The sequence below is a fragment of the Daucus carota genome, chromosome 6, assembly GCF_001625215.2.
Source record: "Daucus carota subsp. sativus chromosome 6, DH1 v3.0, whole genome shotgun sequence".
Classification (NCBI taxonomy): Eukaryota; Viridiplantae; Streptophyta; class Magnoliopsida; order Apiales; family Apiaceae; genus Daucus; species Daucus carota.
The window spans coordinates 29,273,374-29,334,321 of NC_030386.2; the positions used below are offsets into that span (position 1 = coordinate 29,273,374).

The window sequence follows — 60,948 nt, forward strand, 5'->3', positions numbered from 1 at the left end:
TACCTATATAATTTATTTTTAAAATGTTTTTTTTGCAAATAAAAATTTAATTATGAAATTTTCGTTTACAAAAAAGAAATTAAAAATAAATAAATTTCGGAACTAAACAGAATCAATGCACCTTAAATTACCTGCCAGTAAACTAGCTACTCCTATTAGATACTCCCTCCTTCCCATTATAATTGTCCACTTAGCAAAAAAAAAATTTCCCATAATATTAGTCCAGTTCTTCATTCAAAACAAATATTGTAGTTTCAAGAATTGACTATTACTCCCCATATGCACAATCCCCATAAATTTCCTACGGCAGTACGTAAAGCTCTGTGAAGCTGGAGTATATGTGAACAAGTCTAACATTGTATTCAGTAAGTAATTAATATGGCAGATGAGTTTTATCTTTTTTTGTGTAATCCGTGCAATGATAGTAGACAAAATGAGTTATATTTATGATTTCTTAATATGTGTGATTTTGGCTAAGTGGACAATTAAAATGGGAAGGAGGGAGTATGGTCCTATGGAGGTAGTAATCATCATTGCTACACTTACGTGTACATAATCAAGGTCAACATCTTTACCCTCGAAAAGACCTTCTCGCACCATCGAATCTTTCAACGTGACAAACTTTATGCATTAACTAGTATTTAGGCCCGCTACGCATGGGAAATCGATAATTTTTTTGTTTATTAATATTATTGAAGTATATAATAATCTAAATATTAATATAATTTGATATATTAAGGTGTTTATATTTATATAGGAAATTCATGTTTTTTCGAAGAAAAATCACTGGCTTGTGCTTTTTTTTTTTAAATATATTATATAATATTCTTTTTGTTTTACAATTTTCAAAAAATGAATATAAATTCTTGATTCTTAGGCCCAAATAATTTAAACAATTTACTATGAAATGTCACTTGCATCTGACATAATGTGGATTCTTAGGCGCATTATTTTATTTGGGTTATTTTCAAAGCAATTTGGTAAATTTCTGGTTCCATCGATCATACATATTAGAAATAAATACATATTAATGTTAAGTTATGAATTTGAATGATATAGAAGTATCATCGAAATTTAGTTTAAACGTTATAACTTATGCATTTATATTTGTATTCTTTCAAAACCCCTACATTTAGTAATATTTTTATTTTCCAAAAAAATGTTTGAAACATGAGGAAAATACTTACTGGCGTGACTATAAATTTGGAAGTATAAATAAAATATTTCAACAATTCCCTAAAATTTGTCGCTCTTTGAATTATTATATTTGTGGTATGTTATGATTATTATATTTGTTAGATATAAATTAATAATATATTTTTTAATAATTTTTTTGAGTGTTCTTAATGGATAATCAGTATATAACTTTTATTCTTTATTCCAAATTATATATTATAATTATTACTTGTCTCTTTATTATATAAATATTAATATTTATAAAATTAATAATAATATATTAAAAAAATAATTATTAAATTTTGCACAGGCCTCCTAGATTATTGAGTCGGGCCTGATAATCACAATGGCTACATTACATCTATTATATGTAATTATGATATGTAAACATTATATTATATTGTGATTGAAAAACATTATATTTTTCAAATATAAGAAACTATTCAATATAAACATTTTCTTTTCGATAAAAGATTTCTCGGCCTGGCTTAACGGCCACGCCTCGATCTTTAATGATAATAAATTCAAATATCATCACTATTCTATAGAAACAATAACATAAAATTATCAAATTTATTTTTATTATTAAAATAACGGGTGTTATTATTTAATTTCGCATAAATTAAATCTTAATTTTTGTTTGTAATTAATATCTCGCATATAAGTAATAAGCATTTTCTTTTAAGATAATCTTAATGGACCCTTTATATCTAATTATGATATGTAAACATTATATTCTGACTGAAATACATTATATTTTTCAAATATAAAAAATTATTCAATATAAATATTTTCTTTTCGATAAAAGATTTCTTGGCATGGCCGTTGAACTTTAATGAGAATAAATTCAAGTATCATCATTATTCTATAAAAAAAATAGCATAAAATTCTCAAATTTATTTATATTATTAAAATAAATGATTTTATTATTTAATTTCTCATAAATTGAATTTTAGTTTTTGTTTGTGATTAATATCTCACATCTAAATAATAAGCATTTTCTTTTAAGATAATCTCAATGGATCCATTATATCTAATTATGATATGTAAACATTATCTTATGACTGGAATACATTATATTTTTCAAAATAAAAAACTATTCAGTATAAATATATTTTTTTCGATAAAAGAAACTATTCAATATAAATATTTTCTTTTCGATAAAAGATTTCTCGGCCTGGCCTAACGGCCACGCCTCGATCTTTAATGATAATAAATTCAAATATCATCACTATTCTATAGAAACAATAACATAAAATTATCAAATTTATTTTTATTATTAAAATAACGGGTGTTATTATTTAATTTCGCATAAATTAAATCTTAATTTTTGTTTGTAATTAATATCTCGCATATAAGTAATAAGCATTTTCTTTTAAGATAATCTTAATGGACCCTTTATATCTAATTATGATATGTAAACATTATATTCTGACTGAAATACATTATATTTTTCAAATATAAAAAACTATTCAATATAAATATTTTCTTTTCGATAAAAGATTTCTCGGCATGGCCGTCGATCTTTAATGAGAATAAATTCAAGTATCATCATTATTCTATAAAAAAAATAGCATAAAATTCTCAAATGTATTTTTATTATTAAAATAAATGATTTTATTATTTAATTTCTCATAAATTGAATTTTAGTTTTTGTTTGTGATTAATATCTCGCATCTAAATAATAAGCATTTTCTTTTAAGATAATATCAATGGATCCATTATATCTAATTATGATATGTAAACATTATCTTATGACTGGAATACATTATATTTTTCAAAATAAAAAACTATTCAGTATAAATATTTTTTTTTCGATAAAAGATTTCTCGGCATGGCCTGGCGGCCATGCCTCGATCTTTAATGATAATAAATTCAAATATCATCATTATTTTATAAAAATAATAACATAAAATTCTCAAATTTATCTATATTATTAAAATAATTGATGTTATTATTTAATTTCTCATGAATCTAAGAAGTTGAAAAGCATAAATTTTTTTAGCGACTTATCCTCATTTTTGAATTTTTAATTTATAAAAATATATAGATCCCCTTTAAAAGATAATATACAATATATATTATTTTAAAAATAATATTTTCTACTCGATAAGTTATAGTTTAAAAAATATCCAAACACATAAATTTAAACTTAGTTTTTGTTTGTAATTAAATTCCACATATAAGTAATAAGCATTTTCTTTTAAGATAATCCTAATGGCCATTGTATCTAGTTATGATATGTAAACATTATCTTTTGACTAAAATACATTATATTTTTCAAACATAAAAACCTATTCAATATAAAATATTTTCTATTTCGATAAAACATTTCTCGGCATGGTCTAACGCCTCGATCTTTAATGATAATAAATTCAAATATCATCATTATTCTATAAAATAATAGCATAAAATTCTCAAAGTTTATTTATATTATTAAAATAACTGTTGATATTATTTAATTTCTCATGGATCTAAGAAGTTGAAAATCCTAATAAAAATTTAGTGACTTATCCTCGTTTTTGAAATTTATCTTATAAAAATATATATATCCATTTTAAATGATAATATATAATATATATTATTATTTGTGTCTCAGTTCGAGTGTGCATGAAGGGGGGATGTTTCGTTATTATTTGTGGGATGAAATCAATTAAAAATTATCATATAAATGTGATAAAAGAATTATTCTACGTTCCCCCATATTTTTTTGAAATTTAATAATATTTATTATAAATATAAAATTTAGAAGATAAATCAAAAGTAGTGTTGCCCGCTTCGCATGGGCTGCACTTTCAATTTTTTTATATTTATAAAATGAATAAATATTAATTGAACTTTAATATCAAATGTTAATAAGTAAAATTATTTATTTTATCATTTTAAAGAGTTTTATAATAACATTAAATATATTGGTTCATCCAATAATGTTAAGTATTTAATAATGAAGTTATTTTTTTAGTTTTTTTATTTAACCGCTTGTTCCCCGATTAAATCCTTTTAAAGTTGTTGATCTCGCAAATAATTTTAAATCCGATTTATCCTTATAACTTTTTCTTAGAACGAAATATTTATCATAAATTTTTAAAATTAAAAATATTATATCATTTTAATATGAAAAGTTAAAGATTTTATTATATTTTAAATAGTAAGTAACTTAGTAATTATTTAACAAATGCAATACTTAATAAATATTGTGGTATAATATTTTTAATAAATCTTATATTAGTTGATCAATCTTTTAGCATCAGAAATTATTGCGGAGAAGTTTGTAAAACATGTTAATGAAGTTGTTAATGAAGTGCAGCTCTTTCAAATGAAATGGTAGGTATTTCTCTTTCTTTATCAGTATATGTTTCGTTCATATAGTTTGTTTGGCTGAAGTTGTTCTTGTACATGTGCATCTTCTTGCCATAAATTTGGTAATCGAATCCGTAATCGATTATATTTGAATTTCATAATGATTATGAGCTCCCAGTTATTTTCGATAGCCCTAATGAGAAGGTTATTAGACTTGATTTAAGGGTCGTTCGGATTAGTTTAAAAGAAGTGATTTCTGACTTATAGTAAAGAAGTGGAGTATAATTGAGAAATAAATAAGTTAATAAAATGTTTGGAAAAGAAGCAGAGCGAGAAGCCGCTTCGACTTCTTTAAAACAAACCACCCCTCACTATTTGAAGATTTTGATTTTGATGGGGGAGGAGGGCATGTTGGTGTTTGAGTACTATGGTACCATAAATTTCATTTACTCCTTCTGTCTCAAAACACTCTGATTTTTTTCACGTAATTTGAGATGCAAAAATAATATGTTAATTTATTATTTTTATCTGTCCCAAAACACTCTGATTTATATGTTATTTTTCAAATTTTCTTTTTCTGAATAAAAATTTAACATCTATAATTAAAAAAAGAAATTTTGAAAAATAATATATAAAAGTATATTACTTTTGCATCTCAAATTACGTGATAAAAATCAAAGTGACATGTATTTTGGTGGGAGAATATATCATAGGCAATATATCATAGGCAGTGAGTTTGCAGAATTTGAATATCCAGCTATTGTACATCGATCACAGATTTTTATTTTTTTTTTCTTTTGTGATGTTTTGATATGTTATTGTTCTCTCTTTTGAGAGCAAACTTTAATTTAATGGGCTTAATGTCGAATCAAGAATAAATATCCACTTAATACAATATTAATGTTATGATTATAGTTCATTCAGTTTCACTTTAGATTTGAATAAGTCAAAAAATGTTATGAATAGTTTTATTGTTATATTTTTAAATGTTCTATTTATTTTATTACAATTTTTACATTTCAATCAAAAATAAATTTTAAAGGGGATGTTCTCTTTTAAGAGAAATATTCATTTTCCTTTGTAATATTTTCCCTCCGAATTTAATTTTTATTTTTTTTATAAAGCAATAAACTTTTGTAATTAATTAATCAATATCACCGGTATAACAATTTTCGCTTTCAAGTTATATTCATACAATTTTTTTATCTTAATATCCCACCCAAAAGTAAAAAAATTGTGGTGAACATAAATTTATTTACTACAGTTTTCATAATTTAGGTTTACAATTATTTTTATTCATCCTCGTACTAAATTTGAATAAAAAATTCAAAAGATATAAGTTTTTTTAATTATATTTTGAATTTTAACATACAATCCGTTTTACAACTCAATCAAACATATTTTTGAAAATTAGGTTCCATTTTAAGATAAATATAAAAAATATTCGTTACGATATTTTTAATTTTTTGTCTGGGGATGTCAATCTAAATTGTATATGATTCAAAAAAAATTAAATAATAAAATTTTATATTATAAGAACAAATCTCACATTACTTTAATTAACTTTTTTTTATCTATCAATTATTATTATTATGACCTCATTTGTATACACAATCTTTACTTTTCACACTCTCTTTATAAATATCTTCTTAAAATCAAATTCTTACCCAAAATAAGAAATTACAGACTGAACCGAAAAATCTATTCACTTATTACTTCTGTCCCAAAACTACATATCCAAGAAGAGCAACTATTTGTGTCTGTCTTTGTATTGTCTATGGTAAGAAAATCAATGTCAGCTTGGAACAAATTACAAATGGTCCTATTGCAAGTAACAGATACCCCCCAATAAGTGACAGATGCATGCTTAATTTAGGGTATACTCTGAAATATATTGACATGCTGCTACTGTAGTCTGTATACACCATAGAATCCACCACGCAAATGTGGTTTGGCCTCTACAGATCTTGTAGTATCCATCTTCTCCCCAGCTTTCTCTCAAAGAATTCTTAATGATCATGGTCCAGCGTACAGAATCATTGCATAGCACCTTTATCTGTTATAATCTCTCTCTTCTAGGCTGTTTCTGTAAAAAGAGTAAAAAGCCTGACATGTTTTAGTGACCAGATGCAGAGGGAAGACAATAAGAACAAACCTACCAAACACATACATGCATACATATGTAAGTAAGTGTGTACTGTGTATATTAGTTTATCAGCTTCTTGTCTGTTAGGAAGTTGCAAGTAATGACAAAGTACCCAGCTAGAGGCTTCGGATCTGAGAGCTTCTAAGCCTGTTTAACAACATAAATGGCAGATCGATCAGCAGCTTAACTATTCACATTAACAGCATCATTTAAGTAACAAAACTAAAAATCACTAATACTACTCAAATCCATCCTACTTCATGTTTGTGTTTGAGAAAGCTCTCTCTCTCTCTCTCTTTTCTAAATATATAGATACAAATTTCAAACAATTTATGAATTGAAAAAATGTGTGCTCCTGTTACTATCTCTCTTACTCCCACTAAATTCCTCAAAATGTACAACACTATGCACTCCGAGACACATGCTCATACATTTGGAGCAATTGGTGCTCATACATTTGGATAATTATGCTTCACTGTAGGAACAACTGGTCTCTGCTACCAGCTTGAAATATAAAATACATATCAAATCTGAAGTTGGAGTAAATTTCAATAATATGTGTTGCCTTTCTAAATGTATGAAGCACAATAAAAATCTAAAGGCAACAGCGCAATATCAAATAAGTGACAAAATAAGATTACTGAAATCAACCCTCTTAAACCTATCCAGTCTTTTGATGAAGATATCTGGTCTAAATATATAGTTCTGTAGGGTACTTAAAATTCTCGTGCTATCTGGGGTTGCTGTAGCAGGTAAATGCAAAACTTTGATGCTGCCAGGTTGGGAAACATCAGCAATAAAAAGACCAAATTCTCTAGTAGAACTCTTTTTAGGAGTGGATGAAGGTAGGCTTACCTAACTATTCCTTCCACTGTTATTAGAACCCTTTTTAGGAGTGGATGATTAGAAGTAAGAAGCTCCGACTTTAATCTCTGATTGAAGATACAGATCATTAAGGAGTTCCTTTCAGGGAGCCTGCAAGATGCAGTGGCTAAACACTTCTCAATAAATTCTCTTATCTCAGGATCCTTGACTTTGTATGAAGAGGCTTTTTGCCCTATATGAACACATCGATATGTAGATTAATAAATAATAGGGCAGTTTAAACTCTAATTACGTTTAGAACAATGGGTTTGGAAATTTCTTACAGATACAACTTTCTTGCATATCTGAGCAGCGTAAAAGCATTCACTATACGGATATTCAAAGGTGACCATTTCCAAAATGCACATTCCAAATGCATATATATCCATTAATTCACTGTATTGCTCTTCATACACCTCCGGAGCCATGAACTCTGGTGTTCCTGATGGTAAACAGTAAAACCACGAAATCAGTTAAATTTGAATCAAGATTACAGCTTTCTCCTTTCTCTTAGGACCTTAATTTACAAAGTGCACGAACTTACCAACGCAGTGAACATCATGATATTTGCCTAGTATTGCAGAAATTTGATAAAATTGCACTTCTGATAAAGAAAAAGAATTTGAATTTCGTAGAATTTTGGCTGCCAGCACTGGGAATATCTGTCCTGAATTAAAAAGCAGCAAGAGTATGATGCCACTCGTGTGCATGTTTCATCAGATACTACAGCAAGGACATGATGTGTTGTCTAATCCCAGACTAATTTCTAGTCTCTGTAGACATTCTTAACAGAACACTTGTGTAATATGTAGGGTAAACATGTAAGATAATGGGGTGACTACCTATCAGCTACCACTGCCTGACCCTACAAATGAAGATCTCAATGCTGTCTTTATTATCGACAACCTTAATCAGGGGTCTCAGAGCTGTCACGGGCATCCTTGCGTAATTTGATTCCAGGTACTCAGTCCAGGACCGACCACTGCCATTGGAACCTAAAGATAAGGATACTGCCTCGTCAGTAATTAAGTGTGAAATGCAACATAGGTGATCTGTAATATTCAGACTTGATACCTGAAATCGTAAAGCTATGAACTCTTCATACACCTCTTGAGCCATGAACTCTGGTTTTCCTGATGGTAAACAATAAAACCATTAAATCAGTTAAATTTGAACTTAAAATTATAGTATAATTGTGTTTGTCCGTGATTTATGTGTGAGTCAGATAAAGCCATGTTTACTTTAGTAAAAGAGACAACTGTATGAATTGCTAAGCCAACCCAAAACTTTTGGAACATCAATATGCCAAAATTTCTATCTGCATTGATGCTGAAGAACTTCCAGCCAATTCAAAGTAACTATTATAAATGACGATGTATAGGTTGAATAACACTGACATACAAATCTCTTTATTCCGCTTACAGTTATTAAGTACTCTCCCGTTAACCACCAGAATTTAAAATTCCAGTACATTCCATATCCTAAACAATGTCATTATCCTATTGCTCCTGAAATTTCCCCACTGTTCTCTAAGACGACACTAAAACACAGGTCTTTCATATGTTTTTGCCGTATAAGCATACACACACACAACTGCACATATATATCACAAAAACATTACACAGTTTAATTAGTTTATCCTCCAAAAACTCGATACAAAATCTCCAGATAACAATCCTATAAAAGTAAAAGAGAAGAGTCAAAAACTCATAAATTGAAGAAAGCAAATCACCTCTAACTCTCTTTTTCTGGGAGGAGCAGCTTTGGTAGTAAAATTCCTCAAAACCTGCAACACGCACAGGGACAAATGAATCTCTAGTAGAAATATAGCAGAACACTATAGTCCAGTATTAGAATCAAACAATCACGGTTTCTTCAAATCCCAAACAATCTCTCTCTCTCATTCTGTTCAGTAACAACTCTCCTTCTCCCTCAATCCTAAAGGGCCAGCCCTAGCCAAGGACTCCCCTCTTATCCCACACGAATCAGGAACCTTATTAAACAACCTCCCTCAGTTTTTCACAGCTTGGAATAGTTTGACCATCAAAATTTATATTTGTAATAGCGTCAAAGAACTACAATAAGAAAACATATATAAGCTATCAATGCTTCCTGTAAGCCACCTTATTAGCCTCCTGTAAAACATATATATATCGAGTCATGCACATATATATAACATTTGACATGTATTTCGGAACAAACACAGTAACAAAAGATTACCTGATTATTCTTTTCATTTGGACAAATAATCGAACAGTTTCTGGACGAATTCAGCTGCAACCAAAATAAGCGAAGATTATTAAAGGAGTTCACAACAACACACTGTAAAGATATAATGAATATATTCTTCGAAAAACACATAACAAAGCTGTAATTACCATCTTAACTAATAACGAAAAGTACAAATCAGACCAAAAGAACATTGCATCCGACAGTAAAAAGCAGTGGGCAGAGAGATTACCAGCTCCGGAGAGAGAGATATTTAATCGGAGAATTGGTTCCCAGCGGCGAACCAGTGCTTGAAACCCTAGAAAAAGAGCGCTTGAAACCCTAGAAAAAGGGGAACACAGCAAAGAGAGAAGCACGAATCGGATCAAAAGAGCATTAGATCTGACAATAAAAAGGACTTATAAAATCCTAATTAAATGTAATTAAAGTAAATCGAATTAAGAAACGAAGAGAGGTAGAGAGATTACCAGCTCCATAGAGAGAGATATTTAATTGGAAGACTGATTTCCCGGCAGAGAAGCGGCGCTTGAAACCCTAGGGGGGACACAGCAGAGAGAGAATTTGAGGTTTGAGTTTGGGTCGAAGAAGAGGAACTGGGTTTGGCTCGTATGGTTTGAATTTCAAATGCGGCTTCTTTCGGAAGCTAAAGTGTTTGAATGTTCTTATGAATTCAAAATTGAATACACCTACAAATGTTCAGTTTAGGTAAGATAAGAAGAGTAGGAAGACATGGCTGGGAATGAGCCACGTGGAGCAGAATCGTATAAAGCAGATTGTATACATACAGAATTGTATGTATCTGTGAGTCAAATGTTGACTTCAGTGGCAAATGTTGTAATTATGCTGCAAGTTTATGGGTACCCCCTGTCTAGAAGTGGCAAAAAGAGTAGTAGGATGTATTATATAGTTTATTTTTCAACTGTCCCCAAACCGAATTTGTTGTAGTACAAAACAAAAACAAAATATAGGCCAATTCAGGTGATACAAAATCTACTTCTCTGCCTTCTACCGAACAGACTCTTCTTCATAATAAATCAGTCTTGCAAAAGCGTCCGGAGTGCGAGCCTGTGAGCTTAGTGAGAGACTTAAATCATTTTTGATTTAATAAGATATACTTCTTTTTTAACTTAATTTTTAAAATTGTTTTTGATAAAATGACCCATAAGTCATAGATTATCCATAAATGACTTTTATTTTTATTAACTCATAAGTCATTAATAAGTAAAAAATAATCAAATTTGGACCTTAAATTCTCAGCTTATCACATTAATGTTAGGTTTGGCCAGGACTTCTGAATTTATAAATAGGAACACTTATTTATATCATTTGTATAAAACGTCAAGAAGTACTTACTTTAAACAATAACAATAAGCATTTATTTTAAACCCACAAACAATCCCATAATTTTAAACTCAGCAAAGGTCTCATTCTCCAACCTCAGGCACCGCGTAGAAATAGAGATCAACTGAATGGGGTTTGGGCAATGCTAAATCCTGAAAAATGAGTGAAATCTTTATTATTTTGTTTGATTTAAATTATCACTTAAAACAATCATAAATATCCTGTTTTGTTGTCGCTGGGGGCCGGGATGTTCAACTGACCGACCATATGTATAGTGATGCAACTTGTTTTTTAAAGTTTATATAGCCAGCACCAGTTCTTCCATACTTCCATTGCAAATTTGCAGAAGAATCTCTACTGATAGCTATATCTACAGTATAAAATAGCCATGTTGTTCCCAGGGCCTGATATTCTGATGATGGAGGGTACTGAGGTACTTATGCCACTAGAAGCAGAAATGGCACAAAGCAACTCATCAGAAGAAGGAGATGATATGCATGGAACAATGAGGACAAGAGGAGAGACTGATCAAGTCGAAAACCAAGAATATGATGGCGAGGAAGACCAAGATGGTAGTGGTAGTCAAGCTGGAAAGGGCAAGAGAAAGCGCTACCACCGCCACACTCAAGAACAGATCCAGTTAATGGAAGCGTAAGTGATTCGTCTAAATATTTGTTCAAACACATATAATCAACAACCCTAAAGGAAGGCCTAAACATATGCATTGTTGCTCTATGAGTTTATCTTCTTTTTCCGGTTTGATTTGTACTAAGATCTTTGACTAATCCACATTGTATCAGCTTTTTTAAGGAATGCCCGCATCCTGGTGATAAGCAAAGAAAGGAACTTTGTAAGAGATTAGGGCTAGTACCTCTTCAAGTCAAGTTTTGGTTTCAAAACAAGCGCACTCAAATGAAGGTACAGATAATTAGTTGAGCTAGCAAATATGTTACACCTAATATGACTACTAATTTTGTTCCTATTAAAGGCCCAGAATGAGCGGCATGAGAATACAAATCTCCGGGCTGAAAATGAGAGCCTACAAGCTGAAAATGTTAGGTTTAGAGAAGCACTTGGAAGTACTTCATGTCCTAATTGTGGGGGTGCAGCAGCAATAGGTGAAATATCCTATGATGAACATCATGTGAGGTTGGAGAATGCTCATCTCAGAGAAGAGGTAAAAATTGATACTCTTATATTAATAGTTTTTTTTTTTTTTTCATACTGGGTATTTTTATTTTATTTGCTTTCTCCCCAGATTGATCGTCTATCATCAATAGCTGCAAAGTATCTGGATCATGTGGCTCCACCACCACGTCAGCTTGGTTTCGGGAACAATTCTAGCTATGGGCAAGGATCAGCGGAGATGTATAATGTAGCTGGAGAAATACTGAGGTCAATCAGTGGACCGCCTACTGAGGAAATTAAGCCCATGATGATCGAGCTGGCGGTGACAGCAATGGAAGAGTTTATGAGGATGGCACAATTAGGGGAACCGTTGTGGGTGCCCGGTATCAACGGTGCCACCAGTGCTACACTATGTGAAGAGGAATACATGAGAGCCTTTCCTCAGGGTGTTGGCCCTAGGATAGCTGGATTCAGAAATGAAGCATCACGTGAAACTGCTGTGGTTATAATGAATCACATTAGCCTCGTTCAGATTTTGATGGATGTGGTATGTATGTCCTGTTTTTGAGATTTTCGCTTAGTATTTTTTGAAGCAAATATTGCTGCTTGTACATAAGTACTAATTATTAACTGATTTGTTTCTGTATGTCCATAACCAGAATCAATGGTCAACCATGTTTTCCGGCATTGTTTCTAGAGCGATGACGTTGGAAGTTCTATCAACTGGAGTTGCAGGAAATTATAATGGAGCTCTGCAAGTGGTACTGATTTCTTGATATATATTTTGTTGCCAAGTGCCTGGATCTATAAATTCCGCTACTTGTTTTCAATTCATAAGAGTAAACGACTAGATAACAACATTATGAAGTAAAGTGACATCAAAGACTGCATATTGATTTGTGAATTTTGTATGATTATATATTTAATTGTTAATAGTAATGAGTTAATTATGTATGATATTTGTTATAATGACTGCAGAATTTCAGATATATGAATATGTGATATGAAAACTTTTGTTTTTTTGCTTTCAGATGACTGCAGAATTTCAAATCCCTTCACCATTAGTTCCTTCTCGTGAGAGCCATTTTTTGAGGTATTGCAAACAACACTCAGAGGGGACTTGGGCAGTGGTTGATGTTTCAATAGACAGTTTACGCCCTAGTCCAGCAATGAGATGCCGCAGAAGGCCATCAGGATGTTTAATTCATGAAATGCCAAATGGATACTCACAGGTAAACACGTACCTATGATGTTTATACCATATGGAATCTTAGTTTGTTGCTGATTATGCAATCTCACCACATCCAGCTATAACTTTCCCTCATGTATATGCACACACGTTCTAGGTTACTTGGATCGAACATGTAGAAGTGGATGATAGTGGTGTTCACAATCTATACAAGCCTCTCCTGAATTCTGGTCTAGGATTTGGGGCAAAGAGATGGGTTGGCGCTCTGGATCGCCAATGTGAACGCCTTGCAAGTGCCATGGCCACGAATGTACCAACTAGCATTGTCAACAGCGTTGGTAACAAATTCATTTAAAAGATATTTCTACAACTTTAATAATTCTACTAGAAAAGTAGAAATAAAGCGCTGTTGTAGATTACTTTGTGTACAACATTTTTGATTAAGTACTGATCAAAGTGAATTGGTGACGATATGGCCTCCAGAGGGAAGAAAGAGTATGTTGAAGCTAGCAGAGAGAATGGTGATTAGCTTTAGTGCAGGAGTGAGTGGATCTACTGCACACAAATGGACAACTCTTTCTGGAAATATGGCTGAAAATGTGAGGATCATGACCAGAAAAAGCGTAGATGATCCAGGTAGACCACCTGGTATCGTGCTCAGTGCTGCCACTTCATTTTGGCTACCTGTTCCTCCCAAGGCTGTTTTTGACTTCCTTCGTGATGAAAATTCCCGAAATCAGGTAATAGCAGGGTCCTGTTTTTGGAACTTGACATGTAACACTTATCAGCTAGTATATTATGATAACATTACCATATATCTCATCATGGAAAAAGATATTTATCAAGATTAGAAGGACAATCTTAAGTCAACTCAGTCAACTCTGAGAGAATAGTTTGAGCGGGAAATTCAGTTAGACATCATGTCTATATATAGTCTGTTATGCTGCAAGTAGTGGATACTTTTTCATGCTTGTAAATACTGTTTTGTACATACATTTTATGCAATACAATCTGAGTTTTCTCTCCTATTATTTCCATATGGTATCAGAGCACGCAGGTGCTGTCTCCTCCTCACACTATCATTTCCGCCATTAAATCTCTGGTTTCGAGCTTTCCTACATCGAGTCATGACAACAAATTCACAGTCTGTTTCATCTGGAACGCCTGTTAACGCAGCTCTTGTTTACAATGATCCGTATTTTCTATCGTCGAATGATAATTCTAACGCACAATTAGGTCATGTTTTGTTCAATGGAAACAACTATGTGAACTGGCATCGCAGTGTAACTAACGCACTTGGAGCCAAGAACAAACTCGGTTTCACGAACGGATCTCTTGTTCGTCCGGCTGATGATTCTGAGGAACTGCAACAATGGATCAGAAATGATTATATGGTGTGCAGTTGGTTGATTAATTCAATTGACAAGTCAATTGCAGAGAGCTTCATTTTTACAGCTTCAGCTCGAGAATTGTGGCTTGAACTTGCTGAGAGGTACGGACATTCTAATGCTCCTCAGTTATATGATCTGCATAAGAATCTTATGTCAGTAAAACAGAATGATGATTCAATTGTTCAATATTACAACAAATTGAAGAAAGTTTGGGATCAATTACATGTTTTAGATCCTATACCTGAATGTTCTTGTGGTGCTTTGCTTAAGTGTTCTTGTGGATTTCTTAAGAAAATTGTTGAAGGAGATCAACTGAAACAATTGATTCAATTCATTGCTGGATTGAATAAGTCTTATGATCAAGCTAAGATCAATATTTTGAGTATGGATCCATTGCCTTCTGTGAATCGAGTATATCATATGCTACAGCAGATTGAAAGGCAAAATGCTTTAGCTATTTCTCAATCTGTAGAGATGAGTGCCTTGATGTCTGTAGTCAACAGTAACAACAATTCTCAGAATTCTAGGTTTTCTTCTAAGAAAGATGTGAAGGATCCTAAGAAAAATAAACTTGATCGGTTCTGTGAGCATTGTAAGATGAAAGGACATTTGAAGGATCAATGTTTCAAACTGGTAGGGTATCCTGAATGGTATAAAGGAAATACAGGCAACTCTGGCAAGACAAGTGATGTATCTGCTAACACATCTGGAAATAAGAATAGTCAGAGCTTTGCTGCAAATATCCAGGAATCTCCATTGGATTTTTCTGTTCAGGAATCTTCCTTTCCTGTTGATAATTCACATTATGCATTATACAAGGATTTTATGAGGTTTATGCAGATGAATCAATCTACATCACATTCTTCTACAGATTCTAATGTGAATTTTGTAGATACTGTATCTGATTCACAAGTTAACTCTGTCAGCAGCACTTCAGATGGTTCTATTTGGGTGATTGATACAGGAGCAAGTGATCACATGGCAATTTCTCTGGATGTGTTTCTCAGTACTGAGCAGCTTACTGTACCTTTGCATATTGCCTTACCTGATGGTACTATTAAGCAGGTTAAAACTGTTGGTACTGTATTTCTAAACTCTGAGATTACTTTGTCTAAAGTTTTCTACATTCCAGAGTTTAAACATAATTTGTTGTCTGTTGCTAGACTTTTAGATCAACATGATTTGGTTGCTGATTTTCAACCTTCCTGTTGTTTCTTTAAAGACAAGAATTCTCTTCTTGTTAAACTATCTGGAACTAGACATGGAGGATTGTATAAATTCATGATTACACCTCAGTCTAGTTTGTTTAACAATGCTTTTCATGTTGTTCAACATGATATTTCTCTTGAACTATTTCATACCAGACTTGGTCACATGTCTGTACAGAAGTTTAAGCATTTGTCTGATAAAACTTCTGCAAAATCTCTATCTGAATTTCATTGTGAATCCTGCATGCTTGCAAAACATCATAAGTTGCCTTTCCATGACTCCAACTCTTTGGCTTCTTGTTGTTTTGACTTGATTCACATTGATTTATGGGGTCCTTACAAAACTCCATCCTTATCTGGTGCTTGCTACTTCCTTACTGTTCTAGATGATCATTCTAGAAATACTTGGACTACTTTGTTGCATTCTAAGACTCAAGTACCTCAGATTATTTCTGCATTTCTATCTTATGTCAAGAAACAGTTTGGTGTGGATGTCAAAACTGTAAGGAGTGACAATGGTACTGAAATAGTACAGGAGTTTTGTGTATCTTTGTTTGCATCTCTGGGAATTGTTCATCAAAGAAGTGTTCCTGGTAATCCTCAACAGAATGGTCGTGTTGAAAGAAAGCATAGGCACTTGCTTGATACTGCCAGAGCTTTGAGGATTCATGCAAATCTGCCTCTCAAGTTTTGGGGGGATTGCATTATGGCTTCAACTTACCTTATAAATTTGATGCCATCTTCTGTCTTATCATGGAAATCTCCATATCAGGTTCTCATGAATTCATCTCCTGATTATTCAGAATTAAGGACAATTGGTTGTTTGTGTTATGCAGCCATTAAAACTTCTGATAAGTTTGCTTCCAGGTCCTTAAAATGTGTTTTCATTGGATATCCTTATGGTCAAAAAGGATACAAACTTTATGATTTGGATAATCATAAAACTTTTGTTAGTAGGGATGTGGTGTTTAAGGAAAATATTTTTCCTTTTAAGCAATCAGTATCTGATCATGCTTCTACTTCAAATATGCAACCTGATTTTTCTGCTGATCTTGAGACTATATTGGTTCCTTCTACTCAGCAAGCAAATCAGCAAAATATGTCTTCTCAGACTGTGACAGATGATTTCCATGCTACAACTTCTGCAGATTTCCATCCTGATAATCCTGATGTTTCAGATTATTCTGACACATCACAGACCATGCTTAGAAAATCTGCAAGAGTATCTACTCTCCCTAAAAGATTTGATGACTTTGTGGTTGCTGCACCTAAAAAGTCTGTTCTAACACACTCTCAGGCTTTTAATGTTTTTGCTGAAACAGAACTACTTTCTTTTGGTTCTGCTTATTTGGTTACTTTGGACAAGATGCTCTCTATTCATGAGCCTACTTCCTACTATCAGGCTCAGAATGATCCAAAGTGGATTGCAGCCATGGACTCTGAATTACAGGCCTTGGAACAGAATCAGACTTGGGAATTAGTTCCTTTACCTCCCAGGAAAACTGCTATTGGTTGTAAGTGGGTGTATAAAGCAAAGTTTAATCCTGATGGTACTCTAAATAAGTGCAAGGCCAGATTGGTGGCCAGAGGTGATAAGCAGATCAAAGGCAAAGACTACAAATGCACTTTTAGTCCTGTGGCTAGGTTTACTACTGTGAGGGTTCTGATTGCTTTAGCTTCTGCAAAACAGTGGGCTTTGCACCAGCTTGATATCAACAATGCTTTTTTGCATGGTTTTGTGGATGAAGAACTATATATGCAGCCTCCTCCTGGATATAACTGTCTTCCTGGTATGGTTTGTAGACTCAAGAGATCTCTTTATGGTCTCAAACAAGCAGCAAGACAGTGGAATGTGGAGCTTACTAAGCACTTATTGGAGTTAGGATTCACTCAGTCAAAGCAAGATTATTCTTTGTTCATCAAGTTTAATTCCATTACTGGTGATTTTACTGCAGTACTTGCCTATGTGGATGATTTGCTGCTTACTGGAAATCAAATTCTTCATATTCAAGCTGTTAAGGCTTCACTGCATAAGGCATTTACTATCAAGGATTTGGGTGAGCTAGCATACTTCCTTGGGATTGAGGTTTCAAGAACTGATTTTGGTATTCTACTTAATCAGAGGAAATATATATTAGACTTGCTCAAGGATTGCAATATGGAAGATTGCAAAAGTGTGACTGTTCCTTTCAAACATGGGGTTCATCTTGGAGTTAAGGACACACCCTTGTTTGAGGATGTGGAATTTTACAGAAGAATTGTGGGCAAATTGTTGTATCTGAACATGACCAGACCTGACATATCATATTCAGTTCAACAATTGAGTCAATTTCTGAATTGTCCTGCTGTTTCACATTTCCAGGCTGCTATGCATGTCCTTCAGTATCTGAAAGGCTCTATTAATGTTGGTCTGTTTTATCCTGCACAGACTGAATTTGTTTTAAAGGGGTACTGTGATGCAGACTGGGGATCTTGTGTTTCCACTGCAAAGTCTTTGTCTGGTTATGCCATGTTTCTGGGAAATTCTTTGATTTCATGGAAAACTAAGAAGCAGAAAACCACTTCTAAAAGTACATGTGAAGCTGAATACCGCAGCATGAGTTATGCTACTAGTGAGCTCATTTGGCTTCATGGTTTGCTCTCTGACTTACACATTACAGTTCCATTGCCTGTGGAACTTTCTTGTGACAATACTGCAGCTCAGTATATAGCCGAAAATCAGGTGTTTCAAGAGAGAACAAAGCATCTTAGGGTGGACTGTCATTTCATTCGAGACTATGTTGACAATGATTTTCTGCAGCTCATTCATGTGCCTTCTTCTCTGCAACTAGCTGATGTTCTGACTAAGGCACTTAGTGCTCCTCAAGTTCGATTTCTGTGTTCCAAGCTGGGACTTGTCTTGAATCATCCAAGTTCAGCTTGAGGGGAGGATATCAAGATTAGAAGGACAATCTTAAGTCAACTCAGTCAACTCTGAGAGAATAGTTTGAGCGGGAAATTCAGTTAGACATCATGTCTATATATAGTCTGTTATGCTGCAAGTAGTGGATACTTTTTCATGCTTGTAAATACTGTTTTGTACATACATTTTATGCAATACAATCTGAGTTTTCTCTCCTATTATTTCCATAATATTAACTGAATAGACCTCTGACATCTTAATTTGCTTCTCAAAATCGTCAGTGGGACATTCTTTCCAGTGGGGGTGCTATTCAAGAAATGGCGCACTTTGCAAATGGCCGTGAAACTGGCAATTGTGTTTCACTACTTCGAGTCCATGTAAGTTTTTGATTAATCCGTCATATACATATGTCCGATGCAAGACTAGGTCTGATTAGATATTTCAGTGCAAAACTAAAAGAAGAAATATATTACAGAATGCAAATTCAAGCCAGAGTACAATGCTAATACTCCAAGAAAGTTACAGTGACCCAACCGCTTCCTTTATAGTCTATGCACCTGTGGATATTATGTCTATGAATGTCGTGATAAACGGGGGAGACCCTGACTACGTGGCCCTTCTTCCCTCTGGATTTGCTATTCTTCCCGATGGATCTCCGATGCAATCTCATGAACCAGGGTCCAAACCTACCTCTGCTGGATCACTTTTAACTATTGCATTCCAGATTTTAGTAGACTCTATTCCTACCGCCAAGATTTCTCTTGGATCGATCTCTACTGTTAACAATCTCATCAACTGCACTGCCGAAAGGATTAAAGATGTTATATTGCGAGTGTCTCAGCCCCGCGATTTCTAGTAAGTTATAAATATAACTGGTCCCTTTAGAGCAGTGATTAATTAGCTCCAAGTTTCAGAACACAGTTTACTTAGACCCTTTCAATGTAATGTACCTTTTATGTTTTTATTTGCTCGTAGAGACACTTATGCTTGTGTTGTTCGAAGTTGATTGAACTCATCAAGGTCAAGAAAAAGTTTATGCAGAGGTAAGACTCAAGAGGTTTGGGCAATGACTTGCAGAGATTAAGGCCAACTAATTAAACACAATACATGTAGCTTGTAGCTAACCATCCTTCCATGTTACTTATCAGATAGTTTCTTGTAAGAGCTGGTTTGATACTTCAATCATGTACTATTCTCTTTTTTCTATTTATATCTTTATTAATTCTGAAATTTGGACTTCAATGACTGAATTAGCTTGTTTCACCGATTTTAGTACATTCAGCTATTGTATATGATTTCTGCATAGTCTTTTTATATTTTTTTATTTCAGATAAATTCAGATTGAACTAAAAATAATTTCGGAAAAAGGTGTGATGCTGATCCTGCTGTTACGAGAAAGAGATTGCAGTTCATGAACTATCAGCCTGTAATAATAATGAAAAATTGTTCTCTTGAAGATCGATCAAAGCTTAACAAATTATTGTAGCATAATATTAAAGAGTTCAGTCACCGCACATCTACAAAAACTCTTTCGATGTATTTCTGATCTTTATAAGAAATAAACTGTAAAACTGCAGTCTGCAGAATTGCAGACCAAAAGCATATAGCAGAGTATTTAGTTACATAAAACCCAGTGTTATCTTTCCATAACCAAAATAAAAACAGAAAGTGCAGACACTTAAATAGTCATGAAACAGAAACTAACTGGAATTCATCTAAGCCGTCTTGGTCTTGGTGGCAGCAGATGCCACAAGACTACGAAATACAACCACAACAGCAAGACAGAAAAGAACAGCATAAACTCGTATAAGCTCGAACGATCCCTTCCCCGATCCGACCAACTCTCCTAATACCGGCACCTGGAAAAATCGCTCAAATTTATTAGTATTTGAACTTCAGTTCATATCTTCAATTTTAAAGAAATCATAATATTTTTTCTTAAGCTAAATTCAAATTAAATTCCAGTTCATATCTTAAATTTTAACAAAGTCATAGTATATTTTTTCTATTCTAAATGTATGACGAAATCATAGTATTAAAATTTTAATTCATATCTTAAATTTTAACGAAGTCGTAGTTCTAAATTTAGAAATAGGAGCGTAGTTGACCACTTTAAGAGACGTAAAAAAGAGTATGAAATGGAAGATAACTTACAACGATGGAGGCAAAGGCGACGCCAAGAATCAAAGAGGTGGTGCTGACCCAGGATTTTCGAAAGATAAAACCGTATAGAGAGGCGACAGCGAGTGGCCAGTTGACAAGAAGGTGGTAATAAAGAAGAGGCTTAAAAAAGGGAGGCATTTCCAATACCAAATAATGTTGCTCGCTTCGCATGAAATCCTCGATGTGATGATGCAGGGAGTGATCGCTTGGGAGAAACACATAACCGAGAGGCATCAGACCCACAAACGCTACGAGACATAAGAACAACACAGTGATTGCATCAGCGAGCTTCATCAGAATTCCCATTTTTTTGACTTGTGTCTTGGTGTGTGTATGAGGGTTAATTAAAGACCAACAGGAGGATCAGAGAACGCAGAAATAGAAAGCTTGAAATTTTAGTGTGTATTGTGTCAAAACAATAAGAAATTTATATCAACAAGTCAATCTGCCAATAGAGCAGTTCTACAAGAAAAGATGCAATAACAACAGCATATAATTCTTTTTGACCAATTCAGAACGGGAACTTGTCTGGAAAAAGCGGTGGCAAGTGGGGTTAAAATCTATAATAATCTCATGTCATTGGTGACATGAGATTATATGAGACTCAAATGAAATTATTTCCTCCGTACTAATTATATAAACATAAATTAAAAATAAAAAACTTTAATTTTCAGACTAACTCGACATTTTAGTCTGAGATTAACTTTTCCGGATGCTAAAACATGCCCTGTCATAAACAAAATTCACCACGGTAGTCATTTACAGTGTAAGGTTGTGAGTTGATCATATACTCCCTCTTTCCCCTCTTTTTTCACGTTACTTTTTGGCACATTTTTTCACACTCATTTAAAGTATAGTTCCATAATATATTTTTTTAATTTTTTTTCTCTGAATAAAAGTTTGATGTTTATACTTTTATTCAAAAAAAAATTTTGAAAAAAAGTTATGAATATATTTTATAGAAGTCTCAAAATGCGTGCAAACAAATAACCACGGGGACGAAGGGAGTGGCTTAATTTCTACTCTCTATGTCCCTCTCATTTCTTTAGAGAACTATTTTGGGATGTCCCTCTCATTTCTTTACGTTACTATAAATAGTAAGGTTTTCCATCATTACACCCACTATCTTCCTCCACTATCTCATATTTAATAATAAAAAAATACTATTACACCCACTACTTTCCTCCACTATCTCAAATCTATTATTAAATATTGATAGGTCCCACCACTTTACTCATTTTTCATCTCACTTTACTCATTTTTCATACATTGTCTTGGTCTCCATGTCCCTCTCCAATGTAAACAATTGAGGGGGACGGAGGGAGTACGAGTTATCCTTATTAAATGTGGCAAAATAAAACAATGAATAATCATGTTTTGTCTGAATACTCGGGTTCATTCTTTTTCCAACTCAATGGCGTCCAGACTCCAGTTGACCTTGTCAATATCCAAATTTTAATCTCATCTCATGGACTCGCTAATTTGATTCTTCATCCGCGTCAAACTCAATCATTCACGAGAGGACAGAGGAAGCTGCATGCTTGTTCAAGTCTGGCGGCTGGGCTTGTATTTCACACTTTGGCCGTGTTTGTTTAGCTGAAGTCGATTGTGGCTTCTGTTTTTTTATCCGTCTGTATAAATAAGTTGAAGTACTTCTAAGAAAGCTGTGTTCATTTCATGGAATGGAATGAGGGGAGAATGGAATGAAAAATTATATAGAAATTTTAAAGAGAAAGAAGTATGAGATAATAATGACAAAATATGAATGTAGTTAATTTTTTTGTGAGAATGATTGTGAAGAAACATGATGTTGAAATGGAATGAGCATTCTTTCCAAAACATGTGGGTTAGAGTTATAGTTAAAATAGTAAAGTTGGTTTCTTTGATCAACACCATTTTAGAGTACAAAATTCATTTCATTCTCCCTCCATTCCATTCACTCCAAGTGAACACAACCTAAGAATGTTAGCTTCTCTCTCAGGCTGCTTCTTTTCTAAATATTTTATTAACTTATTTATTTCACATTTTTAATCTACTTCTTTATTTTAAGTTAGAAATCACTTTTTTTAAATTTGTCCAAACGGCTCCTTTATAAATTAGTCTATTGGTCATTTGGAAAAATAAATTAGTACTACCTCCGTCCTTTTTTATTTGTCATTTTGACTTTTTGCACGCAACTTAAGGTGATTAAAAAATATACTTCTACTTATTATTTTTAAATTTTTCTTTTTCTGAATTAAAGTTTATAGTTTATTATTTTATTTACAAAAAGAAAATTTTAAAAATAATAAGCGGAATTATGTTTTTTACTCATCTTAAGTTACGTGCAAAAAGTCAAGTAAAAAAGGACGGAGGTAGTATATGATATTCACGGTCCAAATTGAATTAGATTACTTCGATGATTTAAACACACTATTTAAGATGAATTGATTATAAATTAATATAATTTATTTTTTCAATGATTTAATTTTCTGGAAAAAAGACTTCTACAACTCGTGATTAATATTGATGTTGATTTCCTTTAGCCAATAAATATAAATACCTCAATTTCAATAACAAACTTTCTAATAAATTTGTAAATCACATAGTTCTAAACTTTAAAGAACTTTTCATCATAAATTAACTAACCATGTACTTAAGAATTTTTTTTATACTTGTAACTACTAGATTTTTCATTTTTTTTTTTATACAAAGAAAAGCTTTCAATTAAAACTCAAATCATACTAAATACAATTCTTAACCTCCACAGGAACATCCCTCCCGGTGAAGGTACGATCAGGAAAAACAACCTAACGTTGTTTAAATCAAATAGCAGAGCACGGCATTCCTCGATAATCCTACCAACTGGCGAAACCATTGGAACTTTGTTTCTAATCGCCTGGATCACCACCAGGTGATTAAGATTTTTTTTTTTTTTATACTTGTAACTAAGAAATTAAGAATTTTGTTTTTATACTTGTAACTACTAGATTTTTCATTTTTGACCACAAAGTTTTGTTAAAAATACCAACAGAGCTGAATTGGAAATTTTGGTAACCTAAACTAAATCGAACATAAACATATGCAATAGAGTGAAGAGAAATTATCACAACAATACGTGATCAGTTTAATTTAAATTGAAAGAAGTGGAATTTCCTTGGGGGTTAAATGGCGTTTTGGTCACTCAACTGACCGGAAACTTGCAATTGGATCATCCAACTCAAAAAGCTGTCAGTCACATCATTATACTCTTAAAAATTTTCATTCAGGTCACTGGCCGTTACACTCCGTTAAAAATTTGACGGAAAGCTGACTAAGCGTCGTGACTTGGCTTTAAATAAATCCACCGTGGCATGTACAGTCAGCTGAAGTGGCATCTTGGTCACTCAACTGACTACAAACTTGCAATCGGGTCATCAAACTCAAAAAACTTTCATTTAGGTCACTTATCATAATATCCATTAAAAATTGAAAAAAGAAAGAATTAAAAGCTACATGGAGCACTTTTTTTCTCTCTTGAAATTTTCGTAACTTATTAACAAATGAAACAAATACACACACATAAAATCAATAACTTCACCAACAAAAACTTAATCTTTGTTTATCTTTTATCGTTGTATATATCTTGAGGCCATTTTGGAAAAACTCATTAATTTTTTGATGGAGTTTTCCACAATGACCAAAAGATATTATAAAATGACAATAGATTTATAATTATGTAGTTTTTTCAAAATGGCCTTAAGATATATAAAACGATACATAAACAAAGATTAAGTTTTTGTGGGTGAAACTATTGATTTTATGTGTGTGTATTTGTTTCATTTGTTAATAAGTTTCGAAATTTTTAAGAGAGAAAAAAGGTGATGTATGATAGCTTTTAATTCTTTCTTTTTTCAATTTTTAACGGATATTATGATAAGTGACCTAAATGAAAGTTTTTTGAGTTTGATGACCCGATTGCAAGTTTGTAGTCAGTTGAGTGACCAAAATGCCACTTCAGCTGACTGTACATGTCACGGTGGATTTATTTAAGCCAAGTCACGATGATTAGTCAGCTTTCCGTCAAATTTTTAACGGAGTGTAACGGCCGGTGACCTGAATGAAAATTTTTGAGAGTATAATGATGTGACTGACAACTTTTTGAGTTGGATGACCCAACTGCAAGTTTCTGGTCAGTTGAGTGACCAAAACGCCATTTAACCCATTTCCTTGGTCATCCGAGTTCTGGTCCTGGCGGTAGGAGAAACCAGAAGACTACAAAATAAAACGATAACAGCAAGAGCAAAGAAAATAAAGTACGTTCGTATAAGCTCAGCCGATCCCCTTCCCGATCCAATCAGTTCTCCTAATACAGGCACCTGCATAATTCAAAGTTCATACAACTACTTTTATGTAAAGAGGTCAAAAGTTCGAGTTTCAGTAGATAATAAAGTGTAGACGTCTGACAATTTCCGAATTTTAAAAAAAACAGTATGTGCAGGAGGATAATTTACCGAGATGGAGGCGAAGGAGATGGAAAGAATCAAAGTGGTGGTGCTAAACCAGAATCTCCGGAATGTAAAACCGTATAGAGAGATGACAGCAAGGGGCCAATTAACAAGCAGATGGTAATAAAGAAGAGCTTTGTAGAATTCAGGCATTTCCAGGAGTAAATATTGTCTCTTTTCCCGGATATAATCATCGATCATGAGCTTAAGGTAGTAATGGCTTGGGAGGAACAAATGACAATCCATTACTATTCCCCCAGCGGTTATCATGCTTAAGAACAACAAGGTGATTGCATCCAAGAGCTTCATCAGAATCAGCATTTTCCTTCTCCCTTGTTTACCGTACTATATTTCAGTATGATAATGCTAAATAATAGGTGCGCGTTACAGGAGCTGGTGAGCAATATATACAAAATTATAAACACTGAGAGAGTGACAGTACTTTATTAGTGTGTTCTGCAGAAAAAATGTGTAACACAAGGCCAGGCAACTATACCATTTTTTGATTCTAAATATTTGTAAGTCAATAAATAGCTGCTATGAAGTTCAATTCTTTTTAAATCGGTCGGCCTACAAGATTGCAATTACCAGAAAAGCAGCAAAACGACCAATTAGAGAGTGATGCAGTCAGTTGAAGCCCGGCTGGGAACCACAAGTGGAAGTCGCCACAATATTGACAAACCACATCATCATAAAAATTAAAAGCCCAAGGTTGCTCCCAGAGTTTTACAATCACTCATTGGTTCCACTCCAATGTCATCAGAGCCAGCCAGTCACAGAAACATTGTATCCTTCCTTAAGTTGCATGTGACTGAACTGTGTGAGTCTGGCATGATGTCTTACTTTCATCACCACAAAGCGGCAACTTTCTAGGCCTCAAAATACTGGTTGAAATTCTGATCAGCAAACCTGATTCATCAGGACGCATTTGGCCAAGCTGTAAACCAATTTCAGGGAATAAAGATAACAGAGCTTAAGTATAAATGCTGCAGGAGACAAATGAGCTAACTCTAACATTATATGTTACTGCAAATCCGATATTTCATTTAGATGAAACATTCATCTCTTGATTATCATTTTGTCAGGGAAAGAGTTCAAAACAGAACATATCAAGTTAACCAGACATGACTACTAAATCTTTATCTTGCATGTCCTTTCTATATTTTCGCTCCATGATAATTGTCGCTAAAGCTATTCTGAACTGTAGTTGTTAAATTGACTTCTCTTCTAGTTTAAAATTGCCATAATTATTTCACTTAATCATTATTAATCTTTTTGTAACTGAACTGGATCCCTCTTAAAGTTACTGAAATGAAAATGTATGTACTATTAATCAACCAAATTATACACAGGCACTATTGATACATTGCCTCTGCCTTCCCAGTAGATATGGTACACAAACAACTCGAGTTTCACTGGAGACTGCTACCTCCAAGCGACTGGTTGCCACTATATAATCTAAATTGCGAAATTTCTTATAATTTCCTTGCACATACATATCTGCAAGAAGATTGAACCCTCAAACCGTTGTTCTAAAAATCAATGATCGGTTCTCCAATTGTCAGATTGCGCTCCACCGACCAGGGCAAGTTGAAGATCTTTGCTGTGATAAATTTGAATATCTTGTTCACATTTATGTTGTATGTTGAACTCGAAAAAAATAAAGTTGCATTCAAGGCCTTGGCATATGTCCTTGCCTGCAGAACATAACAATATCGAAAACATGTAAATCTAAAAGTACCATGATTTCATTCTTCCAAAAGTTCTTGCAAGCTACATGCATAATAAAACAACACTGGATTACACTACAATATAAAAAAACGTTTCAAATCTTCGATAGAGGTCTTCTTCAATCAAGTTCATGAAAGACAGCTACCTAGTGTTAGTCAATCTACAAGTGTAATAATTTTAAAAGGAAATTTTAGAGGGCAATAATTCTCCAGAGGTTACATCTACTTTATGAATGCCCAAACGTTTTTATTTCTGCTGTCTTTTTCCCTGGGGTATTAGTCAGACAACGCGCCAAATGATTTAAAGATTGGAATTGATAGATGTGGCCAAACTTAAAATCTATATCTCTTTCGGTAGGAATTTTAGCACTTCCACAAATATAATTTACTACTATAGAGCTTTACCAAACAAACAAATGCAGTATCTGTATAGACTTGGAGTAAAGATGCTGAAATTAAAAATTGAAATTCATTCTCTAGATTCACAAATATTTGGCCTCAATTTTTTTTAACTTACGCTGTTACTATCGTGCTACAAAAACAAATGATTTCAGTCCTTTTATGGTCATATTCTAGAATTCGACTCCATAAAAATTAGTTTTTAGCTGAATTTAGGTGTGTTAGCATTTTCGCCATAAAAACCAGTGGTTAGACTTCTGTTTGAGCTATCAATTTTGATGGATTTTACAAAGAAAGTTGCCTAACGTATATGGAAAAAAGAGTAGTAAGAAAAAAGTTTACCTGATTAGCAATGGTCCATTGCAGATCCATGGGTAACTGGACAAACTCATCAAACTTGGTTCCCACTATTACTAATATCGCGCTCTGCAACAAATTCAGGTAATCATATCAGCAAATCAATTATTTTTAAAAATTATATTAAGCAATGGGGGGAGATTATCAAACAAATTCAAATAATTGTTCACCTGATTCCATTTCCGGGCTTCTTGATACCACGTAATTACACTGAAACACACAAATTATACGACTAAGGTCATGATTTTTGTTGAAGAACTGCAGCATTTGGTACCAGAATCATACGAATCATTTGAAGATGTCTATAAGATTTACCTATTTAGAGTACAGCGACTTGTAAGATCAAACATGAACAAAATGGCTACTGAATCTGCACAAGCAATTGGGAGCTGCTTTTGATTATCATTTCCTGCGTCATATATCATTTGAATTTCAGATTCTAAGATAAATGAAACAACAAATAATATATCAAATAATATATTACCTGGAACCTCCCACATCGTATATGCTATCCGAGCTCCTTTGACACACAATGTTTTATCCATATGGGTCAATCCCTCTTGTAAATCTCTAGATTTTTCCCTGCCTGTATATTTTGCCTTCAATAAAAAAAATACCAAAATCAACACATATTTTTCATAATCCTGCGATTCTTTAAAAATATTCGTAAAGCTGCAATGCAACAGTGGTGATATGATCATTTGGTAAAGAATTCAATAAATATATCGAAATTTTCATTTTTCAGAAGAAAAAAATATCACCAACCAGGAAGCTTGTTTTTCCAATCTGGCAATCACCCAACAGACTAATTTTCAAAGTAACCAAATCCGAAGAATCCTCATGGTGATCACAGCAACACGAGGCCCCCGACGGTTCACGAGACGGATAAACCGTAGGAGGCGGAGATAAAGACCGAGGAATCGAAGACGGGAGCAACTGCCTGTACCGAACCGATTTCCCTGCACAACAACCAAAAATCTGGCTCCAGAATGAATGAACACAGTGCCGCAGATTCGCCATCCGCCTCACAATAATCCTCTTCACGTTAATTCGTCGCAAAATTATCTTACGGCAAGAACGAGACATGTTACAGCAAAAATGCGAGTTATTTGCAGTAACAAAAAATGCCTGAGGAAGTAGCACAAGTAATGTATTTGTGGATGTGCTTTAGGCCATGAGAAAGAAAAGCTGGTGTGGAGTAATAATGTATTTGTGAAATAACGGGTATATTTAGAAAGCGTATTTCTCAAAGTTGATTTGTTTAATTAACGACCAGTTGAAGGCGACCACATAATGGGGACAGTTGACCGATATTTGTGGTGGGACAGAATCCATTTTAATCAAAAAGGCCGGCTTCGTTTTGTTTGCTTATTCAAATTTTCGGACATTTGTCTACTCTCGTTTCTCTCTCCTATAATTCTATGATTCAGAAGCGAACATGTATGAATCTGTATGGTACCACAAGTCTTTGTGCATGATCTTCGAAAAGATAGTTTTAGAATTAGGAGGGGGTCGAATTCAATTAATTTTATCACCATTCACTTGATGATTGTTCAATCTAATTACAAATGGTGAGAAAATTGTTTAATATGCATGCAAGGATTATAATATATATTTTAGTAATGTATTAGACAATGTAAAAATTTACTAATTACGTAATCAGTGTTTTATCTCTGATTTATTAAAAACATTCCAAATAATCCTGGTTAATTTTTTTAAAAAATTTATATATATATCGATTACACTCCAATTTAACTAATTTTTTTTTGATTTATTCAATAATTCTCTTATAAATCCTGAATTATAAATCCTGAATCGAATCACTAAATCAATCAATTAGTTTTAATTTCCCGACTTATACAACCATGATTCTGTCATACACTTTTGACGTGATTTTAATAAAAAGAATTTATATGATAGGATACGGAAGATAAGAATAATGATATATCTTAATTAATATGTTAAAGTATTTTAATCAATAATATTAATAGATATAAAAGGTTTCGTATTTCACATATACAATGAATTTAATCACTTTTATATTTATTTTGAGCAAACAATTTATCATATCCTTTTTTTATGATATTTTAAAAAAACTTCGACTTATTGATATTTTTAAAAATTCTAATTATTAATTTATAAAAAATATTTTATTGATACTGATAACATTTTCAAAAATTTCGAACTGATTAGTTACCATTCTAGTATATCATTACAAAATTATATTGGTGGGAAAGCAAGCTGGCAAATCTGCGCATATAAAATGAGGAAAGAGAAAGGTGGAAACAGCAGCAAACAACTTCGACAAGTTTTAAAAAGAAGACGTGGCCTAATTCGCTGAATACGTGTGGTTGGATTAGGATAGTACTCGCACGGCTGCGATCTGATCATCGTAGTTAAACTAATCATTGCCTCGTTGGTGCATATTTTATCGCCGCATCATATCGAAAATAAAATGTGAACACGTTCATTTTGTCACTTCTTGTTAGAAACAACAAACAAGGCATTTGTTTTCTAATTGGAAAGAACCGAGCGAGGTTTGATTCATCGTTTTAACACTGAAATTACTAGCTACGTTGGTCTAGGGTGGCAGTTTCGGGTAACGGATTGTGTTCGTGTCAGCAATCGGGTCAATTTCGAGTCGATTTCGGGTCAAGCTAAAATCACTTAAAATTGAATAAAACTTAAAATGAAGTTATTAGAAACGAAATTAGAATTTCAGGTCATGTCGGGTCCATTTCGTGTCAAAACGGGTGATTTTCGGGTCACTTTCGAGTTTTGTCTCAGTAAATCAGGTTACGGGTTCGGGTCGGGTTCGGGTCGTGTCTGATATTGCAGCCCTACGTTGGTCATTTACTCCCGATTTTTTGACACACACTTTAATTCTTTTGATCAGGCATTCAAAAATATTATTTTTAATTTTTTCTGAATAAAAATATATAATTAAAATTTTAATTCAACAAAAGTATATGTCAAAATTTAACTACCCGATCAAATCACTTAAAAGTATATATGTCAAAAATCAAAGTGTCAAATAATAAAAAATAGAGAGAGTATTAATTTAGGTCATTTTCAATTGAAATCATGAATAACAATTAAAACAATTTTTTTATAATATTAAAATTTGTTGAACTATACTCTCTCTGTCCCAGCAGGTTGTTTACTTTCAGTGTTTGCACTTGAAACTAATATAAAGTATAGTTCCGTAACATTTTTTAATTTATTTTTTTAATAATAATTTCACCGTCAAACTTTTATTAAGGAAAAAATTTAGAAAAAAGCATTATGGAACTATACCTTATCGGAGTATCAAAATGCGTGTCAATAACTAACGTAAAAAACATGTCGGAGAGGAAGTATTACTAAAAAGTAAAAACTATTACTAAATAATTTTTTTCTGAATAAAAAGTAATAATGCGGTCTGAAAAGTTCTAATTATTGGCCTTATAACGGTTATTGAAACTCGGCTAATGTGTTCCAAACTAGAAACAATTTTCTTGAAAGAAATATTATTAATAATTTCGGATGGGCTCATTAATTAAAATACTAATCTAAAATTAGATAAAAAAAAATTTGGTTCTTCATGATTCAACCGAGTTGAAATGATTGGTTATTATTCAATTGGTTATATGCGAGATCGGATTTTTATGTTATTTTTATAATTCATTCAAGACTAATATAATAAGAATTTTAAATATTGAAATAACACTTTTATATCATTTACTCAAAAAAAACACTTTTATATCAACGAACAAATTTTATTAAAAAAATGGTAATCCGACAATAAAACCTCCAATACACAGTTATCAGGAGATACAAATAAATTGTAGCAACCTATCAAACAGAAAATTGTAGCCAAATTATGTGTTATCTTATTTTGTGCTTCTTAACATGTTGGATAATCTGGTTGCGGCATAATTTCGTAGCAAGCTTCCAGTATATTGTCAACTTCAATGAAATACTTAGGCAGGGCTCATTTCATTAAATGGAATGAAAAATTATATAGGAGTTTTAAGGAGAAAAAACAAAGTATGAGATAATGATGATAAACTATTAATAACTTTGATGTAAAGCAAACGATAACTAAAATAGCAATGTATCAAGAAAGGAGATGAGCACTAAATGGTATCTTCTCTGAATGATTCCAACTCTCAAATCAGTCTGTTACACAATGCAGGAAACAGCATATAACCTTAACAAAAGCTAGACATAACAAAATACTACAATACCCTTACTGACATGCAAAAGACAAACTATCAAAAGTAAAGATGTGGTCCTCAGTACTGCTTGTGGTCCTTAGTACGACCATGTCTCCACAACGGTCTTTTATTCACCCGACATCCATCATTTTCAGCTACAGCATTCTTCTGTCAATACTCCCCCTCAAGCTGAGTGGAGTTGGAAGACGAAACTCCAAGCTTGTTCAATAGATACCTGTGCTGCTTCACTGGCAAGCTCTTAGTCAATATGTCTGCCACCTGTGCATGTGACGGAACGAACTCAGTTGTGACCTTTCCTTCTGCAATCTTATCTCTGATGAAATGGCAATCTAATTCTATGTGCTTAGTGCGTTCGTGTAGCACCGGATTTGCCGCTATGGATAATGCTGCTTGATTATCACTCTTAATCAGTGTTGGTGGCAAATCATTCAACCCCATATCCTTCAAAAGTGCTGACATCCAAGTGACTTCACAGCAAGTCAGTGCCATCGCTCGATACTCCGCCTCCGCAGTTGATCTTGCCACCACCGACTGCTTCTTTGTTTTCCACGACACAGGAGAAGTTCCCAGCATCACACAATACCCTGTTGTTGATTTCCTAGTTGTTGGACAGCTTGCCCAATCACTGTCACAGTAGGCAGTGAGCTGGGCTGCAGAGCTGGAAGCCAGTAGTATACCTTGTGCAGGATTGTTCAACAAATACCTCAGAACCCTTTTCGCCGCTTGCATGTGCACCACTGTTGGCCTCTGCATAAATTGTGCCAGATTATGCACAGGATAAGACAGGTCTGGCCTAGTTATCGTCAAGTATACCAGCTTACCCAACAGTCTTTGGTAGTCGCTTGGGTCTTGCAAAACCTCTCCCTTTTCTGGAGTAAGTGTCACATGTGTGTCCATCGGCAATTTTAGTGGAGTAGAGTGCAACATTCCAAACTCTTTAAGCAAGTCCATAACATACTTTCTTTGAGATATGAAGAATCCATCCTGACTTCTTTCTATTTCCAGTCCAAGAAAATAGCTCACGGGTCCTAAGTCTTTCATCACAAAGTTACTTGACAGCTCCTTTTTCAGTTCAGTCACCTTCTCCAAGTCATTCCCAGAAATCAGTAAATCGTCCACATATATCAACACCAGTGTTATGCTCTTTTCATCTATTTTTGAATAAAGACTATAATCAGCCTTAGAGTGTTTGTAACCAATCGATACCAAAAACTTGGCCAGTTTGTGATGCCATTGTCTCGACGCTTGACGTAGTCCATACAGGGCCTTTTTCAGTCTGCAGACAAGGAGTTGCTGTTCATTCGAACTTCTGCCAGCAAGCTCACCCTTCTTGATTCTTCCCCCTGGCCCATGATAACCTTGTGGCATCACCATATAAACTGTCTCTTCTAAGTCACCATTCAAGAACGCGTTTGAGACGTCCAACTGGTGCACATGCCACTCTTTCATTGCCGCCACTGCCAACAAGGCTCTAACAGTAGTCATCTTCGCTACGGGAGCAAATGTCTCCACGTAGTCAATGCCATAGGTTTGTTTGCACCCAAGTATCACCAAACGAGCCTTATACTTGTCAATCGATCCGTCTGCCTTGTACTTCGTTTTATAAATCCACATGCTTCCTATGGCTTTCCTGTTAGGTGGCAGTGTGGTCACCTCCCAAGTTTCATTTTTCTCCAGTGCGTTTAGTTCTTCATTCATCGCCACGACCCAATGATCCTCTTTCACAGCTTGATTAAAGCTCTGTGGGTCTATCTGTTTTTCTATTGCTGCTTGGAAACACTTGAATTTGCCACTCACTTCTTTGTCTGTCACTGTCATTGCACTCATGGCCTTTGTCGAGGAGGAAGTGACAAAGTCTTTCAACCACACTGGCTGTTTCAAGTTTCGCACGGATCTCCTCAATTCCACTTCTTCATCTCTTCCATTTTCAGGAACATCTGTAGCTCGACCATTATCCTCTCCTTCAGATTCATTTTCTTCATCAAGTTCATTTGTTGGTTCTTCAATCACATCTTCCCAACATTTGTCTACCTTGTCTTCATTCAACAACTCTGCAACTTCTTTCTTCTCTTCCTCACTTCTCAGTGGAAACATTTCTTCGTAGAACTTTACGTTCCTTGAGACAAACACTTTTCTAGTCTCGAGATTGAGGAGTCTGAAACCTTTGATTCCCACTGGATATCCTATGAAGCAACTCATCACTCCTCGCGGAGCGAACTTATCTCCATTGTGATTCGAGTTATATGCTATTGCAAGACAACCAAAATTTTTGAACTCATCATAATCCACCTTCTCTTCATGCAACCTTTCGTATGGCACTTCAAATCCAATTGCTGCATTTGGGAGTCTGTTCATAATATGCACCGCTGTAAGGACACAGTCACCCCAGTGACTAAGAGGTAATCCAGATTGGAAACGCAGCGCTCTTGCTATTTCCAATACTTGTCTGTGTTTTCTCTCCACTCTCGCATTTTGTTGCGGAGTGTATGGGCACGACTTCTGCAGCAACACACCTTGCTTAGTGAAATGATCAATACATGCTTTATCATTCATTTCCAGAGCGTTGTCCGACCTCAATACCTTCAGCTTCCCTTTGTGTTGGCATTTTATGAATTCCTCGAACTTCAACATCACATTAAGGTAATCAGATTTTTTCTCGATCAGATACACCCATGTCATCCGCGAGTAGTCGTCCACTATGGTTAGGAAGTATCTGAAGTTTCCTCTTGTGCTCACTTTATACGGCCCCCAAATATCCGTGTGAATCAAGTCAAATTTCTTCTTTGCTTGAGACTCACTTGTAGGAAAAGGCAATCTTGTCATTTTTGCCATTGGGCACGTCAAACATTCCATTTCATTCCGCTGCTTTATGCAATGCTTGATGTGTGATATTTTCTCCAATTTTGACAACGAGGCATGCCCAAGGCGTTCATGCCATAGAGCCAAGTCAGATTTTCTCTTAGTATTCACCACGCCAGTCGATACTTGTCCCACCATCCTTTCATTCTGAACTCCTCCCTTCAAGTAATACAACCCCTGTTTCATCTCTCCATGGCCTACCACTTTCTTCACCTTTGGATCATATATTTCACACCCTTCAGGAGTAAACATCACCTTGCAGTCGCTGTCCTTTGACAGCTTTGGAATTGAGAGCAGGTTGTATTTGAACTGTGGAACATATAGCACATTCATCAGCTTGACTCCATTGCTTAGCATCACATTTCCAACATGTGTTATCAATGCAGTAGACCCATTAGGCAGCGTAATGTTGAGTTTCCCAGGTGTGGTCTTCACATTCATCAGATTCTCCAAGGATGAAGTCATGTGATCGGTGGCACCCGAGTCCATGATCCAACCATCTGCTCCTTCAGCACCTTTCTTCATGTTTTTCACACTGCAAACCATCCCTGAGAATCCATAATCTATTTCCTCATCTGTTTCAGACCCTTTCTGACTGATCATGTCTTTCGGAATGAGTTTCAAGAGTTGCTCAAGTTGCTCAGGTGTGACAGACATATTTTCGCTTGGCCCTTGAACATTATTCGCCATCCTTGCCCCTGTTGGCCTGCTTCCAGAACCCCATTTGTTGTTTGAGGGACCTCCCTTCACCTGTCCAGCATTGTGCCTCGAGTGCCATTTAGGGTATCCATTCACTATCCAACACTTGTCATTTTGATGCCCTTTCTTTCCACATGCCGTGCATTTCAAGAACTTGTCACGAGCACCCTTGTTTCCATACATCGCCATCACATCATTTTCACCCAGATTTGTACTCGTGAGCAACTCCTTTTGTGATTCTTCCTGTTGCAGCGCTGCACATGCCACCTCCACAGCTGGCAAGGGGCTCAACAACAACAGTTGGCTCCTTTGTGGCCCATAAACATCATCCAAGCCATTTAAGAACTGGAATAGCCTTGACTCTTCTTTAAACACCTCCAAAGCCCTCAACAAATCTGTGACCTCTCGATTCATCGCCGTGACTCTGGGTAGAACGTTCATGGAGTCCAGTTCTTCCCAGAGGCTACTCAACGCAGTGAAATACTCGTTGATTTCCATGCCATTTTGTTTGAGATTAAACAGATCTCTGTTAAGTTTGTACTTTCTTGAACCATTAGTGAGAGAAAACCTTTTTTCAAGTTGTTTCCAAATATCACAAGCATTATTTATAAAAAGCACAGATGTTTTAATGCTATCAGAGATGTTGTTATGGATCCAAGATATTACCAGATTATTGCAAGTGTCCCACTGGGTTGCTTCGCTTTCATCTGTGTTGCTTCTTGTCACAGTCCCATCCACAAACCCCAGTTTCCTCTTTGCTGATAGTTGGATCTCAAAAGACCTTTTCCAGGTTCTGTAGTCAGATGCACCTTGTAACTTTGGCACACTTACTGAGAGAGGCCCATCAGATGGGTGTGTGAACAACGGGTTTATAAGATCTGATGCAGTCAACCTTCCTGTCGCCATTGAATCACCTTGGAGCTAGCTTTGACAATGACTATACACTGCACTAGACACTCTAGGTAATATATGTATTTTCTCTCTCAAGAAACAAGAAATTACACTCACTATTCTACGTTATCAAGATGCTTGCTCTGATACCATAATAACTTTGATGTAAAGCAAACGATAACTAAAATAGCAATGTATCAAGAAAGGAGATGAGCACTAAATGGTATCTTCTCTGAATGATTCCAACTCTCAAATCAGTCTGTTACACAATGCAGGAAACAGCATATAACCTTAACAAAAGCTAGACATAACAAAATACTACAATACCCTTACTGACATGCAAAAGACAAACTATCAAAAGTAAAGATGTGGTCCTCAGTACTGCTTGTGGTCCTTAGTACGACCATGTCTCCACAACGGTCTTTTATTCACCCGACATCCATCATTTTCAGCTACAGCATTCTTCTGTCAATAACTATGAATGTAGTTAATTATTTGTGAGAAAGATTGTGAATAAACATGATGTTGAAATGAAATCTCATTCCATCCAAAACATGTGGGTTAGACTTATAATTAAAATAATAAGATTGGAATGATTGAATAAATGAAAATTATATACATTTTCTTTGATAACATCATTTTGGAGTACAAAATTCATTCCCATTCCATTTACTCCAACTGAACACAACTTTAGTGTGCCTTGCTGCAAGGCTTGACAACGACTACTTGTTTAAGCTGCGATTCTCTGAGTTCTTGAATCCAGTGAAGAGCTTCAATAACATCATAGGCTTATGCTTCTAACACACTTGCCTGGCCTGCTACTTTTAAATTTCTGCCCATTACAGCATGGCCATGCTCATTTCGAATAACCATTCCCACCGCAAAGCTTGATTCGCCCTCTATAATTGATGCATCCACATTGAGTTTCACCCAACCACAGTCCGAAGGCACCCATTTAGTCACTTTCACAGCCTCAGAAACCAAACGCAAACTAGACACCTTATATTTCTGGTTTCCTTCTTGCGAATCCATAATTTGTTTAGAACTCATCGCCATTATTGTACTCGAGTCAATTTCCTTCGCTTCCCAGACTTTTTTGTTCCTTGCAATCCATATTCCTGTTAAAACCTTAACAATGCTGATCAAGTTATCTACTGACTTTGTATTCAACTTATCCAGGAGCCAATCTGTTGCACATTCTACCTCCCTCATAACTTGTCTCATGATACTCGTGAACAATTAGAAGATGCACTTTTTCATGTAAGAAGAAAAAGAATCAAACGAAAATACGATCGGCTCTGTTACTCAGCTAGAGTATACTCGAAGATTCTGAGGGCGACACACTATGTTTAACGTAATAAAAAATATAATCAACAATACCATATTCAAATTCGATTATTTCATATATATTAAATGATGAATAGACTAGTAATTTACTTGACGAAATATTATACTCCTATATATTTTTTTAATTTTATGTAATCTTGGTTGTTAGTAAAATCATATATACATAGTTGATGATTTAGTAATATTGATATCTTTTAAGATACTGAAAAAGAATACAATAATTGGAGTTCATATGTACAACTGCAAAACTTTAGCATGTTTAATATATATCTCAGCCTGATCTACAACATGGACTGTAATATTATTTCTGGTCTGCTGGGGCAACTGTGTGAGATTAATACAGTATCCTACGGGCACGCGCTAGACAAACCGTCATAGTATGACACTTTTACTGCTGGTTGTGTATGTGTCAGGAAACCTGTGGCTGGTTATCACTGTTTTTTCGCTTCAACATTTCCTTAATATCAGTTTCTTTCTTATCAACAAAATCTTTGAAGCTAGTGGCGCGACTAGGGAGTCTTCGAGCTGACCTACCAGTTTCTGGATCCTCTTCGTCGTTTTCTGGAGTAAATCTGCGATACTGGCAGTAAACTCTACAGAAAAACACTATAAGAGCGATGAAACATGAAGTGCCACATATGAGGAATAAACCCCAGAAGCTCGTTAAGGAGAGCCGTGTTATATCAACTTGGTTGGTGCTTTCAGAGCATGTATTCTTGGAAAGCCATTTGTCATGAATTCTCTGTAGCTCGCCGTTTTCTGAGAGTTGAAGAATTGCAGTTGATAAGTCTTCTGCAAGAGGAGAGTCCCTCTGGAACGCCTGAGTTAAAACATGTCTGAGTTCAGAAATTACAACAGATAAAGAAAAAACTATTGCATATAGAAATACATAAGAATTGTCGATTAGAACTTACAAAGCCCCATCCACTTCTTGTGAACTCTTCTCCCACAGTCCTAAATTCACAGTTAGTGTTGGATAAAAAGAGCTTGATGTAAGGAAGCTCATCAACTATTGCTGCCACACCCCCGCCTTTCGGACCTCTGTGAAGGGCATAAATATAATCATCCTGAGATTTCATGATTTGGATCCTGGACTTAGCTATGTTGAGTTCATCAATCAGATAATTGAATGCAAATGAACCATCTTGAACTCCAATTGGTACATTGCTTGAGATCAAGCTGTCTATCCCTTCAATCTGTGATGTCAGCTGTTGTACCGTGAGAATTGATGTCAAACTAGCCGTGTAACTTGAATTTATAATCAACACTACCCACAACCATAGAATCAGCACCAAACGTCCAAGAGTACTGACAGTGTTCTCTCCTGTGTGGATTCCAAGCAAAGGGGACATTTAAGAATAATGAGCATTAATTTGTATAAAATCGCATATTGTAGACTGGATAATCTGAGGGCCAGAGTAAATATGCTTAATGGAGTGACATGAGCTACTTACGATGTGAAAAGAACATTGTTGAAAAGCTAAACCTGCAATATCAGATTACTGATTAGTATAATTTCAATATCATCAAAGCAAAGTAAGTTTAATGAGGAGATGATAGCAAAAAAACCACAATAATAGAAGTGCATTAAGTTTATTGGGCACTGATCTGGGGTCATCTTCTGATCAAATTGCCAAACTGCAGTATCAATATTAGACCATCACAAAGAGCTTACCATAAGATTGTGACTATTTGTTGGCTTAGTGGACCACGGAATTCATGATTAATCCGGTGCTCCAGAATCCAGACGACAACTCCAACAAAAAGAAAGAAAGCGCCAGTTACGCCCCACATCTCCCAGGTAAATGGTTTGAGGAAAGCCCAGGCAGTAGATTTTACTTTCTTGACTGGAGTAACCACAACAAGTCCAGATTCCATGTACGGCTGGGTAAAGTCCACAATCCTTGTTCTATTAGTCACAATGGTAATGTCTCCAACAGCTGCATCGTACTTCTGAAAATGAAGCAAATCTTTATATCATCGAAACATCTTAATTGTCAGGAATAACTCATAAGCCCTTGAGCAGTTAAGAACATGATATGTCTTCATTGTCAAATATACATGTCCAGGTATATCATAATGATAACTAGTGTAAAGGCCATGTATGAAAAAAGAGACTAAAATTTTGTACTTGTTTATTTCCTAAATTTCTCATGCATATGCAAATTGGGAAGAAAGAGTTCATACAGATACTATTCTACAATCAATATTGCTAATTCAAGACCAGATTATTAACGCAATTAAACAAAGCTCTGCATCTCACAACTGTATTTGCGAAGTTAGGGACTCACATTCTGTGAAACATCATAGACAAGATTGCTGAAACTAGGGTTTCTCAGACCATCCCCATAGGGTAAGTACGAGCGAGGGACAGGATAGGGCAACAAGGCAACTGCAGCTTCAAAGACATCTATACAGTATCCATGGACTCCAGTAGGGCCATTGTCTTTAGTGACAAATTCTTTGTAAGTTACTCGATAAGGCACTGCAATCCGCAAAGGTTTCCCATTGTTCGGGAATACCCATCCCCGAGGAGTCGTAGTAGTCTCAGCAGGCCAAATAACACTGTAAAGATGGTGATCCATGCCAGAAATATTCAAAGGTTTTTTGTATAGAATATCAGGAGGCTCGATTGAGAGACCTGAATAATTTGACCAAAAGCCTATTCTGCGTGAGCCAGTTCCACCTATGTTAATAATCTCGTAAGCTGGATTTATCAAATTTTTGTTATGGTCAAATCCAAAGTGACCAGTAAGACCTGTGAAGTTTATTTGAGCAAGTATCTGAGTTAAAATATTGCCTTGATCAAAGCTACGGAGTTCTGAAAAATGCAGTTTACTTCCTTTTCCATCTTGCAACTTGCTATCATATGAGAAGGATATGTTACCACCTTCGTTGAAGAATACATCAAGAGCACGAGCAAGTAACCAGACAGAATCATAAGCATAGAGTGCGTAAGAGTTGAAGTTAACTGTTTCCTTTCCTTTTATTTGCTTCCACCGAGTTGAAAACCTTTTTTTCAAATAAGAATCTGGGGTGTAATGGCGAAGTGCAACAACACCCTGTAAAAGGTCCATGGTCTTAGGGTCAACTGAATCTGACAAATCTAAGACAGATGGAAGCCAATCTGTAGCAATCCAAACATATCCACTGGCCAGCATCCCATGCTTTTCTGCTTCAGCGAACACTGTGAGACCAGAGTCAGGATTTACATGTACCACATAAACACGAGACTCCATTAGGTTTACACCAGCTAACAAATTATTTATGTCAGTTGCTGAGGCTCCAGGAGTAATGGCAGCCTTGTAAGAAATTTTGGCACGTTTCTCTGCTAGTGCATCGCCCAATGCTGAAATTCCATTTCTACCATAGTCGTCATCAACAAAGATAGCTATTACCTCATTCCATCTATAGTGTTGAACCAAATCAGCAATTGCGTGCATTTGGGAATAGTCACTATGTATGGTGCGGAGGAAATAGGGGAACTGCAAAGCAGAAAGGGTGGGATCTGTGGCTCCAAATGACAAGAGAGGTACATGAAGCTCATTTACAACATGAGAGATTACATGAGCTATTCCAGAGGACTGTGGGCCGATTACAGCAACCACATCATTTTCCATTAGCTGCAAAGCTACAGGAGTGAAAATGCCTTGTCAAATTTTCCTAGTTTTTTTTTCATTATTTGAGCTGTAGAGCAAAATACTTGGAATTACACACTGGAATTAAACGATATCATACCATTTAAATTAAAATTTTGAAGGTGAGTGCTTTAGTTATGCTATATGAAAAGCTAATAAAATTTACTAACCGCAACCTGGCTTCATCTTAAAATATAGAAATGTGGTTTAGCAAATGGACACTTTAACTTAAAATTGTATCTAGTTCAGCAAATTTGCAGCTACTATGACAATCTGATATGCAACACTATAAGCACCTTTTAATGCATAGTTACCAAAGACTTAGTTAATGTATCACCAAGCTAATAAAGCATTAACATTGCTAAAAGTGCAATAATACTTGCGCAGAAATGCTAATACAGAGTCAATACAGGGAAACCATGCTTTCTTATTGCTCTTAACAAGAAATTGTGCAAATATTCAAAATCTGTAAGAGCTTAGAAACAAAGATATTATTATTATGCTATTGTATTCTGATGCAGAAATTACCTCCTATAGTGCCAAGAAAACCACTGCAATTCGAATCATGCAAAATCATATTGAGCTTTGTTCCTGGAAGAATGCTTGAATCTGAATTGACATCATAGATGGCAGCTGCAATAGCGGGTTTCACGGATCGCCCAATAACTGAGTTTAATGTGAATAGAGCTCCAAAATTGACAACATTTGGCCTTGAATAGGAATTATTAGTTTCTCCATTGACATCAATAACTTGAGCAAGCACCCAGATAGAAAGAATGACTACTGAAGTCCTCATAAGCATAGGGCTCTTCATTGTCGAGAAAATCAGGACTTGGCTAGCTGATGCTTCAAGAAATTGATGTTATCAACAATCTAGGTCCAACATATTTTCGATTTCCAGGTACAAAACAGAGAAACACCTCATTTACAGAATTTCAATTAATGTATACTAAAATTCAAATTATGTAGCCCAATAATATTGAATAATCCAACTTGGTTGCTTGGATAAATTATTAGCCACATGGGAAACCAAAAAGAATTCCATGTAAACGCTCTTGAGACAGAACAGTGTACAATAACATGTTGTAAAGGTTCAATTAGCTATAGGTTCATGTTAGTAGTATAAACCTTGACCAAATATGATCAAATATATAATTGCACATAGTACATATGGAGTGATTTATATTAAGAGAAAAGCATAAAAAGAAACTTTAAACATACTAAATTATGACTAGTCATTGTGTTATTTTAGCTAGCATATAACTTCGACTTATCCATAAATTTAGGAATATAATTGTCATAAAATCTGAACGCAACTAATAACATAATAAAATAGCTAGCATATAACTCAAACCTAACGAGTTGAGTCGAGTCGAGTCTCCTTAACTAATCTACCCTAGTCAGAAATGACTCTTATTAACAAGAAGAAAATAAAAAAGATTAGAGAGAAACAGAGGACAAAGCAATATTACCAGAAAACACAATCTAAACATGGAAGTTAAGAGTAGTGTCTTAAAGTGGCATACACATGCTGCTGTCTGAAACACAAAGAGATGCACTCTTGATATTAGAGCAAGGAATCGTGGTGGTTAGTGTTGTGTTAGTTAACACTAAAGAAGTACAAAAAATGAGATATGCAAAATTGCAAATAGTGGTGCAAGTAATTAAAAAGAGAAGAAAATGAGAGGAGTGAAGGAGGTTGGTTTGGGCTCAGAGAGATTCAGAAGTTTAGGTCAAAAGCAGATCTCAACTTGAATGCTGATTGGTTGGGTGATTACATAAGTAGGGTACTTGTGTGGATCCTGAGAGTGTACCACGTGACATGCATGTAATACTATACTTTGGGTAATATTGCACGGAGTTTGCTGTTTCTTTTCTACTCTTTACAGTATTGTTTATATATAACGTGTTATCCGTTGTACTGGTTTCTCACATTTTATAAAAGAGGGTGGTTGGACTTAATATTAGAAAATTATTTATTAATTTAAATTAATAAGTGAAATTATGTAAAGCAATGTAAAAAATATTTTAATATATATGTGACAAATTTATATTTTAGATTAACAATTAAGTCAATTTATTTGATTTAAAAAACATATTAAAATATGAAATATAGAAACATATATGAAAATAATCCATGAATAGATTTATGTATAAATTATTCTTCAGGTGTAAAAAATTTTATTTTTAATATTACTTATACATGGAGCTAAATTATTTGGTGGATGGATGGATATAGTTTTAATGGATCGATATTGTTTCACATAAAATATCATAAGTTCATGTAATTATTGAGTTGAGCTGCCTGATTGTAAAAAAGTCAAGCTATTACTTCCGAGCCAAATACTCCGAATAAGTTCTGTCAACTTCAGGTTTATTAAATTTCTTGATCCGAACAGAATTAGGGACAGGTTGACTTAATATTAAAGAATTATTATTATATATATTATTTATTATTTATATATATTAGCAACAAAATTATTACATTTGTAAGCCATATATAAAATATCAAAACTCAAAATATAAAAAAACTGAGATTAGGAATATACTAAAATTTATAAGTGATTCTTCATGAATATGAATGGACGGTTGGAAAGATAGAAGTCTGGAGCTCCTTCTATCACAAAAATAATGGGGCCTCTCCTTTTTCACCTGCTACCAACTGCATAGTATCTTCGGCATAAAAAGATCGCTGGACTTTGGGCACCCGAAACCTCCACAATATTTGTCCAAATTCTTACAATATAAGTGTGGCCCAAAAATTCTAAATATCGAGGTAACCTTTTGCCATAACGGCCCAATCACATTTATCGTAAGATTCGCGTGATGATCAACTTTCTGAAAATCCGATCCGATTGTATTTTAAAAGGGTTAATTATCAAACTCATCACTGAAATTGATCTCCACGAGGTCTCAAGTGGCTCACTAAACTCGCTTAATGGTATCAAACTCATCATTGCTGTTAAAAAAAGTAGTGGAAGTTAGACGGAATGAAAGATTGGTAATGACATATTAATAAAAAAGACAGAAGAAAAACAAATGATAGAAGATAAAAAAAAGTAGAAAATAGAAAGAAAGAAAGTATGCAATATCTTTATTAAATTAATTTTAGGATATAATTATCTAAATAAAAGCATGGCACTAAATTTTAAGATATAATTAACTAAACATCCAATATTAATTTTTATGTTTTTTATTAAATTATAATTATTTCGAATAATATTGAAATGTTATCTTTTTTAATAAATTTTATTTATGTGAATATTATTGTTGGCAAAAAATATTTTTAATTTTTTTTATATCACCAACTTTTTTAAAATTTTAAGAAAAATCTTGAGATAGAACACAAAAAAATTCTTTTCGATTTTTAACACTTCTATTTCTTTTCGAGTTTCTTGTACCAAACAAAAACATGAAAATAATTATATATGTAAATTTAACATATGATGCAGCATGCATCGTTCAAATTTTCAAAAATAACACCTAATGTTTAAAGGTTAAAATAAAAAGATTACATACTTTCTTTCTTTTTTATTTTCTTTCATTTGTTTTTTTTCCAGTCTTTTTATTAATGTGCCACGTTAACTTTTAATCTATCATTCCGTCTACACCTCCGTTACTTTTTTTAACGGCAGTGATGAGTTTGATACCATTAAACGAGTTCAGGAGCCACTTGAGACCCCGTAGAGATCAGTGATGAAGTTGATACCATTTGTCGATTTCAGTAATGAGTTTGATAATTAATCCTATTTTGAAAGCTCGTAGCATTGGTCCTGAGAAACCCCAGTTTATTGCCTTTTCTCCGGTAATGCCCACTTCCTCAACTAGCTCTAAAAAAATAGGATTGCATGTAATAAGTCTTTGATATTCAGGAACTTTTGTTAAAAAATATATACTATACTATAATAAGCCAACATGGGTATAATTTGTAATCCAAGGTTTTACTTATATTTTTTGGTTTGGTACTCTCTTTTTGGTACTACAAGTCTACAAATGTGGAGTCTATTAGTATTATAAACAATTTCAAATACTAAAAACACTCATAAAAATACATTATCATATAATATTTCATTAAAAAAATTATAATGATGTTATAAATAAAATTACAAATATACAATTTTGAATATTTTTTTTAACAAGAACCTTCATATAACTCTTTTAACCATTACATAACTTTTTCTAAATCTAATCTTAAAAGTTATTGTTGTAAAAAAAAAACCAAGATGACAAACTTACGTTGAAATTCGATTGATTAGAATACTAAATCTTTCAAAAGTATTACACGATCGGCTATGTTTGGAAAAGATTAGAATTTTCTAATTTTTTATTTTTAAATCTACGTATACTAAATTCGGATTAAATGTACTAAAATCCTAATATATATATATATATATATATATATATATATATTAGGGTTTGTCTATTTTTAAGTAATCGGGAGAAAATATAGTCAGTTGAACAATATAATTTAATTAAAATTCAATCCATTAATACTAAAATACTAATAAAATAATGTTAAAATTTAAATTATAAATAATAAATTACGAACTATATACCCGCCCGTGCTTCGCACGGGTTAAAGGTTAGTAATTATAAAAATCCAAATATTTATCTATCCAGCCATTTAATAAATCAGCCGCGACTCCTCCGATACAAAATTATAAAAAGGGTGGTGCATGGTTAAACTATTTAATATTCCGATTTTTTAAAATAGTGTAAGAAATAAGAATATATGGTGTTGTTTTGATCAAATATACGGATGAGATGTAGTTTTGAAGATGAGGGTGATATGCTTTTCACGAATGATTTTTTAATAAATTTTCTTTTTCACAATTTTGTGAAGCAGACCAAATGAACTTCTTTAGATATATTAACAGAAATATGCTGTCAAAAAAAACAGAAATATGATATTATTAAGCACTAAGCAGGTTGTTTTTGTATGATCCGTATGATTTCACATATTCACTCTACATAGGAGTACAGAAAGAAGTTTCTTCCTACTTAGCAAAAAAAAAAAGTTTCTTCCTGATGGAGTCGATCCAACTTAATATCAGTGTTATTCTACATTTTTCAGCTCAAAAGCTGCAGCTATGTTTTCGAACGCCTTTTGTAGCCAGCAACAACTGCAGTTTTTTTTATAGGCTTAAATACACTTTAACCCTCCAAGTTGACACCAATATGCACATGAACCCCTCAAGTACCATTTTGTACGGTCCAGCCCCTCAAGTGCGAGATTTGTATGCTTCAACCCTCCCACTTCTTTTCCAGCTTCAATGTCTGACATTCAAAAAGGATAGAGGGGTAATTGCTTGCAAACAATGTTCTGTGTACACATTGACCCTAATATCTTTCCAATCAAAATGTAAGAGAGCAAGACTTACAGTTGATAGGTTTGGAGAGTGAGCTAAGAGGTACTAGAGTTTGGAAACTCGATTTTCAACTGGATTTCGTTTGATTAGCTTGGAGAAGTGGCGCGCAATGATCATTCGACCAACAATGGTTGTGCGTGATTACAATGACCCCCATTCACCACAATATGGTATGTAATCAGCTACCTGTATTGTCTTTATTTGCATAATCTAGGTTACATTTCGTCTGTTTTGTGTTGTGTTATGCATCTGTTTCGAATTTGAGTATATTGTTTGTCTGAATATAGTTAACATATGGTCATTTGTTTGTGTCCGTAGCTAGTGGTGTTGACATGTTAAGTGTGAGGTTATATCATGGTGGATTGCTAAACAGGATACCTCATACCGAGTACATAGGTGGCCAACTAACTGTGTATGATTTTTGGGGGTTAGATTCAATCTCCCTGGAAGAAATTCATTGTAAAATAGAGGGCTTAGGATACATTGGGCACACAACCATTTATTACAGAGTTCCAGGAGTACTAATGGATGTTGGTATGGTTGAAATTAAAAAAGAGTGTGATCTTACAAAGATGCTAGAGTATGCGAAGGAAAACAACTATAGGATAGATTTGTATGTTAAGCATTTCTTCCTCGAAGAAGGAACAGGGCAGACATCTAATGACATCTATTCAAATGTTTGTCCAGATGAACATGCTTCAAATGACAGTCATGATGTAGGCTATTTGATTGATGAAATTGAAGATTATGAATGGGAGGACAGTGACTACTCCATGGGAGAGGATGATGACAGATTATTTGCAGAGAATGTGGATGAAGAAGCTGAATGGATAGGTAGGATAAAGCAGACACTGGGATTGTCAGAAGATGGGGATGACAGTGTTGGACAAGATTCTGATGAAGAGGTGTCTAAGGAATCAGATGTGGATTCTTTAGAACAGTTCATGGAGACTCTGGCAGATGAGTGTATTGTGGGAATGAAGAAGATAACTTGGCCAGTGTATGAAGACTCAGATGATCCTGCATGGGAGGTTGGCATGTTGTTCAAAGACCAGCAAGAATGCAGAGACTCAATGATCAAGCACAGCTACAAGCAGGGCAGGCAAATTCATTTCATGAAATCTGACAAGAAGAAAGTCAGAGCTGTGTGCAAGCACCCATGCCCTTGGTATATGTATGCAAGCTTGAATTTTGATAAAACTTTTCAAATGAAGCAAGTGGGTCCAGGTGAACATAACCTGTTATATTCTCCTCATTTATTTATTCATTTATTTTCTTTATTTATGTATTTATTGAATTAGTTACTTTTTGGTGCCATCAACCGGCTTGGTCTAGATCCTTATGATTTTGTTGATGCTGCATATTCAATTAAATCATATAAGCAATGCTACTCAGGTATGTGGTAAATTATGTCATTTTTGTTATAGTTTATTTCAACCAGCAATAGACCTCAACAATTTTTTGGTTACAGGAATCATTTTTCCTATGAATGGGAAAGCTTACTGGAAAAAGCATGGTCATGAGGTCAAGCCTCCTCTCATTCAAAAGTTACCAGGAAGGCCTAAAATGAAGCGGAGACGTGATGGTAACGACGACAAAGATAAATCTACTAAAGATGGGGCAAAACTGTTGAGGAGGGTGGATCAGACTAGTGTTAGGTGTAGCCTATGTAAGCAAAGTGGCCATAATAAGAGAACATGCAAAGATGCACATTCTTCAACTGACGACCTTGTTGGTGCAACTGCTGTACAAACACCAACAATTGACAATGCAGCTGTTCCTGAGGATGAACACCATGACTGCATATTGGAAATGGATGTGCATGAGGCACCAGTACTTACTCAAGGAAGTCAAAGCACACAAGGAGAAGCTAATATTGTGTGGCCTGAAGTTGTTGGCACACCACCACAAACAGTGTGGCCACCTTGGCCCGTAGTCGAGGAACGGAGATCCTCTGTGGTTGGTGCAACAGATGTGAATGTGGTAATCAAAGGCAAGCACACTCTCAAAGGTGGTAAGGGGAACAATAACAAGCGACTGCCTCCTACAAACTACAATGGACCCAGTTTACACGGTTGTAGTTCGAAAACACATGTCCAGCAGTTCAAGACAAATGTGGGTGGAACTGAGATTGTATCGGCACCATTTACAAAGAAAGGCAAGTTAATGGTAACACATGGTGCTCTATCACAGGCTCTGGCAGCAGCTAAAAGCAAGCTTGGTGAGGCCAATAGTGATACAGTTGTCCAGTCTGTTGAAACCATGCATAAAGATGGACATGAAGATGAGGCTGGTGGGGAGGATGCCACGTAGAGGTGCTTTATGGATACTAGCAACTTGTTAAGACTTTTGCTTGACTTTATTTTGTTAACCTATCAGTGAACATGTTAGTGCTTTTTAGACATCTAATGCTGCTACCTAGATTCCGTAAAACTTTATTTAGTTTTTGTTGCAAATTTGAATTGTGGCACTAACCTAGCTGCTGTATGGATCAGTCAAAACTGTTATGGTCTTATTTGTGATGTTTCAAGGTATTGTAAATTGTGTTATTATGCATTTATTTGGGTGGTTACAACACTGGCTTGCTACACTTTTCCTCTATATAAACTAGGCTTTTATATTCACTACATCACAACACCAAAACAAGCACAAGCAATAGTAATAGTCATGGAAGAGTGGAGCAAACCAGCAATCAATGTTTACAAGTGTAATGTGAAGGGTATTTTCAATAGGCCTAGGTTTGCAGCAGCGGTGGGGTGTGTTCTCAGGAATGATGAGGGGGAATGGGAGAAGGGGTGTGGTGGCCTAATAGGCCTTGCTGATCCGGTGACGGCACAACTTTGGAGCATCTTCTATGGCCTCAAGCTTGCATGGGAGAGTCAAAGGACAAGCCTCGTTCTGGAGACTGATTGTCCATCAGCACTCGGGCACGTACTCCATCCCGACCCTCGTTACCCACTGGCTGATTTGGTCTCTATGATCAATGGTCTTCGGGCAGAGGCATGGGATAGCCTCGAGTTGGAGTGCATCCCGGAGTCCGCAAATGCTGCAGCAAGTGCTTTGTCCTCCCACTGCCTATCTGGTCGTGGCGGTGTGGACGAGTTTGTTTTGCCCCCTGCATCTGTTATGGCCATCGTTTCTGAAGAGATGGCAAATTGATGGTGTTGTTGGTTTGTTTGTAAGGGAGGTTTCGTTATGCTGCTTAATTATTATCTATTTCAATAAATGTGTGTTTAAGAATTTCATCTTAACTTTATGGCTACATGCATCTTGATTCTAGCATGGATTAATTAACTGATGACATTACAAAGACAGTAATAAGAAAGCAAACAACAAACATAGTCTTCATTCATAAGCAGTTGAAATACAAACATAATTAAGCTAACTTAACACATACAAACATTGTTGACAGGCACAAACTTACCAAACTAACCAAACTTAACAGATTTTCACATAGACTTTGAAATACAACTTAAAAACTGCATAATCTTCTTCGAATCAATGCCAGCAGAGGCCACCATACCCATCGCCAAGTATGCAACATTAAAGTGCTCTACTCGGAATCCTCCGAATCTCCTACATACAAGGGACCTGGGTTTTCTGGGCCCTCTGTTTGAAGGGTAATTTCCTTCACCACATCACACAAAAGTAGCAGCCCAGCAAGCGTGTTCTCGTGTTTCTCTTTCTCAGCAGTCAGCCTAGCTTCGTACCAAGCTACCAAACGCTCTCGGCGTCTCCCTGCCTGATCGAGGTGCTTTGAATCGCGCTCCTTCAGCTCCTTGATTATCTCCAGTGTGCGCTCGGTGGGTGGTTCATCAACCCATTTGTGAAAGCCACACTCTTCATCAGGACACTCTCGAAACCTCCGCCCTGCGTTCGGCCCGTACCACCTAGTCCTCACAACACTCATAAGGTCGCAGTCACAGGCCAGATCAAGGATTGCATCACATTCTTCAAGTGTGCGGCTCATTTTTAAGAAGTTAAGCAAGCTGTTACAGAGATGGAGAGATTAGGGTAGGCATCACATATATATATATACACCCACACTGTCCAAACATGAAACTAGAACGGGGTTAATGTGTACACTGAACTTCCATGAAACAAGCTGCCCACACTACCCTTCCTCAACAACGGTAACATGTCAGACATTGAAGCTGGAAAAGAAGTGGGAGGGTTGAAGCATACAAATCTCGCACTTGAGGGGCTGGACCGTACAAAATGGTACTTGAGGGGTTCATGTGCATATTGGTGTCAACTTGGAGGGTTAAAGTGTATTTAAGCCTTTTTTATATTCAATTAGACACAGAAAGCCTAGAGAATTTGAGGCTTCTATTCTTGGTAGTGTGCCGAGACCAAGCTTTCTTAAGACTTGTCCCACATTTCAGGTCCACAACCTCAATATATTGAGGCTTTCTCTTTTCATCTCTAACAGGTTTCATATGTACAGAGGCATCTTCTGAAGCAAACACAGGAATGTCACGACCCGTATGCCTCATGTTGTGCTGCTGCTTTTGTCGAGTCTCTGCTCTTTGACCAGTACTTGTTGTAGAGTTTCCAGACTGATAACAAGCTTGTCTTCTGGACTCGCCACAATAGACTGTAACTGGGAAGTTTTGAGTGTTTCTCTTACGAGACACATGATGGCTTGATGAGCCTTTGACTTCGTCTAATTCATGAGTCATCAGGGTGCTCACCTTGCCTGTTGCCCCTACTCTGATGGACCCTGGTTGGCGTTTTATTGTATTCTGTTCATGAGCCAGATGTGATCTGAAGTTCCAGTTAACCTTCATTGCTGGATCCTTTACAACAAGACCGGATATCAGCAGCTCTTGGTAAACCGGGCCTGGGGAAAGTTACTTTTATGAGAAAGGAAGCTTAGCATAGATTATAAATGTGAGACAGGGTCGAAAACTATCAAGGTAAGACTACAAGATTAAGGCCAGATGATTTAAAGCTTAGGCTACGTGATACCTGTTAGAACACGCCAATCTAAATAACACATCTGTTCAGGAGACAGTAAAATGTATAAATGATCCAGTGGTAATCTCATCAAGAGAGACTTGTTACCAAAGGAGGGAATGTAATACTTAACTGCGACCAATGACTTCATGATGAGATGAAGATGATGATGCCCTGAGGATGTATTAAAACTTACCTGTAGAACTGAAGGCTGTATGGAGGTGAATTGCTGCAGCTAGCGCCTAGCAAAGACTTGGTGAAGAGCTCGAGAAGCACAAATATGTTTCGTGGAGAAAAACTTTGACAGCTAACTTTATACGCCGTTATCTAGACATGCTAAACACCATCCTTAACTTTTAATCTATTCCAACACCATCTGTATGCATGTTCTCCAGAGTAAAACACGGGCCTAAATTATATAAATACATTATACAATGTATAGATAAACACATCTTGGCTTTTCATTATTAGACAGCATTTCAAGAATATCGTTGATCACTATCAGGGCATGTTCTTCCAGCATTGCAAGGAAAAAACACTGTCATTATAGCTTAGTTATCTGTCAGTTTGAAATAATTCTGTCTCCCATTTTAGTAATGGACAAGTAATATACAGTCGTAATCTCAAGATATAAAGTTGAACCATCAATTAAACATACGACCTTGCACACAAATATACGCTGCGCCAAGAATCAACTCACATCAGATTATTTGATTTCAGCGCGAGACACTCTGTCACTCTGTGGAATCCAAATTATTAGAATTTTTATTATGAAATTCCAAAGTATAGATATTTGCTTGCAAGTTTTCGAGAAATACACCTAAATGATATGACAGATTTTTCTAGCTCCGGCTACTGCTCTACAACCAGAGGCCATATGGGTGTGACAAAGTAAGCCAGATCACATTGATATGCCAACTGAAGAACAAGCATATATGGATGTGTATATAAATTATGCAGCTTCCTCTAATCTTTGAGCAAAAGAGGTTCTTTATTGTTCCTATTATCCCATTTATCCAATCTCTTTTTAGCTACATCCACCTGCAAATAACATTGTTCAAACACATTAGTCACCCTTGAAGATTAATAACTCAGTAAACTTATAAGTTGCTTATTAACAGACCTCTTTTTCCCAGTCTGTCTGGTATGTAGCCCATATCAGTATAAGAGTTTGCATTGTTGTTCCACCAATCATCCCGGACCATATTCCCTATGTTATTACATCCATCAGCATTAACTAAATCGCGGATTGCTTAGCTTTATAGTAGTTGAGTTAGTAAAAGATGTTCCTTCATTACCTTAGCACCCAAATCGTAGTAAAAACCAAGTAAAACGCCTAGTGGGATACCAACTGCGTAATAGCATCCCACATTTACATATGCCACAAACGCTTGCCATCCGCATCCAACAGCCACACCTTCACTCATGCAATAAGGTGTTAGGAGAGCTGGTCAGTAAACATATGCCAATAGAAATATGCATGTACATTTATAAAAGTTACCTGACAAGACGGGTTGGATTCCATTGAGAATGAGGCCAGTGGCCAGAAGGGGGCAAAGTTCTGATACAGCAATAGCAACATGTTCACCATCTGTGAATGCATAGCTTATAGAATCGCGCAATAGTAGCACCACTATTGCAGCTATGACATTTATGAGAAAAGAAACCATGTTCACTATGACTACTGAAAATGCTGCTGTCTTTGGATGTCCAGCTCCAAGCTCATTCGAAACTCTCACGCTGTAACATACACTCTTTAAATTTGATTCAATTCTTAATTGCATATCTGTCAATCTTAATCAGAAATGTTGCACATATGTCAATGGGACCGTACCTAGCTGCTGCATTAAATCCGCATGAGATTGTAAATACCCATCCATTTATTGTAGTGCTGCAATCGTCACCATTCAAAGATCTCAGATAGTTCAATTGTTTAATAAAGTGCTTTAAATGGTCTAAATTGTACTTCTGACAACAAATTTACAGAGTCACCAATATTAAAACATAGCCAAATGGACTCTTTTTGTAGGCAACTCATATCTCATATTAGCTTGGTATACTTTTCTTACCAAATAGCAAGAGAATCCAGAGCTAGCTCAGGTCGTTTAAGCAGGCCAGCCAGCAGAACCAGAATCTGAAAATACCACACCTCTAAGCACAGCATAACTGCAGAAGCAGCTGATAGCTTAAAGAAGGACCAAAGCCCCCGAAATGCTTTTGTGCTGAACCCGGTCCATGTATGCTCACACAATGGACTCTTCAATATATAAATAATCTGGCCAACTACAACTACCCACCAAGAAAAGCTCAGCACGAGTGATGACCCCAATAATCCAAATCCAAACTTGTATATAGTAATGTAAGTTAAAACAAGATGCAGGACTAGTGTAGCTGCCGATATATATGCACTTGGTTTCACAATGCTCTGAGCTTGCAGAAACTTTTGTATAGGAAAGTTTATTGCATATGCGAAAATCTGAGGAATGAGGCCAAAGATGAAGACTGCAGCAGCAGAAGCTATCTCTTCCGTTTCACCAAGTAATATAAGGAATGGCTTGGAGAAAACATAAAGGACTGTGAGGAGGACACTAGTTAGAGTGAGGAGGATGAATGATCTCTGCAGATAAATGCCTAGCATTTCATATTTGTGCGCGCCATATGCTTGTCCACATAGCGTTTCAACCGCGCTGCCCATTCCTATCTATCCATGATAAAAACAGTAACTAGTTAATCAGTTTGCAGACTAAACAAAAATCACCGTGATGATCACTTGTGACAAGATGCCTTGTAAAAAAACCACTTTCATGATTATTGTTCTTTCATTATCACAGTGATCAGATCGATGTGTTGATAGAACATAATGCCATCAACCATATAAAGTATTTTAAGTGGGAGCATGTCACTTTTTATCGGGTTTTCACTTTTCAATCATTATTTCTTTGCACAATAATTGTAGAAAATTAGTGATCAGGGCAGTTTACACGGCATTCTGTTATCTTACCTTTGCAAATTAAGTAATTGGAATTGTGGTAAATTAGTGATTCAGTAATTATATGTTCAAATGTAACATTGGTAGAACATCTTCATAGTGCAAAGCCTAAATTACTCTGCTCGATGACTAAGTTTCTAGAAATCGTTAGCTAGGTAATTGCCAGGCTTAACTAGCTAAGATGCATCAAGTCCAGCAATTCCTCTGATTCTGTTAGCTAAATTCATCAACAATCCACTCTTGTTAACCAAGTGCGTTGTTATATTGTGCAGAAGACCAGAACTAACATTCAAGACCAGAACAGATATCTGCTAAACACTTGCATAATGAAAAGTAGATAGCCCACTTAGTTAAAGCTTGTTCCTAAAATTAAGCAACTATCAAACAGAAATTATATACCTAAAAGACTTTTTCAGGTCAGCAATTATTCTGCAAAAGATTATTCCCATAATAATCTCAAATACCAGAAGAAAAAAAAAGATTTATCAACAAAGGTGAGCTTTATTGACTGGATCTTATAAATGATGTACTGATGTTGCTGCTTATCATTTGATATGAAAGAGGAGAAGTAACGTACCAAGAGACCGTAGGCAAACGTTTGAATGCCATTGTTGCCAAGAGAGGCTGCCGCAAGCTCAAGATTGCCAATATGCCCTGCAAACACTTGCGTAGACATGGACATGACATAGTTGATCATGTAACATATGATTGCTGGAGCTGCCAAGTTAAACAACAGCCTCAGTTCTATCCATGTCGCAGACACGAATCTCTCAAACAACGGTGCATCACCCACTGATAGTATACGTTCTAATTCACTGCTCGACTCAGCATCAAGCTTCTCTGACGATCTCAATGTCAGTATCGTCGTTGTCTGATCAATCGACGATATGAGCTTATACGTGCCAGTCTCCGATATCTCCATTATACTTGGACTAGCCCGGACAGTGCTGATGAACACTGGAGAGCAATGTGCTTATATATTGGATCCTTGAAAATTGGAGGCAAATGATTGTTCCCAGGCGAGTCCGTGACTTGCACATGTCAGGTAAATTCTACATTATTGAAGCATTTTGAACAAACGAATAAACAGTTACGTGAAAACTATATGTCTCAGTTACTTGAAAAATGAAAACTATTATGTCATATTTGGTTTTAAGCACGACAGTATAATTTAATACCTGGAATCTGTAAGAGAATATCTATATTTTTTTCAAGTTAAAACAAAACATAAGTTAGGTCTGCAGATCAAATTTCACGTGGACAATAGACTGAAACGGTGAAACCTTTCTTTTGACTACTGATTGAAGTGAACGAAATTTGTATTTTGATTAGGGAGTGATTAGTAAAAATGTTTATAGTTATATTTTTTCGATCATTTCATTTTAAATTATTTCAACTATAGATATAATCGACATGTTTTTGATTTAATTATTCATTCTGATGGGAAGTATGTTCTGATGGTCCGGAAAAACAAGTGATTTCTGAATCCAACGAATTTTCATCATTTTTCTTAGAATCTTTGTCATAAAAAATTTAAAACTCACTCATATTTAGTCATTATGATCTTGATACATTTCTTTCTCCATAAAACATTCTTACAATTTTTCATTTCATTTTTTCCTCGTTGAACATAAACTAAATCTAGAGATAATGTTATACGGAATGGAAATGCAAATAAGTTATGACCGTCCCTGGGTATCTGAGAACACTGTTTTTATGTCTGTCCTCATGTGTGTAAACTAGAGCCTGCAGAAATATAATTCTAAAACACACACACACACTAGCTCTAAAAATATGACTGGAAACGGAGTTCTGGAATGCCGTGGCGGGCTTGCAACTCTCATAGCCTTCGTCCACGGTAAAGATTCCCACACAAAACAATAGTATAACGTAGGAAGAATCAAAATAACCCCGATAAATCAGTGACAACTATAACAGAATGAAAAGATGTACAACACCATTCCTCAGACATGAGGTTTTTTCTGTTTTGGGGACCTAAATTATATTCCTTGCCCATATTTGAGAAGGGAGCCTTTATCTTTACTTTGTTAGAATATTTCTGACGTAGGGATGCTTTGGAATCACTTCTTTTTATTAAGGTGCGGTTTCTTGCTGTGTCAAATGTTGGGCATCTATTAGAAAGCTACTCCCTCCGTCCCGGTCAATAGTATACATTGGGGGACGGGGGCGCGGCACGGACTTTAATGCTTCAATATAGTATAGTTCTGTAAATTATTTTTAAGATTTTCTTTTTTTATATAAAAGTATAACATTTATATTTTTATACAAAAAAAGAAAATCTTAAAAATAAGTTGTGGAACTATGTTTTATAAGAGCCTTAAAAAGCGTGTCGAGCAGTGAAAAAGAAACGTATACAATTGACTGGGACAGAGGGAGTACAATATATACGTTTCTATATCTGGATTACCAATTTGCACATATCTTGCAAGTTTCCATCCTCAACTTGCAGCTAAATACAATCAAACTTACACTTAGGAATGTTGAATTAATTGCCGAATGACTCACGGAAGAATGTCCCACGATGTTGAAATACCTCAACTCCACAGTTCCACCTGCAAAAGAATGCAAATTAAAAAGTTCAAACCCATTTCAAGAGCTTGACAGAAATGTAAAATGTTAGTACTAATTTAAGCTTTGATCAGTTTTACATAACAAGAAATGCACTAGGGAACAAGCTGTTGGTGGCCTTGCGATTCTGTTGATTGTGTACAAGATGACCTGCACACCTCTATTATCAGGTGCAGTGCACCTTGTGACCTTTATTTATGATGCAATTGTTTTACTTATCCACAGGGAGATGGCAAACATAAAGAACATCAAAAGTACTACCAGTACTGTATGAATTTTACTCAATGAAGTATTTGACTCTGATCACCTCACCAACTCTTTTAATACAGGAATAACCTGTTTTTTTAACCCTTACTTCTGACTTGTAGGATGTTCATACTTCCAAAAAACAAATTAAAGCATTGAGGGTCATATTCCTAACGTACAGAGTCCTGCTGAATCTGCCTCTTCACTACCTTTGAAACAAAGAGGAACTATAGCCATCCCTGCTAAATTACTACGATGCATCTCTGAGAACTTTTTACAATCACAGCCTTGACCTCCTGTTACATTGATTAAATAGTAAAATTAACTAGAAGACATGGTGTTCCGTACTTCGGTCATAAAAATAAGGGTAAGATAACCTAATGAAGCCCGAGATGAAAATCTCAACAGCAACATTGGTTCCTTGGCAGCCCAATCCCTGGAGCTTTTACTTCCAAATTCTGCACCAACCAAGACAGCCGTATCTTGACCAGCAGCCTTGTACCTCTCAATTTTATCTTTGAAAATGGATCAGAGGCATAATCTTCACAAGAGTTGGCAAACATGTACGGAAATCAAAAATATTATGCTTGAAGAGATCGGAGAAAAGTAATGAGTCCTAAGAAACTTACACACATAAAGTTCTCCAGTGGGAATGTTTATCGTCTTTGGGCTAACTTCCCCACTTCATAGCTTTTCAATGATGTGTACATTGACAATAATTCCATTTTCCATTATCTCATCATTACCATGACGGCTACCACAAGACTAAAAGTCCTTCCTCTCTGCCCCATGCTCAAAGAGAAACTTTGCAGCAGGGATGTCCTAGTAAATGCTTCCTGCTGGCGAAATATAATCTACTAATAACTTTTTTTCCGACTCCAAAACTTCTAGATAAATATTGGTACAATCCAAATTCTAGAGGAAAAAAATTCAATTTCGCTGAACTTCATTTCAGGGCCCGCCATTGGTTGTGCTGTATTGCTGTCACCATGAGGTCCAGGAGGATCCATATTCTTGTAACTAGCTTTACGGCCCATGCAAGGCATGGGCTTGCTCTTAATGCACACACTTTGACAGTAATATTGTGTGGTCTTACAATTTGTAGTGGATAGAGTGGGTTCTAACATTCTCCCATAGTAACCGACCGCTCCTCATTGCTGTAGCAATAGCACACACGGTGATCTAAAGAAATCCTATAATGATTATATAATGACAGATTGAATATCTAAACCAGCCGCTACTGTCCCAATACACATCAGATAGTAATCCTAGCGTCTTACTTGTTGTGGTAGATCCCACCACTTCAGCTGCTACATTAAAGGGCGCCTATGAATCAAGACCTTAGACGGATAAATTATTGTAATCAAACAAAACAAAGCATAAAAAGACCCTTCAACATAGGGGTCAAGAAGAATGAGATGCACATATAAAAAGTACCTTTTAAACGCGCCAATACTTTCTGCAGATAAAGTGCATTATACATGTGCCGATACTTTCTGCAATTTCTTGTAGTCCTAATATTGATTCTGTTTTTTCCCATTTTACATCAACAAACTAGGCCTGAGGAAAATATACCTGCTTCCATGAAAACCTACAAAAGATGACAAATGCTACTGTGATGGCCGGGTTGAAATGAGCGCCATAAATATATGGCTGACAAAAAATATGACAAACAATATAAATCATACACGTTAGCATCAGTCTACAGGTTATAAAAATGCCAGGAAAAGTAACTGTGTAACCATAAACTTCATTTGCTGCAAGTGATATACACCCAGCAGATATCACAGAATAAGTGCCGCACACATGGTATCTGGTGCAGAAAGTTGTTGTGTGACAAATTGAACCAAACTTCAACTCAAAACCAGTTCAATTACTACTAAACTCCTTGCAAACTTTTTGTAGTGCATATCTTTAATCTTAAAATCTAAGGGGATGGTGCTAAACTCGTGTCTTGTTGCTAAATAGTGCAGTGCAACTAATGATCCTCAATTAGCAAAAAAAAACTAATGATCCTCGCAGAAGAACTTTCACCTAGTGTGGGAAGACTCAAAGTGTGGCCTTCCAAACCAACCTGATCAGATATAAGGTTAAACGGGATTAAGACTCGGTTTTTCGTCTTATGCAATAAGTATTTTACATTGAATTGGCAGCAACAGCTCCATGATACATCAACCAGAATGGACATCACCTATAAAAACAAAACCGGATCAGTAATGATAGAAAAAGCTTTGATTTGCTGGAAATAGATTTTCATTAGCTAGTTAAGGGAGAAGATAAATTTTACAAACCAATAAGAACTTATTTCAAAATTTACAATATAGACTTAAATACACAAATTACCTGGATAAGAATCACAATGTACTTATGATAAGATTTTCGCATTTTGATCTTCATTAACTAGGTTGCTAGCGGGCAACTTTGGCATAAACCTGGATTTTCCACTTTGATATAAACTTGTCAGATATCTTGAAATTAAAATGAGATTTACCGGCGATGTTCTATCTCATGTAAAAGCACCTCCAGAGACAATGTGGCAACTATATGTGATTGGGCCTCACGGAAGAATATCATTATTCACAGAATCATAATAAAGACCTGCGAAATATAATAAAGACATAACTATAGATTGTTGTAGATTTCCTGGAAGAGGAGAGAAATCAAGTCGAGGCTTCAAAATATAAGGAGACTTCCAATCAAGAGAACGAAATAAGATTATGTAGACAAATGAGAGAGATGTTTAGAGTTGATGGAGTTTATACATTATAAATTTATAATGACCACTATGAATACTACACATCCATGTATCAAATAATTATGGCAGTGGTAGCAATTAACTGCAGATGATGATGTTCATAAGATCACGGAGATGTAAGATTTCAGTTTAGTACTCGATTTGTGCGCAGAGACCGTAGAGTTGAGTTGTAGATCATGTGTTTGATGAATTGACGCAATAATCTTTCTCTACGTCACTAAAGTTTCTGCAGGGGAGAGTTTGCATGGTTCAATTATCTAGTGAAGTGTAATCAAATTGGTTACTAAACTCAAAACGGTATCAAGATAATCATTAAAGTGGTCATAAATATCAAACTGATACTTTGAAATATAAATTCAAGCAGTAAAAATTTTACAAATTATTTTCGAATGTTAAAA

The 60,948-nt window shown here is 35.1% G+C and overlaps 5 protein-coding genes and 2 long non-coding RNA genes across 29 annotated transcripts; 1 reads left to right on the top strand and 6 right to left on the bottom strand.

Moving 5' to 3' along the window:
* Positions 1–6,156: 6,156 nt before the first annotated feature.
* Positions 6,157–10,609, bottom strand: LOC108227828 (uncharacterized). 18 transcript variants are annotated; one of them, XR_010284491.1, is made up of 11 exons: positions 10,183–10,580; positions 9,948–10,036; positions 9,707–9,760; positions 9,219–9,621; positions 8,561–8,619; positions 8,329–8,481; positions 8,031–8,153; positions 7,771–7,928; positions 7,478–7,679; positions 6,655–6,769; positions 6,157–6,562 (listed from the first exon to the last, which is right to left on the bottom strand). It is a non-coding gene; the product is annotated as an uncharacterized LOC108227828 (long non-coding RNA). The 18 variants fall into 18 exon arrangements; XR_001808098.2 differs by having other exon boundaries at positions 9,219–9,272; positions 10,183–10,559; XR_010284485.1 differs by having other exon boundaries at positions 6,157–6,769; positions 8,031–8,481; positions 10,183–10,401; positions 10,501–10,609.
* A 667-nt stretch (positions 10,610–11,276) lies between these two features.
* LOC108226215 (homeobox-leucine zipper protein HDG2) lies at positions 11,277–20,098 on the top strand. Of its 2 annotated transcripts, none has more exons than XM_064080285.1 (10): positions 11,277–11,707; positions 11,857–11,974; positions 12,045–12,731; positions 12,844–12,945; positions 13,216–13,416; positions 13,531–13,711; positions 13,857–14,113; positions 19,156–19,251; positions 19,350–19,729; positions 19,850–20,098. In XM_064080285.1, coding segments are annotated over exons 1-10 (2,286 nt in total). In that variant the 5' UTR covers positions 11,277–11,444; the 3' UTR covers positions 19,851–20,098. The 2 variants fall into 2 exon arrangements, with proteins under 2 accessions (XP_063936355.1, XP_017256650.1); XM_017401161.2 differs by having other exon boundaries at positions 11,278–11,707; positions 12,045–12,233; positions 12,315–12,731; positions 19,350–20,098.
* Positions 20,099–20,390: 292 nt separating this feature from the next.
* On the bottom strand, positions 20,391–22,662 carry LOC108224868 (uncharacterized). Its single transcript, XR_010284722.1, has 2 exons — positions 21,029–22,662; positions 20,391–20,733 (listed from the first exon to the last, which is right to left on the bottom strand). It is a non-coding gene; the product is annotated as an uncharacterized LOC108224868 (long non-coding RNA).
* A 4,144-nt stretch (positions 22,663–26,806) lies between these two features.
* Positions 26,807–29,216, bottom strand: LOC108225524 (septum-promoting GTP-binding protein 1). Of its 2 annotated transcripts, XM_017400412.2 has the most exons (6): positions 28,755–29,216; positions 28,474–28,588; positions 28,305–28,398; positions 28,160–28,199; positions 27,975–28,058; positions 26,807–27,200 (listed from the first exon to the last, which is right to left on the bottom strand). In XM_017400412.2, the coding sequence occupies exons 1-6, from the start codon at positions 29,073–29,075 to the stop codon at positions 27,036–27,038; spliced, it is 819 nt and encodes a 272-aa protein (XP_017255901.1). In that variant the 5' UTR covers positions 29,076–29,216; the 3' UTR covers positions 26,807–27,035. The 2 variants fall into 2 exon arrangements, with proteins under 2 accessions (XP_017255901.1, XP_063936450.1); XM_064080380.1 differs by having other exon boundaries at positions 28,305–28,588; positions 28,755–29,206.
* Positions 29,217–38,218: 9,002 nt separating this feature from the next.
* On the bottom strand, positions 38,219–43,384 carry LOC108225047 (glutamate receptor 3.4). 4 transcript variants are annotated; one of them, XM_064080435.1, is made up of 7 exons: positions 43,170–43,384; positions 42,172–42,483; positions 40,297–41,636; positions 39,681–39,958; positions 39,460–39,491; positions 38,920–39,329; positions 38,219–38,825 (listed from the first exon to the last, which is right to left on the bottom strand). In XM_064080435.1, exons 1-7 carry the CDS (start codon positions 43,171–43,173, stop codon positions 38,415–38,417), a joined length of 2,787 nt encoding a protein of 928 aa, XP_063936505.1. In that variant the 5' UTR covers positions 43,174–43,384; the 3' UTR covers positions 38,219–38,414. The 4 variants fall into 4 exon arrangements, with proteins under 4 accessions (XP_063936505.1, XP_017255338.1, XP_017255339.1 ...); XM_017399849.2 differs by having other exon boundaries at positions 43,116–43,384; XM_017399850.2 differs by having other exon boundaries at positions 42,172–42,489; positions 43,116–43,384.
* Positions 43,385–50,348: 6,964 nt separating this feature from the next.
* On the bottom strand, positions 50,349–52,576 carry LOC108192835 (hypothetical protein). The gene has a single exon (XM_064079818.1). The coding sequence runs from the start codon at positions 51,800–51,802 to the stop codon at positions 51,305–51,307; it is 498 nt and encodes a 165-aa protein (XP_063935888.1). The 5' UTR covers positions 51,803–52,576; the 3' UTR covers positions 50,349–51,304.
* A 135-nt stretch (positions 52,577–52,711) lies between these two features.
* LOC108192834 (protein DETOXIFICATION 40) lies at positions 52,712–56,036 on the bottom strand. Its single transcript, XM_017359336.2, has 7 exons — positions 55,538–56,036; positions 54,041–54,672; positions 53,806–53,862; positions 53,473–53,711; positions 53,270–53,388; positions 53,095–53,181; positions 52,712–53,012 (listed from the first exon to the last, which is right to left on the bottom strand). The coding sequence occupies exons 1-7, from the start codon at positions 55,880–55,882 to the stop codon at positions 52,938–52,940; spliced, it is 1,554 nt and encodes a 517-aa protein (XP_017214825.1). The 5' UTR covers positions 55,883–56,036; the 3' UTR covers positions 52,712–52,937.
* Between the last annotated feature and the right edge of the window lie 4,912 nt (positions 56,037–60,948).

Bases quoted from the DNA above. Each gene is read 5' to 3' on its own strand.
- LOC108226215 (XM_064080285.1), top strand. From the start codon at position 11,445: ATGTTGTTCCCAGGGCCTGATATTCTGATGATGGAGGGTACTGAGGTA. The intron at 12,732-12,843 runs GTATGTATGTCC...GTCCATAACCAG, and splicing joins TTCAGATTTTGATGGATGTG to AATCAATGGTCAACCATGTT. The intron at 14,114-19,155 runs GTAATAGCAGGG...CAAAATCGTCAG, and splicing joins ATGAAAATTCCCGAAATCAG to TGGGACATTCTTTCCAGTGG.
- LOC108225524 (XM_064080380.1), bottom strand. From the start codon at position 29,075: ATGTCTCGTTCTTGCCGTAAGATAATTTTGCGACGAATTAACGTGAAG. The intron at 28,589-28,754 runs GTTGGTGATATT...TTTTTATTGAAG, and splicing joins TTGGAAAAACAAGCTTCCTG to GCAAAATATACAGGCAGGGA. The intron at 28,200-28,304 runs GTAAATCTTATA...TGTGTGTTTCAG, and splicing joins AGTCGCTGTACTCTAAATAG to TGTAATTACGTGGTATCAAG.
- LOC108225047 (XM_064080435.1), bottom strand. The intron at 41,637-42,171 runs GTAATTTCTGCA...TCACTCCTGTAG, and splicing joins TTTTCTTGGCACTATAGGAG to CTTTGCAGCTAATGGAAAAT. The intron at 39,492-39,680 runs GTAAGCTCTTTG...CTGATATTGCAG, and splicing joins CAAATAGTCACAATCTTATG to GTTTAGCTTTTCAACAATGT.
- LOC108192835 (XM_064079818.1), bottom strand. From the start codon at position 51,802: ATGAAGGTTAACTGGAACTTCAGATCACATCTGGCTCATGAACAGAAT.
- LOC108192834 (XM_017359336.2), bottom strand. From the start codon at position 55,882: ATGGAGATATCGGAGACTGGCACGTATAAGCTCATATCGTCGATTGAT. The intron at 53,712-53,805 runs GTACGGTCCCAT...TGTATGTTACAG, and splicing joins GGATTTAATGCAGCAGCTAG to CGTGAGAGTTTCGAATGAGC. The intron at 53,013-53,094 runs GTCTGTTAATAA...TGTTATTTGCAG, and splicing joins AGACAGACTGGGAAAAAGAG to GTGGATGTAGCTAAAAAGAG.